This window comes from Coregonus lavaretus (assembly GCF_964263955.1).
Source record: "Coregonus lavaretus genome assembly, chromosome: 8".
Classification (NCBI taxonomy): domain Eukaryota; kingdom Metazoa; phylum Chordata; class Actinopteri; order Salmoniformes; family Salmonidae; genus Coregonus; species Coregonus lavaretus.
In genome coordinates, this window is record NC_139995.1 from 1,271,286 (window position 1) to 1,343,374 (window position 72,089).

General features: G+C 43.2%; 2 protein-coding genes, 1 long non-coding RNA gene and 1 pseudogene across 4 annotated transcripts; 2 read left to right on the forward strand and 2 right to left on the reverse strand.

Annotated features, from left to right (window-relative positions):
• Positions 1-14,180: 14,180 nt before the first annotated feature.
• map1lc3a (microtubule-associated protein 1 light chain 3 alpha) lies at positions 14,181-36,034 on the forward strand. The gene is made up of 4 exons (XM_084167534.1): positions 14,181-14,420; positions 19,813-19,868; positions 20,737-20,843; positions 34,923-36,034. Exons 1-4 carry the CDS (start codon positions 14,381-14,383, stop codon positions 35,083-35,085), a joined length of 366 nt encoding a protein of 121 aa, XP_084023660.1. The 5' UTR covers positions 14,181-14,380; the 3' UTR covers positions 35,086-36,034.
• Positions 36,035-42,077: 6,043 nt separating this feature from the next.
• LOC311133919 (eukaryotic translation initiation factor 6-like) lies at positions 42,078-56,213 on the reverse strand. Its single transcript, XM_084167535.1, has 7 exons — positions 56,127-56,213; positions 55,556-55,691; positions 53,739-53,824; positions 53,302-53,477; positions 48,150-48,326; positions 47,712-47,893; positions 42,078-42,738 (listed from the first exon to the last, which is right to left on the reverse strand). Exons 2-7 carry the CDS (start codon positions 55,660-55,662, stop codon positions 42,729-42,731), a joined length of 738 nt encoding a protein of 245 aa, XP_084023661.1. The 5' UTR covers positions 55,663-55,691; positions 56,127-56,213; the 3' UTR covers positions 42,078-42,728.
• Positions 56,214-62,219: 6,006 nt separating this feature from the next.
• LOC311133134 (mitochondrial ubiquitin ligase activator of nfkb 1-A-like) lies at positions 62,220-63,554 on the reverse strand (annotated as a pseudogene). The gene has a single exon. The product of its transcript is annotated as a mitochondrial ubiquitin ligase activator of nfkb 1-A-like (transcript).
• Positions 63,555-66,646: 3,092 nt separating this feature from the next.
• On the forward strand, positions 66,647-67,053 carry LOC311133535. Its single transcript, XR_014613605.1, has 2 exons — positions 66,647-66,745; positions 66,830-67,053. It is a non-coding gene; the product is annotated as an uncharacterized lncRNA (long non-coding RNA).
• Positions 67,054-72,089: the final 5,036 nt, after the last annotated feature.

Sequence of the window (72,089 nt, forward strand, 5' to 3'; positions counted from 1 at the left end):
GAGATTCAGTCAAAATGACTCGATTTATCTAGCCAAGTCATTTAAATTTGCCAAATTCGTTGAGTTGACAATTATTATTTTTTTGAGCTGACCTTAACTCACTCAAAATGTCAAAACGTATTAAATCAAGCTGAGTTAGCAAAAAAGTATATGTTTACTCAACTTAGAAATTCACAACCAAGAAGTCAAATCAACTGAAGCAACACAACAGTAGTGTTGACTGAAAATGTAAAGTTCAGTTCACTTCAATGTATTATTTTGGGGCGGAGCTCATTAGAATAATACCCAACATGCTTTGCAACCTTCATTTTTACATTTACATTTAGGTCATTCAGCAGACACTTTCATCCAGAGCGACTTCAGTTAGTGCATTCAACGAAGGTAGATAAACAACCACATAAGTCAAACATTTCTGTAACCGTTACTGAGAATGCCGTTGTTGTTAAAGTGGTCTGTTGCTTGGTTGAGATGTACTGCCAATTTTGAAACTGCCGAAAAAGCTCACACATGAGCATAATGTACACAACTGAAATCGGTATTATATCATTTGAAAGATTTAATCAGTTCTGAAATGTGTAATTTTCAAAGTACACTACCGGTCAAAAGTTTTAGAACACCTACTCATTCAAGGGTTTTTCTTTATTTTTACTATTTTCTACATTGTAGAATAATAGTGAAGACATCAAAACTATGAAATAACACATATGGAATCATGTAGTAACCAAAAAAGTGTTAAACAAATCAAAATATATTTTATATTTGAGATTCTTCAAATAGCCATCCTTTGCCTTGATGACAGCTTTACACACTCTTGGCATTCTCTCAACCAGCTTCACCTGGAATGCATTTTAATTAACAGGTGTGCCTTCTTAAAAGTTAATTTGTGGAATTTCTTTCATTCTTAATGCATTTGAGCCAATCAGTTTTGTTGTATACAGAAGATAGCCTTATTTGGTAAAAGACCAAGTCCATATTATGGCAAGAACAGCTCAAATAAGCAAAGAGAAATGACAGTCCATCATTACTTTAAGACATGAAGGTCAGTCAATACGGAACATTTCAAGAACTTTGAAAGTTTCTTTAAGGGCATTCACAAAAACCCTCAAGCGCTTAGATGAAACTGGATCTCATGAGAACCGCCACAGGAATGGAAGACCCAGAGTTACCTCTGCTGCAGAGGATAAGTTCATTAGAGTTACCAGCCTCAGAAATTGCAGCCCAAATAAATGCTTCACAGAGTTCAAGTACTAATAATAATAATAATAATAATAATAATAATAATAATATGCCATTTAGCAGACGCTTTTATCCAAAGCGATTTACAGTCATGCGTGTATACATTTTTGTGTATGTGACAGACACATCTCAACATCAACTGTTCAGAGGAAACTCTGTCGAATTGCTGCAAAGAAACCACTACTAAAGGACACAAATAATAAGAGACTTGCTTGGGCCAAGAAACACAAGCAATGGAAATTAGACCGGTGGACATTTGTCCTTTGGTCTGGAGTCCAAATTTGAGATTTTTGGTTCCAACCGCCATGTCTTTGTTAGACGCGGTGTGGGTGAACGGATGCTCTCCGCATGTGTATTTCCCACTGTAAAGCATGGAGGAGGAGGTGTTATGGTGTGGGGGTGCTTGCTGTTGACACTGTCTGTGATTTATTTAGAATGCAAGGCACACTTAACCAGCATGGCTACCACAGCATTCTGCAGCAATACGCCATCCCATCTGGTTTGGGCTTAGTGGGACTATCATTTGTTTTTCAACAGGACAATGACCCAACACACCTCCAGGCTATGTAAGGGCTATTTTACCAAGAAGGAGAGTGATGGAGTGCTGCATCAGATGACCTGGCCTCCACAATCCCCCAACCTCAACTAAATTGAGATGGTTTGGGATGAGTTGGACCGCAGAGTGAAGGAAAAGCAGCCAACAAGTGCTCAACATATGTGGGAACTCCTTCAAGACTATTGGAAAGCATACCAGATGAAGCTGGTTGAGAGAATGCCAAGAGTGTGCAAAGCTGTCATCAAGGCAAACGGTGGCTATTTGAAGAATCTCAAATATAAAATATATTTTGATATGTTTAACACTTTTTTGGTTATTACATAATTCCATATGTGTTATTTCATAGTTTTGATGTCTTCACTTTTATTCTAAAATGTAGAAAATAGTAAAAATAAAGAAAAACCCTTGAATGAGTAGTTGTTCTAAAACTTTTGACCGGTAGTGTAGTTGTTTCAACTGTATAGGAAGTTGACACAACTTAAAATGTTTAGGCAGGCAGGTTACAAACTTTGGTATATAAAACAACTAAAAGTTTAGTTTTTCTGACTATTAAATACTTGTCCTCTCCATTTGGTAATTTGTCAAAATAACTCCAGTAGCTTTGTTAACACAACAAAAAAATAAATTGAAACAATGATTTGACTAAAAGTATCAAGTTCACGCAACAAGTTATTAAATCCAAATTTGTCAGTTCCACTTACTTTACTAGGTTGAAGTAACTTTAGATTAAGTTAACACGAAATCCAGATTGTGCTTGAGATACAATTTTAATGCAGCCAGGTTACAAACTTTTTTAAGTCGACTGAAATATGTTTTTACAGTGTGCGGTGAAAATCAACCCTGTCGTTTATTTCTGCAGGCTATAGGTTGCTTGCATGAGATTAAATGTTTTGCTCCATCTGTTTTAACGAGAATAAACTATTGAATAAGTTATTATTCAATTTTCATCTCAATTAGACCGATCAGGTTGAATAAAGTTACAATTACAGGTTAAAGAAAAAATTATTAACCTGGTTAAAGATAAATAAAGGTTAAATTGGTCTTTGCATGCAACAAACGTATAGGCATATGCGTTGTCTTTATAAAAAAAATATGTTGTTTTTGCATTTATTGCTTTTGTAGAGTGTGAAATTAACTTGCACTCCAAAAACTCCCATTCTAACGAAAACAAGTTTAAATGCCTTTATTATACTGTATATATAATTAAAGACTCATTATTATTAATCAGCTTGCCGGCACACAACACATACCCCTGGCCCAAACTGGGGAGAGGAGAGTATGAATTAACAATGAAGATGAGCAAGTAAGACTGATTTTATAGCCTAGAATATAATGACTAGTTGTCAGTCTGACCTCCGGCTTCTGCCCGCAGCATGAAAAATCCTGACCATGCTGCAATGATCTCTGTCTGGCACATGGTCCAGTTAGCATCCCGCAGTAAATGCAGCCCTCTACCCCTATGCAATGTCCAAGCTACCCCATAGCTATCCCAGTGAAACTTTAATGGCGCCGCCGCTGAGCAGGACTGTGGGGTTTTAAGGGCTCAGACACACCAATTGCGTTTGCTGGCCAAGAGGTAGGCTAAAGGATTTGCTCATTGGTGGTGGTGTGTTAAGACAATAAGAAATACTGGGCTATCAAACATCCCCACTTTTATAGGCCTGGCATACATTTGAAGAAATTGACAAAACTCATAATGATATGAAATAAATATAAACGTATTGATTACAAGAACAGGCTAGCAGTTTGAATTGCTTTAACAGAAATTACCATAAACATTGTAGCCTAGATTTCAAAAATGGGGATTAACAGTGAACATTTACTGGTGATACAATCAGTGTAACCTGCTCATTTTGTTGCCCGTAGGCTACTGTTTATACACAATAACTTTGAGCTAATATTCTATATGAGGAACAGGAGCTCAGTAGAAAATGTGAGGTGCCAGTAGGCTACTCAGCTCTGGTGAGCTCCTGCCCAAGTCAAGCACTGTACATACAGCGCATTCGGAAAGTATAAAGACCCCCTTTTCCGCATTTTGTTACGTTACAGCCTTATTTTAAAATTGATTAAATTGTTTTCTATCCTCATCCATCTACACACAATACCCCATAATGACAAAGCAAAAACAGGTTTGTTATTTTTCTGTGGCAATATCACATTTACTTAAGTATTCAGACCCTTTACTCAGTACTTTGTTGTAGCACCTTTGGCAGCGATTACAGCCTCGCGTCTTCTTGGGTATGATGCTACAAGCTTGGAACACCTGTATTTGGGGAGTTTCTCCCATTCTTCTGTGCAGATCCTCTCAAGCTCTGTCAGGTTGGATGGGGAGCGTCGCTGCACAGATATTTTCAGGTCTCTCCAGAGATGTTCGATCGGGTTCAAGTCCAGGCTCTGGCTGGGCCACTCAAGGACATTCAGAGACTTGTTCCAAAGCCACTCCTGCATTGTCTTGGTTGTATGCTTAGGGTCGTTGTCCTGTTGGAAGGTGAACCTTTGCCCCAATCTGTGGTCCTTAGCGCTCTGGAGCAGGTTTTCATCAAGGATCTATCTGTACTTTGCTCAGTTCGTCTTTCCCTCGATCCTGACTAGTCTCCCAGTCCCTGCCGCTGAAAAACATCCCCACAGCATGATGCTGCCACCACCATGCTTCACCGTAGGTATGGTGCCAGGTTTCCTCCAGACGTGACGCTTGGCATTCAGGCCAAAGAGTTCAGTCTTGGTTTCATCAGACCAGAGAATCTTGTTTCTCATGGTCTTAGAGGGCTGTAATGTGCATTTTACTGAGGAGTGGCTTCCGTCTGGCCACTCTACCATAAAGGCTTGATTGGTGGAGTGCTGCAGAGATGGTTGTCCTTCTGGAAGGTTCTCCCATCTCCACAGAGGAACTCTGGAGCTCTGTCAGAGTGACCATCGGGCTCTTGGTCACCTCCCTGACCAAGGCCCTTCTTCCCCGATTGCTCAGTTTGGCCGGCCAGCTCTAGGAAGAGTCCTGGTAGTTCTAATCTACTTCCATTTAAGAATGATGGAGGCCACTGTGTTCTTGGGGACCTTTAATGCTGCAGAAATATTTTGGTACCCTTCCCCAGATCTTTGCCTTCCCACAATCCTGTTTTGAAGCTCCACGGGCAATTCCTTTGACCTCACAGCTTGGTTTTTGCGCTGACATGCACTGTCAACCGTGGGACCTTATATAGACAGGTGTGTGCCTTTCCAAATAATGTCCAATCAATTGAATTTACCACAGGTGGACTCCAATCAAGTTGTAGAAACATCTCAAGAAACATCTCAAGGATGATCAATTTCGAGTCTCCTAGCAAAGGGTCTGAAAACTCATGTAAATAAGGTATTAAAAAAATATATATTATTATCAATTTGCACACATTTCTAAAAACCTGTTTTGCTTTGTCATTATGGGGTATTGTGTGCAGATGGATGAGGAAAATGTTTTATTTAATCCATTTTAAAATAAGGCTGTAACGTACAGTGGGGGAAAAAAGTATTTAGTCAGCCACCAATTGTGCTAATTCTCCCACTTAAAAAGATGAGAGAGGCCTGTAATTTTCATCATAGGTACACGTCAACTATGACAGACAAATTGAGAAAAAAAAAGTATTTGGTCACCTACAAACAAGCAAGATTTCTGGCTCTCACAGACCTGTAACTTCTTCTTTAAGATGCTCCCCTGTCCTCCACTCGTTACTTGTATTAATGGCACCTGTTTGAACTTGTTATCAGTATAAAAGACACCTGTCCACAACCTCAAACAGTCACACTCCAAACTCCACTATGGCCAAGACCAAAGAGCTGTCAAAGGAACCAGAAACAAAATTGTAGACCTGCACCGGGCTGGGAAGACTGAATCTGCAATAGGTAAGCAGCTTGGTTTGAAGAAATCAACTGTGGGAGCAATTATTAGGAAATGGAAGACATAAAAGACCACTGATAATCTCCCTCGATCTGGGGCTCCACGCAAGATCTCACCCCGTGGGGTCAAAATGATCACAAGAACGGTGAGCAAAAATCCCAGAATCACACGGGGGGACCTAGTGAATGACCTGCAGAGAGCTGGGACCAAAGTAACAAAGCCTACCATCAGTAACACACCACGCCGCCAGGGACTCAAATCCTGCAGTGCCAGACGTGTCCCCCTGCTTAAGCCAGTACATGTCCAGGCCCGTCTGAAGTTTGCTAGAGTGCATTTGGATGATCCAGAAGAGGATTGGGAGAATGTCATATGGTCAGATGAAACCAAAATAGAACTTTTTGGTAAAAACTCAACTTGTCGTGTTTGGAGGACAAAGAATGCTGAGTTGCATCCAAAGAACACCATACCTACTGTGAAGCATGGGGGTGGAAACATCATGCTTTGGGGCTGGTTTTCTGCAAAGGGACCAGGACGACTGATCCGTGTAAAGGAAAGAATGAATGGGGCCATGTATTGTGAGATTTTGAGTGAAAACCTCCTTCCATCAGCAAGGGCATTGAAGATGAAACGTGGCTGGGTCTTTCAGCATGACAATTATCCCAAACACACCGCCCGGGCAACGAAGGAGTGGCTTCGTAAGAAGCATTTCAAGGTCCTGGAGTGGCCTAGCCAGTCTTCAGATCTCAACCCCATAGAAAATCTTTGGAGGGAGTTGAAAGTCCGTGTTGCCCAGCGACAGCCCCAAAACATCACTGCTCTAGAGGAGATCTGCATGGAGGAATGGTCCAAAATACCAGCAACAGTGTGTGAAAACCTTGGGAAGACTTACAGAAAACGTTTGACCTGTGTCATTGCCAACAAAGGGTATATAACAAAGTCTTGAGAAACTTTTGTTATTGACCAAAATACTTATTTTCCACCATAATTTGCAAATAAATTCATAAAAAATCCTTCAATGTGATTTTCTGGATTTTTCTCATTTTGTCTGTCATAGTTGACGTGTACCTATGATGAAAATTACAGGCCTCTCTCATCTTTTTAAGTGGGAGAACTTGCACAATTGGTGGCTGACTAAATACTTTTTTTCCCCACTGTAACAAAATGTGAAAAAAGTGAAGGGGTCTGAATACTTTCCAAATGCACTGTAAATGATCAGGCTATGATACGGGGAAATGATACATTAATGAAGGAAGGTAGTTGAAAAAACGATTCACTCAATGAAACAACAAATGCGCACAAATATTGTCGGGAGAAAGACAGAATTTATAAGCCTCCTATAGGCCTATCCTACTGGGCCAGTATGGATTTACATTTGGTTCAGTTGTCAATTAAGGTGAATTCAAAGTGATCAGTTAGTCGGTAGTAGCCTGCACTGTCGGCACGAGAGAACGACTGCCCCCTCTCATTGAAACAACGAAGTTCAACGTGGACAGTGAAACTCAGGCAATGTTTGCAGAAAACAACCACGAAACAGCCTTCCATCTTCAAGGACATGTATTTCCATTGTTAGAGCGGTCACACTCGGCCTCCCGAGTGGCGCAGTGGTCTAAGGCACTACGTCGCAGTGCTAGCTGTGCCACTAGAAATCCTGCTTCGATTCGTTTCCTCTGGCACATTGGTGCGGCTGGCTTCCGGGTTGAGCGGGCACTAGGTTGGGTTGTGTTTCGGAGGACGCACGACTCTCGACCTTCGCCTTTCGCGTGTCTGTACGGGAGTTGTAGCGGTGGGACAAGACTGTAACTACAAATTGGATACCACGAAAAGGGGGTAAAATACAACAAATTAAATAAATAATAAAAAAAAGAATGGTCACACTCAACTATCTTGTCAATGTGACGTGACTTCCGCTTTTGGACATTAAAAAGGGGCTTGTTCGACATTGCAGTCGACAGTCAATAGGCAGGTTTCAAACTTTCTTTATTGTGGAAAATTATGATGGAAACTGTGTTTTTCGAATAAATGATGATTGCCAAATCATTTTGAAGGCACGTGATGTCACCGCGTAACTATAAAGCTCTACTCCACATTTAATTCTAAATGCCTACTGCTTGCAAAATAAAAATGTTCAACTATAAAAATAATGTTTATTTGCAGGACAAGGATTGTCCTGACTTTCAAGAATGCCTGAATTGCTTCGCCTTGCTTTTCTGGTTAGCTGTCAAGTTTCACCATCCAATTAGTTCAGCTCTCCAGGAGTGCAAGTTTCACCATGGCACGGACCGCTGTGATACGTTGGCACATGAGAATTATTCTAATGTGGCAAATATTAGTAAATTATTACATTCTATACATGCTGGCTTTCGCGGGCTACCTAAGACATGAAACAGATAGGTGGGAGGACATACATTCTGTCGCCAATGTATTCATGCACAATTTGCCTAAATGGGTAATGGAAACACTTCAACCACTACATTTTTATTAAACACTAGGCATTTGCTAAAAAGTATGCATTTTTTTAGGTGTGACATCATTACGTCCAGCTGTTTTTGTCAACACAAGATTGTTAATTGGAAACTCACCCTAGCAGGCAATTGTCAAATCTGCTGTATTTTCTATGCAAACATTCCAAATGTAGACAAAAATGTATGACTGGACGAAGCCATCGATCACGTGACACCATTCATTACGTGTGAAGACTCAATAGCACATTTTGCAATGAGTCGGCGTCTCATGTGGGAGATTTATACAGACATAACATGCGCAGTTTCACCTAATCCTCCAGGAAGTGACGTTACAGGCTATCTCAGTGCTGCCCCCTCTCATTGAGTATCTCAAGTTAAAGGCCGACCGGGGAACTGCAGGCTGCCATTAGCTATTAAATTATATATATATACAGTGGGGAGAACAAGTATTTGATACACTGCCGATTTTGCAGGTTTTCCTACTTACAAAGCATGTAGAGGTCTGTCATTTTTATCATACGTACACTTCAACTGTGAGAGACGGAATCTAAAACAAAAATCCAGAAAATCACATTGTATGATTTTTAAGTAATTAATTTGCATTTTATTGCATGACATAAGTATTTGATCACCTACCAACCAGTAAGAATTCCGGCTCTCACAGACCTGTTAGTTTTTCTTTAAGAAGCCCTCCTGTTCTCCACTCATTACCTGTATTAACTGCACCTGTTTGAACTCGTTACCTGTATAAAAGACACCTGTCCACACACTCAATCAAACAGACTCCAACCTCTCCACAATGGCCAAGACCAGAGAGCTGTGTAAGGACATCAGGGATAAAATTCTAGACCTGCAAAAGGCTGGGATGGGCTACAGGACAATAGGCAAGCAGCTTGATGAGAAAGGAAACAACTGTTGGCGCAGTTATTAGAAAATGGAAGAAGTTCAAGATGACGGTCAATCACCCTCGGTCTGGGGCTCCATGCAAGATCTCACCTCGTGGGACATCAATGATCATGAAGAAGGTGAGGGATCAGCCCAGAACTACACGGCAGGACCTGGTCAATGACCTGAAGAGAGCTGGGACCACAGTCTCAAAGAAAACCATTAGTAACACACTACGCCGTCATGGATTTAAATCCTGCAGCGCACGCAAGGTCCCCCTGCTCAAGCCAGCGCATGTCCAGGCCCGTCTGAAGTTTGCCAATGACCATCTGGATGATCCAGAGGAGGAATGGGAGAAGGTCATGTGGTCTGATGAGACAAAAATAGAGCTTTTTGGTCTAAACTCCACTTGCCGTGTTTGGAGGAAGAAGAAGGATGAGCACAACCCCAAGAACACCATCCCAACCGTGAAGTATGGAGGTGGAAACATCATTTTTTGGGGATGCTTTTCTGCAAAGGGGACAGGACGACTGCACCGTATTGAGGGGAGGATGGATGGGGCCATGTATCGCGAGATCTTGGCCAACAACCTCCTTCCCTCAGTAAGAGCATTGAAGATGGGTCGTGGCTGGGTTTTCCAGCATGACAACGACCCGAAACACACAGCCAGGGCAACTAAGGAGTGGCTCCGTAAGAAGCATCTCAAGGTCCTGGAGTGGCCTAGCCAGTCTCCAGACCTGAACCCAATAGAAAATCTTTGGAGGGAGCTGAAAGTCCGTATTGCCCAGCGACAGCCCCGAAACCTGAAGGATCTGGAGAAGGTCTGTATGGAGGAGTGGGCCAAAATCCCTGCTGCAGTGTGTGCAAACCTGGTCAAGACCAACAGGAAACGTATGATCTCTGTAATTGCAAACAAAGGTTTCTGTACCAAATATTACGTTCTGCTTTTCTGATGTATCAAATAAAATGCACATTAATTACTTAAAAATCATACAATGTGATTTTCTGGATTTTTGTTTTAGATTCCGTCTCTCACAGTTGATGTGTACCTATGATAAAAATTACAGACCTCTACATGCTTTGTAAGTAGGAAAACCTGCAAAATCGGCAGTGTATCAAATACTTGTTCTCCCCACTGTATATATATATATATATATATATATTATAACTTCTTCTGTGTGCGATTTTTAAATAATAGTTTCAAGGGTAATAGAAGCAATTATTGGTACCAGGATTTGCTTCGAAATGTGTATTTATTTACACGAAGATTGACCATGAATATTGCCATTTCCCCTTTCACTATAATGGGGGATCCTGTTTTCTGCAAACAATGCCTGCAGTACCGCGGTCAGCCTTGAATTTGGTCGGTTCAATGATAGGAGGCAGTCGTTCTCCCATACCGACAGTGGAGAATGACTGCCCCCCATCATAAATAAATATAATAAACAACTACTCATTATTACGTGTAGGTCAGTCAGTCACCATTTACCCACAATGCGTCATGGATTTGGTAACTAGTGACAACCCTCGACCACTGACAATGCGACACTCCATCTTAACTCCTCCTCTACATTTACTAGATTGGTTGAACAGTGCAGAGGAGTGCCTCCCCTGAAACAAACACAAACAACAAGAGAAAGCGAGTTGTGAAAATATTCGGAAGCTTCTGGTCAGACGAAAAAAGATGGCGGAAGCGGATGATGAAATGGATTCTGAATCTAATGGCGGTAGAATCAAGGAGAATTTGAATATTGTCCAAAAGAAAGGAAAACTGAGCAAAGTAGAGTACAGTGATGAGAAAGTCACTTCGTATCTTGTAGGAGTATGGTTTGTTAATAAGGAGCAGCTGATCGAATTACCAATCTTCAGGAATCCATTTGAGAAATCCAAACTGGTGGAGAGGATGCTGGGTAGAGTGAAAGCTGTGAGGATTACAAGAGGCGGCTGGTTTTGATTTGTTGTGCTTCTGAGGATCAGAAGAAACGTTTGTTGCTTCTCACCTGATTTGATACATTTGAAGTGTTGTGTGTGTATCTTAGGAACAAGGCATACCTCAAGGGGGTTATATCTGGAATCTCGTGGCAGTAGATATTGAAGAGATATGAGAAATATTCCTGGAGTGATTGATGCACGTCGGATGAATATGGTGAATGAAGAAAAAGTGAATAGTCTATCTGTTCTTTTGTTTTTTTGATATGGAGTCTCTCCCTACTCAAGTGCAGTTAGAATATATTAACTACTCCAAAAACAACTATTTTTTTACTTTTATTTAACTAGGTAAGTCAGTTAAGAACAAATTCTTATTTACAATGACAGCCTACACCGGCCAAACCCAGACAGCGCTGGGACCATTGTGCGCTGCCCTATGGGACTCCCAATCACGGCCGGTTGTGATACAGCCTGGAATCGAACCAGGGAGTCTGTAGTGACGCCTCAAGCACTGAGATGCAGTGCCTTAGACCGCTGTGCCACTCGGGAGCCCTAAGACCAATGCAATGTGATCATTGTAAAGCTTTTGGTCATGTTTCAAGTGTTTGCAGAAGGGAGAAGCTGAGATGTCCAAGTTGTGGAAAAGATCATATTATGTGTAATAAAATTGATGAAAATGTGACATGTTGCAATTGTGGTTGGAACCATGAAGCCACATCTTTCGAATCCCCCACAAGGGTGAAATAGAATGAGGTGGCCAAAGTCAGGGCTATCCAGAGCATATCATATGCAGCAGCTGTTAAAAGGGTTGAGGGTTTGAATGGCGCACTTGAAGAGTCCATGGATAGGCCTTCACTGCAGGCTGCAGGGGTTGCCTTTCACCAGCAGTATCCTGACAATTTTAAAGGTTAAGAAGGTGTTAGTTTCCCTATCACGTATGGATTTTATTTTTACCTTGTTTTGGTTTCAACCCGTCCAGTTGGCAATACACTTTTTTGTGTTGTAGTCCGCCATAAAACCCTCAGAAGAAGAAGAAGAAGAAGAAGAAGAAGAAGAAGAAGAAGAGCTGAAAAATGAGCAGGGACGGTAATTCGGGAGATAACAAGGAAGTGACAGCTCAGGAGAGAGAGAGTACCGGGCGACACAGAGCGTAACGAGTGACGGTGGATGGTGGTTGAAAGAGCGCGCTTATTTGAAATGGAAAAGCGTCATGGTAGCTATTGATAAAGAACATCAAGACGCGCTCTGTGGGATGATTGATGCTCGTCACATGAAAACAAAGTGTTTGAGGGTCTACATAAAGAAGAAATAAGTACAATGTATCATATTGGACGTGGAGGAAATTGGAAGACTAGGGGGGAGTCGGAGGAGAAATGTTGTCCCTTGACAAGGCAATATCTAGATGTCAGGAGAAGTGCAGTACTATCATAAGGAGAGTTATATTTGGAATACGGAGGAGGAATGGAGGGATAAAGAGAGGCAGAGGAAGTCTAAGAGAGAGAGAGGGGAAGAGGGTGAGCTTGAGTCAGTTATAAATGGCGGGAAAAAGGGAGATGGTTTGTTAAAGAAGAATGGTAGAAAGTGTAAACAGAGTGAGTTGAAGACAGGAGGAGAAATGGATGTGAATGAGGGCGAAGTATCGGAGGTGGTAGGTGTGGCGAAGTCTCGGAGCCCGAGATTTTCACCGTGGGTCAGGATAAAGATTAGTCTGTGATAGTAGGAGTGAAGTCTTTGGAAAAAGTGGACCCTTGCCTTTTGGCTGATCCATTTGTGGTTTCAGGGTGGGTGAAAACAGAGTTGGGTGCTGTGGAATCGGTGAGGGTAACCAGAAGTGGTCTTGTGATAATTGTTTGTGTTTCTGCTGGTCAGAGGGAGCAGGCGCTCCGTGTTAAACGAATGGGGACAAGAGATGTGAATTGTGCCATTGAAAGGTGTGATTACTGGGGTAGCGGTAAATGTGAAAGCTGACCAACTGAAGGGGAAGATTCCCGGTGTTTGTAATGCATCGTCATTTGGTGCGACGCAGACAGGGTGGCGTGAGTGGAGAAACAGAGTCATTGTCTGTTCTTTTGAGTTTGACCGACAAAGTGATGTTAGGATATGTAAGTTATCTGGTACGAGATTTTGTGCCGAATACATTACGTTGTTACAGGTGTCAAGCTTATGGGCATGTGGGAGCAGTGTGTAGGAGGGAGGTTCCTAGGTGTGAGAAGTGTGCAGAAGGGCATGTGATAAAGGAATGTGTAGCATTGGGGAAAGTAGTGGTATGTGTTAATTGTAGGGGTGCCCATGGGGCTGGGGATCCGAAATGTCCGGTGGTTGAGGTTTCCAGGGTTACTCCTGAGTGGCGCAGTGGTCTAAGGCACTGCATCGCAGTGCTAACTGTGTCACTAGAGATCCTGGTTCGAATCCAGGCTCTGTCGCAGCCGGCCGCGACCGGGAGACTCATGGGCGGCGCACAATTGGCCCAGCGTCGTCCAGGGTAGGGGAGGGAATGGCCGGCCGGGATGTAGCTCAGTTGATAGAGCATGGCGTTTGCAACGCCAGGGTTGTGGGTTCGATTCCCACGGGGGGCCAGTATAAAAAAATATGTATTCACTAACTGTAAGTCGCTCTGGATAAGAGCGTCTGCTAAATGACTAAAATGTAAATGTAAATGTAGTGCAGAATTTGTCATATGCTGAGGCAGTGACAAAAGTAGAGGAAGATGGGTCAAGGAGGATGGAGTGGTGTGAGTAGTAGATCTGTACCAGTACAGACGGATAAACCAAGAAGTGATATATGTTTCAGTAAGATTGGATTTTTGGCATTTATAGCAATGGTTATCAACTGTACTGCAGGAATGGAACGTAAGTCGAGGTTGTGGTGGCAACTGCAGAGTGGTATTTGGTTGTGTGAGACTTGACATCAGAAGAGTTACAGGGTGTGTTAAGTGGTGGTGTCCCATCCCTTCAGACTGTTGGCCTGAAGTAGGAATAAATACATTTAAATAGTGGAGTATGGTAGTTTATTATATATATATATATATATATATATATATATATATATATATATATATATATATATATATATATATAGTGAGTGTAGTATTAGATGGTAGAGTATTTGTTGTATTTTCAATTTTTTTAAGCAAAGTATAAGGGAGTTATACTCCAGTCTAGTAGGTGGCGGTAATGCAACATTTATTGGTTACCAACCGCCGTTAAACTTCATCGAAGAAGAATTGCCTCCCCCGACAATATTTGTTTCTCCTCTGGTCAGGACCAGAAAGAAGGAAACGCTTGCAACGTTAGTCAGTTTATCCCAAACCAAAACCGTTTTTGTAGCTACAGTGAGCACTGACTTGACAAGCAAGGGACAACATTGGTTGAGGATTCCATAAACAACTTGAGACATTTGCTAGTATAATATCTCCTTTATACTGCTACAACATAATCTACAGTGATGCCATCCGATAGACCATTCAAACAAAGAAGGTCATTCGGTAAGTAACGTCAGCTGTTGCCAGTTGATAAGCACAGATCTAGCTAGCTTGGCATATTATTTACTGGACTGGCAAGATTGTATTGTTGAAAACAGCTCAACAATGTACTCAGTATTCGTCACTATGAATTTAAGTGTAATGGTAGCTACTTCAAGTAAATTAAAATACATTTGTTGACCACACAGCCAACGTCAGAGAGGCCTTCACTTTGATACTAACGTTAGCATGCTCAAGCTAGCTAGGCTAGTTGATCAGCTAACAACGTCAACAATAAAGGCATCCGCATGCGTTCCAGCCGAAACAGCAGGGTAGAATTTGTACATATATTATTACGACGTTTTGTGACCTTTTGGTTCGTTTTGTACTTCGGTGAATGTTTTTTTGGCTGTTCGGGCACACAACATTTTTTGGAGAGGCAAGCCATAGTTGGGAGCCGAAGTCTACGTCCCTTCGTCAGTGATTGGTCAACAGTAGGGATTCTTCAATAAAGTATTTGTTGTCGTTCAAGGAGAGACAACCCGTTTTCATGAAGAAAAAAAATATTACAAACATCTTAGTTAGATGTAAAATTGTGCGACTAAGATCACTTAGGCAATTAATGACAGATTTCTTGAGTTATCTTAGATTAATTCTGACTATTTTGAGGAAGTTTAAACTGGCTATGACACTAACTGCAGCATGCTGACGCCTTAACACCAGTTATAACATTTGTAATTTGTTTAAAAAATCATGATTACAAGCAACATGTAACAGCTAGAAGAAAACAACTTCTGCTGACTCATTATCCCCTGTACAAGTGTTATGTGAATTATATTGTAATTTGAGCCATATATGATGATGGGTTGTGGGAAGGGAGGAGTTAAGAGACCATTACATAATCTCAAGAAATGTAACAGAGAATATGCTGCACACTTTGGGCCAATACCCTGAAAAATGCAATAGTGTGTGATTCCGGCGTACAGTTCTGGGCGTTCCTGCCCACTCAAGCATCCCATTGATTCCTGCATGAATGCCTCCCCCCTCGAGCATCCTGTTGGATACTGCATGAACGCCCTCCCTCGTTTACACCTTCTTCGCGCTTGTGTGACACTTTTGATATTCTGGGTTTCCCCTAACTGTCTATGTGATTTAAAATGTCAGTCAAAGGGAAAATAAAAGTGTTATCTTAGTTTTTTGGGGGCAAAGGACTGGGAGAATCTCAATTGCATACTCCTCGCCTCGTTCCCAAAACCCATTGGATGAGAAAGCCAGAGTTCCCTCTGACCTCCTCCTCCAATAGGTTTTGAGGGCGAGGAGAGAGGATGTGAAGAGTATGCAATTGAGAGAACTAGCCAACACACTGGTAGACGCAGGGAGAATCTACCGGTGTCGCTCTCGCCTGCTGTGTACCGGAGTCCTGCTAGCTAGCACACAGTGTCCTTCGCTACCGCCTGCTGTGTACCGGAGTCCTGCTAGCTAGCACACAGTGTCCTTCGCTACCACCTGCTGTGTACCGGAGTCCTGCTAGCTAGCACACAGTGTCCTTCGCTACCGCCTGTTGTGTACCGGAGTCCTGCTAGCTAGCACACAGTGTCTTTTGCTACCGCCTGCCGAACACCTGCCCTCGCCGTCGTTAACAGAACTGCGGAAAAACAATGCCCGACAGGCGGGAATGAAATACACTGTCTACCGGTGTGCTCGCTAGCTACCTATCCCACCCACTGTGTACCGCCGGAGTCCTAGCCGTGTCCTTCGCTCCCTCCTGGCGAACACCTGCCCTCGCCATCGTTGGCTGGACTTAGCTAAAGATCTCTACATTACTCCTACTTCATATAAACTTCAGTTTGAGGTTCCTAGAGTCTCCATAGAGCTAAGTAAATCTGCTTTTGGTTTTAATGCACCGTATTGCTGGAACAAAATTCAAAATACATTTCATCTTGATATTCTGGTGCAGTTCAGGAAATTTAAAGTATTGCTTGGGGATTTATTGGTGTACCAGAGTCCTTGCTTAAAAATTGACCAATAGAAGTTTAAAGAGGGTTTCCTGTAGATGCAGGAGTGCCCCAAATTGCGGCCTACAATTGCACCCTTTTCAAAATATTTGCGATACGTATAATGTTTTTATGATTTAAAGGCACAACTAGGGATATTTCCTTCAGATCAATGATCATTTTTGTAATCATACTCAATGGTTCTAGTATTTCTTAGCCTAGTAAATGGCCCATGAGTTTAGAACAACTTTCCCATCCTATCATAACCCAAAATGTATAAACTTGTATAGGCCCTTCAAATCCACTCTGGACCTCAAGGCCAGTTCCACGAGAAGGGGTTAGCTGCATCCCAATATGGCGACCGGCGTATGGGCGAGTGGGTGTGTCGAAAGGAAAGTAGTGGGCGTGTGGAAAGGAGTTGGCGTGTTGAAGCGCTCTGCTATAGGTTAGACGGTTTGATTGAACTGTGTTTATTCCCCTTCCATTTCTTACCACACAACTATACTGTGAGAGTTTTGACTTCTGTTTTTAATCCAGTGTCTGAGTCGTATTTCACTATTAGTTTTACACAAATAATTGTAAATGTTCAGTTATAAAACTGACAATTTATTTTTCATTAAAAGTATTTATGATGGGTGTACTGTTACTTAATGCGTGTGCTTACTGTGACTATCACCCTGATATTGGCTACTAGGTAGCTACTTCCCACGCCTTTGCCAGGCAGTAGTGCTTGTCAAGCAGGCGCGAAGGGCACTGTGTCCCGGTATTGCCATTCATGCCCACCCCATTGAGTAGTAGACTGTATGTAGGCTATGTATCAAGGTGACATCTAGATGGTTATCAATATTAGTTATTTCTTGTGTAGGCTGCTATCCTATTTGAAATAAAATCGTGTGAGAGAAATAAATGGCCATGTTAGCTACCGCCGGTGACACGACTGTGATACCCAGTAGGAAGCACTTCAAGTCGGCAGGCAGGCCGATACAACACCGGTGCACAGGTCGCCGGCTTATCGACTCGTACAGCCCAATCAGACACACAAAACGTTCTTGAGTGGCAACAAATCTGCCCAATTAGCTGATTGGCTTTCCATACACCCACTCCTTCCGACTCCCACTCGTCCATACTCCGGTCGCCATATTGGGCTGCAGCTACCAATACTTGAGTTCCACTGATTAGAGGGGAACAATGAAAAAATGCAGACACTGATTTAGACCTTGGACACCAGGTGGATACAATTAATTATCAGGTAGAACAGAAAACCATCAGGCTCCGGACCTCATAGGGTGAATACCCCTGGTGTAGGCTATGAATTTGATAGTGGTTACATTTGCCAAGTCCAATCCCTGAGCTTTATGACCAAGTAGTGGGATTACATTTGGTCTGAAACACAAACTCTGGATTGTGCATGGGTGCCATAAAAGATAGCATGATACGTGTATTTGTTTCAGGTCATTCACCTAAATTATTACCCTGTGCAGTGCAACACATAATTGACAGAGAAATCACAACAATCGCAACATGTCCTCTCAATGTCTTACACACGCATTTGCACTGCTGATGTAGGCTATTTCGTGTTTGACTACTGTGGAAAACTATTAGCATTACTGAAACCAGTATGCCTATTTTGAGAACTCTCCGACTATGTTTAGTCATAGCCTATGATTTTCTATATTGATCATGTTTGCAGTTGCACACCCCATATCAAAGAGACTTTTGGCTAGCTCAGGGGTCTCCAACCTTTTTCTAGCATGAGAGCTACTTTAAAAATAATTACTTGTCTTTTTTAAATAGCTTTTAAATAGGCACATTCTTCTCTACCCTGCAACTCGTCCTTGGTGTACAAGATATGTCAATATTCCTGGTAAAATAATGGTTAATAAACAGTATTTGGCATGACAGACAGTTTTCTTTGTTTTATTTTTCCTGGTTTAGATTTGTTCTGTTTTTTACTCTCAATAGAACAATTAGTCATAGAGAAACAACGAAAATTGATTTTCTGAGTCTATGTCGATGCTTAAATCAGAAGACAATTATTTGTCTGGGGAAAAAACGAATATGTTTGGATATTCAAACCCCTTTAATTGCGCATCTAGCAAGAGGGGAATGTGTCGGTCTAGCGATGTTTCTGTTAGGCCTACTGCTGCAGCACATGTCATGATATTTAGCTGACTCCATGACAGTAGCTAAAGCAAATGGCTATAGCAGCACACAAGTAGCCTGCAAATGCATGCTGGGCCGGGCATGCCCTGCGCTCCTAAATTGAGCAGAAATGGAGCGGGCGAGAAGGCCAACCCTCCAGCCTTTGGAAAATTCACAATGTGCTCCAGTCAAACTGGGGATGCTCCGCTCACATACTCTGATCATGATATAGTTATGTCAGGTAAGCCTACTTTGCAGTTAACGTTTAACTGAGAAGGTTATTGGGGAAAGCATTTGTCTACCCACAAGACTGTTGTCATTAGCATCGCTAACTGGCTACATGGAGTAATAAACAAATGCGTGCAAACAGACCAGGGCAATATTGATGGAAATTAATTGGCAGATGGGTTATGTTACGTTTGGCTTTTTAAGCAAATAGTGGCTAACCACGGGTGGGATAATGTCAATGTGGCTTTGATTGGATAGTATTGCCGGGAGCTGTATGTTTTTGACAGTTTGCGATGGAATAAATGAAAAAATGCACGTACTTTCAGAATTGCTTGGCGAGCACTCATAGGTGGGCTGCGAGGTAGCTCACGATCTACCTGTTGGAGACCCCTGTAGGCTACCCATTCTGTTTTATCTTCCAACTGATCACAGAGACACCTTTTCATTGGTTGTCTCTTATCTCTATGCAGATCAGTCAATGTTTCTTCCTGTTCTAGACTATGCTGACATCATTTAGATGAATGCAGCTGCCACTTCTTTGAGGCCGTTAGATGAAGTTTTCCATAGTGCACTTAGTTTTATCACCGGTGACAGGTTTTGCACTAATCGCTGTTTGCTCTATCGGAAAGTAGGTTGGCCCTCATTGATGTTGCGTAGGTTGAAACATAGCATTTTATTCATTTATTAAGCCCTATTGCAAAAACTCTCACATTACCTGACATCTTTACTTACCCATAGAAGTACATGTTACCATACCCGATCACAGGGATGTTTAACTCTGTAAATTCCGTCTGTTGCTACCTTTAGTTGCTATCACATTTACATTTTAGTCATTTATGCACCCCATGTATGGACACATTGGTGCCTCTCGGGCGGTTCAAAATGTTGATCAAGGACCACTTTGCTGTGGAATATGAGTGTCTGTAATTCTGTGTTCTCTTGTATTTTATATTAATATATTGTAAAATTGCAAAATACAGTGCTCCCTTGAGAAAGAGACCTTGATCTCAATGGGACTCCCTGTATAAATACATACAAATTCTTATCTGCAGCTGATCGTTGCAAAGAAGTGCATCAAATCCGTGACCAGCACCCCAACAAAATCCCAGTAAGTTACCCTGACATTGCCCTCTATAGAACATAGTCGTGTCCAAAATGATTGGTGCCTTTGATAAAGATGAGCAAAAAAAGACTGTATAAAATAAATAATACAAATACTGAGGTATATTGTATGCTTTAAAAAAAAGGGGGAAATTACATTATTTTATACTAATACAATTTCTCAGAGAAAGAGATTTTGTTTGACAAGTAATACGTAAAAAAAAAAAAAAAAGTGTTGTGGTCAATTATTGGCACCCCTGTTTTCATTAACTTTCAATACCTCACTTTGCGAGGATAACGACACTGAGCCGTTTTCTAAAATGTTTTATGAGATTGGAGAACGCATTGGGAGGGATCTTAGACCATTCCTCCGTACAGAATCTTTATTTTATACTGTATGCTTTGCTCATCTTTATCAAGGGTGCCAATAATTGTGGACCTGACTACATTTATTTGCCCTAATCACCACACACAATACACTTGTCTGTGTGTAGAATTCAGTTGTCTGGCTATTGTTCCTGAAAGCTCTTTTCATATATCAGTAAATTGATTACAGTAAGAGCCTTTCTTGATGTAGTTCACATGATACTCAGACATGCCCACTGCAATTGTCTTGAGTTGTTCAAGGTTGCTCGCAGAGCATTTTGAAGAAGTGGAAGGCTATAGCCAGGAAGCACACTGAATGCTATCTTTTTCGATTAGTATATGGAATATATAAGCCAAAGTGAATGAAGGTTGTGATTAAATATTAATCCAACATATATAATATATAGGGTCTTTAATATATGTGATGTAATATAGTCAGTATTCATTGGTGTTATGATGATGGAATTACATATTATAACCGTTTATCATTGCTTGGTGCTCCCCTACAGGTAATCATTGAGCGGTATAAGGGAGAGAAGCAGCTGCCTGTGTTGGACAAGACAAAGTTTCTTGTCCCAGACCATGTCAACATGAGCGAGTTAGTGAAAATAATCAGGTAAGACCATTGAGTCATGACATAATGAGGTTTGGATTTGATGACATGATGGTAGTCAATGGGCAACAGAGTCATGGTCACGAAAACCCAGAGTGTCCCATTAGGCAATCGCTTGGTTGCCTCACACCTCGAACCTGAATGTCTATTTACGGTGAGATCATTTCAACACCTTAAACACTTTGCCTTTCTCTCCCATAATGTAAAGCAGTGTACTGACTGTTCAATTAGTGTGTCCTTTAGTCGGCGCATTCTCTCAAAGTCTGGAAGGGAACTGCGTATGTGCCTGTATCCCCAGTCTCATGTAGACGAGATTGTTTACTTGTCTGGAGTGTGTCACCCAGAGAGGGGGGCGAGCCACATTGTGCCAAGAATTGGTGCACACACTGACCCTGACTTCTGCTGGCAACACTCTTAAACACTCTAGCACCAAAATACACTCTGTTATCATTGGGAGAGACTCTCTTCCTGTCTTGTGCTTGTCTCTTCATATTACAGCCATATCATTGACGTGGGGAGAGAGGGGGTAGACCTTAACTGTTGCAGCACTGCTCTGTGTGGCACCGACTATTGCAGAAAAATACTTAACTAAACCTATGCCATGTTGTGTAGTGTAAATAGTAACAAATTAGTCATTTTACAGTTTCCATGTTGAGTTGTTTAGTAGTCTCTAGACAGACGGGTTGCCTCCCACAATGTACCATTGAGCACAGTTACCTGCACACAATAATACGATTTTTGTCAAACAATTGTTTTACCATTTCCTGCATTCTACACTTTCTTTAAAGGGGGTATCCATATTTATGAACATAGCAATTTTACTAAGGTTCTGCCACAATAAATTATATTGAACTCGAGTACTTGAATTTAAAAAAAGTATATTTTTATAACACACAAAAAAAAAATTGCGCATTTATCTAGGCCTAAATGCCAACAATGTGCAACAAGGCCACATTTTTCATAACCATTACAGATAACAAATCCTAATTGCTAAATTGCCACATGCATTGCATTCGGAAAGTATCCAGACCCCTTGACCTTTTCCACATTTTGTTACGTTACAGCCTTATTCTAAAATTGATTTTTTTTTTTTACTCCCCTCATCAATCTACACACCATACCCCATAATGACAAAGCGAAAACAGGTTTTTAGAAAATGTTTGCTAATTTATAAAAAAAATAATACTAAAATAGCTTATTTACATGAGTATTCATACCCTTTGCTAGGAGACTCGAAATTGATCATCCTTGAGATGTTTCTTCAACTTGATTGGAGTCCACCTGTGGTAAATTCAATTGATTGGACATTATTTGGAAAGGCACACATCTGTCTGTATAATGTCCCACAGTTGACAGGGCGGCAGGTAGCTTAGTGGTTAAGAGCACAGTGCCAGTAACCGAAAGGTCGCTGGTTCTAATCCCCGAGCCGACTAGGTGAAAAATCTGTCGATGTGCCCTTGAGCAAGGCACTTAACCCTAATTGCTCCTGTAAGTCGCTCTGGATAAGAGCGTCTGCTAAATGACAAAATAAAAATAAAAATAAAAAAATAAAAAATGTCAGCGCAAAAACCAAGCCGTGAGGTCAAAGGAGTTGCCCATAGAGCTTCAAAACAGGATTGTGGGAGGGCACAGATCTGGGGAAGGGTACCAAAAAAATTCTGCAGCATTGAAGGTCCCCTGAAAACAGTGGCCTCCATCATTCTTAAATGGAAGAAGTTTGGAACCACCAATACTCTTCCTAGAGCTGGCCACCTGACCTGACCAAACTGAGCAATCGGGGGAGAAGGGCCTTGGTCAGGGAGGTGGAAGGGCCTTGGCCAGAGCTCCTCTGTGGAGATGGGAGAACCTTCCAGAAGGACAACCATCTCTGCAGCACTCCACCATTCAGAACTTTATGGTAGTGGCCCGACGGAAGCCACTCTTCAGTAAAAGGCAAATGACAGCCCGCTTGGAGTTTGCCAAAAGGCACCTAAAGGACTGTCAGACCATGAGAAACAAAATTCTCTGGTCTGATGAAACCAAGATTGAACTCTTTGGCCTGAATGCCAAGTGTCATGTCTGGAGGAAACCTGGCCCCATCCTTACGTTGAAGCATGGTGGTGGTGGCAGCATCATGCTGTGGGGATGTTTTTCAGCGGCATGGACCGGAAGACTAGTCAAGATCGAGGGAAAGATGAACGGAGCAAAGTACGGAGAGATCCTTGATGAAAACCTGCTCCAGAGCGCTCAGGACCTCAGACTGGGGCGATGGTTCACCTTCCAACAGGACAACGACCCTAAGCACACAGCCAAGACAATGCAAGAGTGGCTTCGGGACAAGTGTCTGAATGTCCTTGAGTGGCCCAGCCAGAGCCCAGACTTGAACCCGATCGACCATCTCTGGAGAGACTTGAAAATGACTGTGCAGTAACGCTCCCCATCCAACCTGACAGAGCTTGAGAGGATCTGCAGAGAAGAATGGGAGAAACTCCCCAAAGACAGGTGTGCCAAGCTTGTAGCGTCATACCCAAGAAGACTCGAGGCTGTAAGCGCTGCCAAAGGTGCTTCAACAAAGTACTGAGTAAAGGGTCTGAATACTTATGTAAATGTGATATTTCAGTTTTGTATTTGTAATACATTTACAAACATTTCTAAAAACCTGTTTTTGCTATGTCATTTAAGGGGTATTGTGTGTACATTTGATGAGGGGAAAAAAACGATTTAATCAATTTCGCTGTAACGTAACAAAATGTGGAAAAAGTCAAGGGGTCTGAATACTTTCCGAATGATACACCCATCTAGTACCGGATCAGACCACCCTTTGCATCCAGAACAGCCTGAATTCTTCAGGACATGGATTCTACAAGGTGTCGGAAACGTTCCACAGGGATGTTGGTCCATGCTGACGCTATGGCATCACGCAGTTGCTGCAGATTGGACGGTGGTAGATTCATGCTGCGAATAGCCCATTCCATCTCATCCCAATTGGTATCAAGGGACCAGGAACGTGTGCCAGGAAAACATTCCCAATTCCCATTTTTAGCTGATAGGAGTGGAACTCGGTGTCGTCGTCTGCTGCAATAGCCCATCCGTGACAAGGATTAACGAGTTGTGCGTTCTGAGATGCCGTTCCGGGAAACCACTGTTGTACTGAGCCGTTATTTGTCTGTTTGTGGTCCGCTTGCATGATTCTTGCCATTCTCCTTCGAGCTCTCTCATCAACGAGCTGTTTTCGCCCACAACACTGCCGCTGACTGGATGTTTTTGGTTTGTTGCACCATTCTCAGTAAACCTTAGACAATGTTGTGTGTGTGAAAAGCCCAGGACGGCGGCCGTTTCAGAGATACTGGATCCGGCATGCCTGGCATCGACGATCATACCACATTCAAAGGTCACTCATTTTGCCCACTCGAACGTTCAATCGAACAGTAACTGGATGCCTGTCTGCCTGCTTTGTATAGCAAGCCACGGCTATATGACTCACTGTATGTAGGAGCGATCCATTTTCGTGAAAGGGGTGATTCAGTCAATAAAAAATAAGTGCCATTTAAGATTGATTTATTGAAACCGTAATAATATATCGTGGCACACAATCTTCAAAAAGCCAGTAACCTCAGCAGCGGAGCTTGCTTGTAGAAGCCTATGGCTGTGCAATGGCATGGCCTTGTTTTATTAATTTAGCAAACAAGATGTTCTTATTTCCAGAGGCCGTATCACAGTCAAGACGCACCTGTTTTATAGTAAGAAACATAATGTAATATAACAGAATAAAATATAACAATCTTTTTCCAAATGAAAAGTTTGCAGTGCATAGTGATGCGCAATCTAGTGTCTGGTATAGTTATTCTCAAATAGTGATAATTTGAAACTTGGCTCAATTTGGCGAGTTCAAAGACAATTTTTTTCAGGGTTTGTATTTGTATTTATTATGGATCCCCATTAGCTGCTGCCAAGGCAGCAACTACTCTTCCTGGGGTCCAGCAGAATTAAGGCAGTTATACAATTTTAAAAACATTACAATAAATTCATAACAGATTTCACTACACACTAAGTGTGTGTCCTCAGGCCCCTACTCCACTACCACATATCTACAACACAAAATCCATGTGTGTGTGTGTATGCATGTGTTGCTTCACAGTTCCCGCTGTTCCATAAGTAAAACTGACTATCCTACCGATCCTTGACTTCGGCGATGTCATTTACAAAATAGCCTCCAACACTCTACTTAGCAAATTGGATGTAGTCTATCACAGTGCCATCCGTTTTGTCTCCAAAGCCCCATACACTACCCACCACTGTGACCTGTACGCTCTTGTTGGCTGGTCCTCACTACATGTTCGTCGTCAAACCCACTGGCTCCAGGCCATCTATAAATCACTGCTAGGCAAATCCCCGCCTTATCTTAGCTCATTGGTCACCATAGCAGCACCCACCCGTAGTCTGCGCTCCAGCAGGTATATCTCACTGGTCATTCCCAAAGCCAACACCTCCTTTGGCCGCCATTCCTTCCAGTTCTCTGCTGCCAATGACTGGAACGAATTGCAAAAATCTCTGAAGCTGGAGACTCTTATCTCCCTCAATAACTTTAAACATCAGTTGTCAGAGCACCTTACCGATCACTGCACCTGTACACAGCCCATCTGAAATTAGCCCACCCAACTACCTCATCCCTATATTGTTATTTATTTTGCTCTTTTGCACCCCAGTATCTCTATTTGCACATAATCTCTTGCACATCTAGCATTCCAGTGTTAATACTATTGTAACTATTTTGCACTATAGCCTATTTATTGCCTTACCTCCATAACTTGCTACATTTGCACACACTGTATATATATTTTCTGTTGTATTTTTGACTTTATGTTTTTTACCCCATATGTAACTCTGTGTTGTTTTTATTGCACTGCTTTGCTTTATCTTGGCCAGGTCGCAGTTGTAAATGAGAACCTGTTCTCAACTGGCTTACCTGGTTAAATAAAGGTGAAATAAAATAAAAATAAAAATAAGGTGTATTTTTTAATCAGTTTTTTAAATCGGATTCTGCTGCTTGCATCAGTTACCTGATGTGGAATAGAGTTCCATGTAGTCATGGCTCTATGTAGTACTGTGTGCCTCCCATAGTCTGTTCTGGACTTGGACTGTGAAGAGACCTCTGGTGGCATGTCTTGTGGGGTATGCATGGGTGTCTGAGCTGTGTGTTAGTTATTTAAACAGATAGCTCGGTGCTTTCAACATACCTCTCACAAATACAAGTAGTGATGAAGTCAGTCGCTCCTCCACTTTGAGCCTGGAGAGATTGACATGCATTGGGTTACAAACCCAAATCTGTCTTTATGATATACAGACGTTCAATTTAGTTTAATCTGCCTGTTCTTTCGAATTTTCTAAATGAACAATTCCACATTGAACACTGCATGGTGATGAATTACAGCAACATCTGTTTGGTGAGTAAGCTTAGGCTTAAAAAATACTCTTGATCAAACTAATGTTTTGGCATATTTTCAGTGTGGAAAGCTGTTTTATGGGGGTTATAGCCTAGCCCGAGGCTAACCAATTCTAAATGGAACTAGCAGTTCACAAAGTAGGCTAAGCGGAAAATGGACGGGACGCAATTATTCCAAAACTGCAGCTTGTTGTTGGAACACACATTGTCCTACTTCAATCAACCAGTCCATTTTGAATTTCTGATGAAACTGTCGTCATTTGGCAAGTAATGTAACTTGTGTGTCCCATCAGTTAAGTTTTGATAGGCATGTATTTCTGTAGGCCTAATGTGAGCTTGTGTGTGCACTCAGGATGCGGGTGTAGAGGGAGCGGTCGGATTGCAATTGAGTGAGAGACATGGAGGGGAAAGGGAATTTGGGGAGAGAACTGCGTGATGCGTGGCTTAGTTTCTTTTTTGTTGAGCCCCGCAAATGCACATGTAGGTCGCTAACATATTGGCAAAATTATTTGTTAAAATTATTTTAACATATTGAACCATGCATATAGCCTATTCATGGTCTACACTGAGTGCGCTTTCCATGACCAAGAACTGCAACGATGCTGGGTTTTTCATTCTCAACAGTTTCCTTTGTGTGTATCAAGAATGGTCCTCCAGCCAACTGTGGGAGGCGTTGGAGTCAACATGGGCCATGAGTCGACTGTGGAAGGCTTTTGACACCTTGTATAGTCCTTTCACCGACGAATTGAGGCTGTTCTGAAGGCAAGGGGGTGGTGCAACTCAATATTAGGAAGGTGTTTTGTACACTCAGTGTATATTATCATGTATGCTATTAGCAATAAGCATTATCACCTGTAGCCCAGCTTATGCAGACTTTAACCAGGGAGACTTAAAACCATTCTACCGCACTTCTACCAACACGTCTCCTGCGCCACTAGGTGCGCTAAAACTCAACCACTTTTATTCTACCCACAGAAACGCATATAAGGCCCTCCCTTGTCCTCCCTTCTGCAAATCTGACCACGACTCTATTCTCCTGTTTCCTGTTTACAAACAAAAGATCAAACCGGAAGTACCAGTGACGCGCTCAGTACGGAAGTGCTCCTATGAAGCAGATGGAAGGCTACAATACTTTTTTGCTAATACAGACTGGGATATGTTCCGGGATTCATCCAATAGCATTGAGGAGTTTACCACATCAGTCACAGGCTTCATCAATAAGTGCATAGACGACGTTGTCCCTAAAGTGAGTACACAAACCAGAAACCATGGATTACAGTATCCGCGCTGGGCTAAAGGCTAGAGCTACCGCTTACAAGGAATGGGACCCGGAAGTGGACGCATGCAAGAAAACCCGCTACGACCTCCGAGACATAAAACATGCAAAAAGACAATATAAAAGGGAGGTGGAATCCTATTACACTGGCTCCAACGCTCGTCCAACGCTCGTCCAAGTCAAAAAGTGCAGTCGTTTTGAGACCTTCCTCACTGACTGCTCCACGTGTCTCACCACTGAGGTTAGAGTCTAGATAAAAACCAAGATACTTGGTTGTTGTTACCACTGGTATTTCCTGTCCTAGGATTAGTGGTGCAGGTTGTGGATGGTCTCTAGAAAAACATATCCTCCAAACCCATGGAAGTGTCCTCTTGGATGCTGGGTAATGGTATGGCTCGGGACAGCCCTACATCATCTGCATACCCAGTGTCACTGAAGACAACTTTTCGGGTGGACATGTGAAGGATAAACAGATGGTGAAGCCACGCCCCCTTGTGGCACACCAAGGTGACCTCTGACCAAGGGCTAAATGTGCCATTTGCCATCATCCTCTGCCTTCTTACGGTGGTATAGCTGTGGAGCCAGGCTAGTAACCTTGGACACTGCTTAAAGTGGTCCTATGGACAGATACTCCAATCTCCGCTGTGGAGCTTTGCAGCTCCTTCAGGGTTATCTTTGGTCTATTTGTTGCCTCTGATTAATGCCCTCCTTGCCTGGTCCGTGAGTTTTGGTGGGCGGCCCTCTCTTGGCAGGTTTGTTGTGGTGCCATATTCTTTCAATTTTTTAATAATGGATTTAATGGTGCTCCGTGGGATGTTCAAAGTTTCGGATATTTCTTTGTAACCCAACCCTAATCTGTACTTCTCCACAACTTTGTCCCTGACCTGTTTGGAGAGCTCCTTGGTCTTCATGGTGCCGCTTGCTTGGTGGTGCCCCTTGCTTGGTGGTGCCCCTTGCTTAGTGGTTTGCAGACTCTGGGGCCTTTCAGGACAGGTGTGTGTGTGTGTGTGTGTATATATATATATATATACTGAGATCATGTGACACTTAGATTGCACACAGGTGGACTTTATTTAACTAATTATGTGACTTTTGAAGGTAATTGGTTGCACCAGATCTTATTTAGGGGCTTCATAGCAAAGGGGGTGAATACATATGCACGCACCACTTTTCCGTTATTCATTTTTTTTTTAAACAAGTTATTTTTTTCATTTCACTTCACCAATTTGGACAATTTTGTGTATGTCCATTACATGAAATACAAAAAATCCATTTAAATTACAAGTTGTAATGAAACAAAATAGGAAAAACGCCAAGGGGGATGAATACTTTTGCAAGGCACTGTAATTTACATTAACAATTTTACAGCTTTTGGCAGCGATTACAGCATTGTGTCTTTCTGGTTAAGTCTCTAAGTGCTTTCCACACCTGGATTGTGCAACATTTGCCTATTTTATTTTTTTCAGAATTCTTCAAGCTCTGTCAACTTGGTGGTTGATCATTGCTAGACAACTATTCTCAGGTCTTGCCATAGATTTTCAAATAGATTTCAAATAAATAGAAGTCAAAACTCCCAGTGTCTGGTGGAAAGCAGACTGAACCAGGTTTTCCTCTAGGATTTTGCCTCTGCTTAGCTCCATTCTGTTTTATTTTTATCCTGAAAAACTCCCCCAGTCCTTAACAATTACTGCACACTCATGACATGATCGTAATTTTCGGTGCAACCTGTCCACCCGAAATGAAAAGCAGCCACTGCTGTCGGAAGTCTTCGTTCTTCGGAAAATAGTGTGACGTTAAATTAACACAATGGCATCCAGTCACAACAGTGTGCTTTTACCGGCATGCTGGTAAGGAGCTTGCCAGCTAAAAGTCACAACACAGATGAAAAGGGGTAGTTATCAGTATCGTTTTGCCACGTTCTGCTTGAGCTATTTTACGGTTTGTAAGCAAAGGCGTTTGATGCGCACATTTGATGACAGTTTTAAGGCATTACATTACATGAACTGAAATCAGAAGATTTCAGAAATTTTCCATACGCACAAAAAATGTTTCTCACAAATGTTGTGCACAAATGTGTTTACATCCCTGTTTGTGAGCATTTCTCTGTTGCCAAGATAATCCATCCACCTGACAGGTGTGGCATATCAATAAGCTGATTAAACAGCATGATCATTACACAGGTGCACCTTGTGCTGGGGACAATAAAAGGCCACTCTAAAATGTGCAGTTTTGTCACACAACACAATGCCACAGATGTCTCAAGTTTTGAGGGAGCGTGCATTTGGCATGCTGACTGCAAGAATGTCCAGCAGAGTTGTTGTCAGAGAGTGTATTGGTAATTTCTCTACCGTAAGCTGCCTCCGTCATTTTAGAGAATTTGGCAGTACTTCCAACTGGCCTCACAACTGCAGACCACGATTAACCATGCCAGCCCAGGACCTCCACATCCGGCTTCTTCACCTGCGGGATCGTCTGAGACCAGCCACCCGGAGAGCTGATGAAACTGTGGGTTTGCACAACCGAAGAATTTCTGCACAAACTGTCAGAAACCGTCTCATGGAAGCTCATCTGCGTGCTCGTTGTCCTCACCAAGGTATTGACCTGACTGCAGTTTGCCGTCGTAACTGACTTCAGTGGGCAAATGCTCACCTTCGATGGCCACTGGCACGCTGGAGAAGTGTTTCAACTGTACCGGGTAGATTGCAGTATGGCATCGTTTGGGCGAGTGGTTTGCTGATGTCAACGTTGTGAACAGAGTGCCCCATGGTGGCGGTGGGTTTATGGTATGGGCAGGCATAAGCTGTGGTCAACGAACACAATTGCATTTTATCAATGGCAATTTGAATGCACAGAGATACCGTGACGCGATCCTGAGGCCCATTGTCGTACCATTCATCCGCCGCCATCACCTCATGTTTCAGCATGATTATGCACGGCCCCATGTCGCAAGGATCTGTGCATAATTCCTGGAAGCTGAAAATGTCCCAGTTTTCCATGGCTTGCATACTCACCAGACATGTCACCCATTGATCATTTTTTGGGATGCTCTGGATCAAATTGTATGACTGTGTTCCAGTTCCCGCCATTATCCAGGAACTTCGCACAGCAATTGAAGAGGAGTGGGACAACATTCCACAGGCCACAATCAACAGCCTGATCAACTCAATAGATTAGGGCCTAAATTATTTATTTCAATTGACTGGGTGCCAATAATTCTAACCTGTATCTTTTTAAGAAAATAAATATTTATTGTTCTCTGAGCAATTGTATTAGTATAAAAATGGAATTTTCCAAATGTTTTGAACATACACTATAGTTCAGTATTTGTATTTATGTTGGTCTTTTTTGCTGATCTTTATCAAGGCTGCCATAATTTCGGACCTCACTGTAGTGCCTTCAGAAAGTATTTACACCCCTTGACTATTTCCACATTTTGTTGTGTTACAGACCGAATTTAAAATGTATTAAATTGAGATTTTGTCACAGGCATACCCTCAATACCCCATAATGTCAATGTGGAGTTGTTTTTTGACATTTTTAAAAATGAAAAGCTGAGGGCCTCTGAGTGGCGCAGCGGTCTAAGGCACTGTATTGCAGTAGTAGAGGAGTTACTACAGACCCGTGTTCATTCCCGGGCTGTGCCACAACCGGCTGTGGCCGGGAGTCCCACAGGACGGCGCACAATTGGCCCAGCATTGTCCAGGTTAGGGGAGGGTTTGGCCGGGGGGGCTTTACTTAGCTCATCGCGCCATAGCGACTCCTTGTGGCGGGCCAGGTGCCTGCAGGCTGACCCCGGTCGCCAGGTGAACGGTGTTTCCTCCGACACATTGGTGCGGCTGGCTTCCGGGTTAAGCTGGCGGGTGTTAAGGAGCGCGGCTAGGCGTTTTATGTTTTGGAGGACGCATGTCTCTCCCGAGCCCGTTGGGCAGTTGCATTGATGAGACAAGATCGAAATTGGGGAGAAAAAGTTTTTTTTTCCAATACTGAAATATCTTTAGTCACTAAGTATTCAACCCCTATATGGCAAGCCTAAATACACTGAACAAAAATATAAACGCAACATGAAACAATTTGAAAATATTTTTGTGAGTTAATAAGGAAATCAGTCAATTGAAATAAATTAATTAGGCCCTAATCGATGGATTTCACATAACTGGGAATACCTTTTTAAAAAAGGTAGTGGTGTGGATCAGAAAACCAGTCAGTATCTGGGGTGACCACTATTTGCCTCATGCAGCATAGAGTTGATCAGGCGGTTGATTGTGGCCTGTGGAATGTTGTCCCACTCTTCAATGGCTGTGCAAAGTTTCTGGATATTGGCGGGAACTCGAACACAGCTGGTCTGAGACGATCCCGTAAGTGAAGAAGCTTGATGTAGAGATCCTGGGCTGGCATAGTTACACGTGGTCTGCGGTTGTGAAGCCAGTTGGACGCACTGCCAAATTCTCTAAAATGACGTTGGTAGAGAAATGAACATTCAATTCTCTCACAACAGCTCTGGTGGACATTCCTGCAGTCATAATGCCAATTGCACGCTCCCTCAACTTGAGACATCTGTGGCGTTGTTGTGTGACACAATTGCTCATTTTAGTGGCACAAGGTGCACCTGTGTAATGATCATGCTGTTTTAATCAGCTTCTTGATATGCCACACCTGTCAGGTGGATGGATTATTTTGGCAAAGGAGAAATGCTCACTAAAGGGATGTAAACAAATTTGTGCACAAAATTTGAGAGAAATAAGGTTTTTGTACGTATGGAAAATTTCTGGGATCTTTTTTTATTTCAACTCATGAAACATGGGACCAACATGTTACATGTTGTGTTCATATTTTTGTTCAATATAGTAAAATCAGGTTTGTTTCAATATAATTCTAACTTTTGTTTAGCAGTGTTATGGACTCGAGTCACGACATGGAACTTGAGTGTGACTCGAGTCACATTTGATGACTTGAGCCTCGATTAGAAAATGAAATGACTTGACTTGGAGCCTCAAGACTCGGGACTCGACTGACATGAGACTGATGACTTGAAATTATCTGGCCAGGTTTTGTAATGTTTTGTCGCTTTGTGGTACAGCGTCTCAATGGATTACTCTCCACGCAGCCAGACAGTTGCCGTAGCATCGCCCTTCCAAAATAAACGTCCAACAGATTGGCTAGTGAAACACACACTCGGCCCTCTGATTGGAACAGCAAACTGTCATCCAACACAGATCGGGTGAGCTAGCGAACAGATTGCTGATTTGCTGTACAGCTATAGGATCGGGTACAGTACAAACGTCATTGTAGGGAGAGGGGATTGCCATAATAAATAAATATGCAGCTCCAAAAATGGATTGGTGATCAAGAATATTAACTATTTTCTTTGCCAACTCACCAGCAATGGGGCACCAAGCAACAATTACTAGCATATGCCTACTGTTCTTTTGGTATGTCAAAATTGCTTGAAATAATAATTAATAATTAATTTGCTTATGAAGCTTGCGTTTGAAATTTGAAATTAATTATTACTTTGGCGAAGACGCACCATAGGCACGTTTCTTCACTTGCGCTCTCCAAACTCCCGCCAGTGGAGAGTGCTTTGTTCTCTTGTTGAAATGTTTGCTGTTGTTTTTCACACGTGTAAATGCATATGTGGTAAATCTATATTCCCTCTAATCCTACAATAATTGCTAGCATTTCATCCGTAAACCGTTTATTGCAACTTAGACATTTCTGAGTAAGTTTATTTAATTAAATGTATGGTTTCCTTTGTTCATATTTCCCGGGTTATGTCGGAGTGCTGTGTGTCTGTGTCCTATGTCTCTGTCATTCTGGTTGTGCGTAATAGGAGTGTGCAAGCCTCCGTGTGCATAGAAATAGGCTTTGTGGCCTGCGCGCCACGCTTTGGCGTCAGTACATCGAATAAGAGAAAATTGTTCCATGTGAAGAAATGTCATTAATAATCATTAAGTCTGATTAAGACGAATGTAACAATGGATGTGGAAATTGCCTTTTTATATTGAAGAACCAGTTTATTGGTTGTAATTGCCAATTGGGTAATTGTATGGTCCTGGGAGGGGAGAAGTGCTTATATGTACCTGTTTGAGCTCCTGTTAGACAGATTTGGTTTTTCAAGGGGAGGCTGTGCAGTCTTGCTCTCTACCTGTGTCCATTCAGATAGGACAGGTTACAGGGATAGTTCACCTAGATTACAAAATGACACATTGGTTTCCAGTCTATGGATAATGTATGATAGCAATTCATCCTTTGGTTTAGTTTCCATGGCACTGTTTCTAACGTTTTAGCATTTGTGGCACAAATCCCATTCAAGTAATGGGAGCGATATTAGAAATGTTTGCGCATCATGTACAAATCATCAAAGGATCTCAAATTGACTGTGAATCTCAGTCACTTATAGATTATTTGAACATGATGCTCGAAAAATGCTAATATCGGTCCCATGACTTGAATGGGATCTGTGCCACAAATGCTAAAACGTTAGCATGTGAAAACAGTCCCAGGGAAACCAAACCAAAGCATGGATTGCTGTCATACCCTGTCCATAGACTGCTTACAGGTTAAGGAAACAATATTTTATTTTGAAATTTGGTGGAACTATCACTTTAAGCCTGATACAGAGGCTTCTTTTAGGCAATTGCCTGTGTATATTTTGTATGTTATGGCACTTTCACCATTGGATCACCAAGACCTGTAAATAAATCTACACTGAGCACGTCAACTTGCCTTGCTTTGTGCTGATTTCATGCCCGTTTTCATGCCCGTTGTCCTTATTTTACAATTACATAATCAAAATGTGTTGTAGACAAAATAATAAAGGGCTGTCTGGTAGCCTCAGTAAATAGACAAATATTTGTAGTTGAACTCAAGACTCAAGACCGTTCTATTTGGGACTCGACTTGAGACTCTGACCTTTTGACTTGACTTTCTTGTGACTCGAACAATAGTGACTTGGTCCCACCTCCTTTGTTCAGTCTGTTACACAAACTAACAATCACGGTACCTATAATTTTAATTCAGTGCATCTATTGCTAATTGTTGAATCCTCAATAAAGCGATGCCCTGATGCTTGTTATTGACCCGCTGCTTTAAGGTAGACATTTAATCTGATGCCAATTATAGTAATGCTATTTGTGGGGTTGTAAACTTGCTTGCATGAAATGCTTGCCTCTACTCAGAATAAACAACCCTGCAACACCTCCAGGTGGTTCAAGCTAAAAGATGGGTCATATTCATTAGGCACCAAATGGACTGAAACAGGGAAGGACTACCTGTACTTGTTGAATAACAACTGCTTGTTTTCATTTTACTACAGTGTGCCCTAATGATTGTGACCATGGTTTAGTGACCAGCCCTGACCCCCAGTATCCCCATTCCCTTCCAGGCGCCGGCTGCAGCTCAACCCCACGCAGGCCTTCTTCCTCCTGGTCAACCAGCACAGCATGGTGAGCGTCTCCACGCCCATCTCCGAGATCTACGAGCAGGAGCACGACGAGGACGGCTTTCTCTACATGGTTTACGCCTCTCAGGAGACCTTTGGCTGCTAGGGAGAGAGGGAAGTCTGGTCAAAGAGAGAAGGGTGAGATAGAGGGAGGCACGGGGGTACAGAGGCGAGGTTGGGTAGAGTTAGGTCTCACCCAGCTGTGTTTTTTTTCTGTCTTGCCCCCCCCCCTGGATAATTTGAGTTCCCTTAAGGGTAATTAAACAGACAACACCACGTCTTTTCATGACACTAGTAGTTAAACAGGAACGCTATGTGCAACATCCCCTTCCTCTTTCCCCCCCCTTATTAAAACTACCATCCCCGGTGGAAGTACATTTATATTAGTCTTTTTTTCTTTAGCCATAGGCTAGTGATCTTTGCCCCTTTGGTTTTGATTTTATAGTTTATTATTTTATCTCTAACTGGGACCTGGTTTTTCAGATAGAGTAGAACTTTGTTAGTGTTTTGTTTTTAGGTTTTCATTGTCTGTGTTTTATAACATACCTTTCTACTTAAGTGGTCATAGGTGTTATTGCCTAAACCAATGGTTTGTGTCTTGAGTTTTCCCCCAATATTGACACAGCTTACCCACCGGTACATGTGTCTATTTGCCAACAGTGGAAGTGAATTAACTACACAACAAGACATGCAATTGCTCTACCATAGGCTAAGCCTAAATCTGCTAGAGCATAGGGTAATTTAGGTTGTTCTCCGCTCTCTCTCCATTTTCAAGTACTGTTTTAATAATCAATCAGATGAATCAAATGAGTTTGTGTGTCACCTTTGAATGGTAAGTAGTCTTTGATAGCTGACTGGCTCCATGAGCAAGATGACCATCCGTACAGTCATATAACAGGTAATGTTGGGAATGTGTGTTGTGATATAGGCTAGTGCTTAGAATTGAGTAGTGGAAACTGATGTATAACGTAGAAATAAATACGCTTCTTTGCACATATACGTTTATACTATTATAATAAGTATTGAATAGAAATAAATGACTGTATAACACCTTTTATTCTTTTTGTATCTGATATTCTGTCCTTTAGAACACTGTTCTGTACGTATGCCTTTGGTAAAATGACATTTGAAACTATGGGTTTGTGATGCACTACCTTGCATGTTTTTCAGTTTAATTTTTTTTTATATATAGATTTACGCAATAGATATAATTATTTTAAGTTTATTAAAACATTTCTTTTTAGAATTGTTTCCAAACCAAAAACTGAAATAAGTGTATATGTATGTTTGAAACACAATTGTGTGTGTATAAACCATAAAAAATAATCAATAGTTGTGTGTTCATTTAAATTCCTCAATTGTAACTAATTCAAGGAGTATAGCATCACTTCAAATTAGTTTTAAGCATTCGCTAATAAAGCAATTAGGAAATTACATTAATGGTTCTAGTAGTAGTTAACAGGTGTCAATGTTCAGTACAAATTAGGGACAAACAATACCAGCCTTCATATTACTGATAATCTGGGCAGATGTAGAAATTAGCATAAAAGCAGCACCATAACCAGGGGCGGATTGTATGGTGAGCAGTCAGTCAAAATAATTGAAACTGGAGGTGCGCCAGTGTGTTTATGCTTGTTGAAAGTAAATTCCGATGGATATCAGACTTTTTGTTTGTTATGCTATATGGACATTCACTATCATTGCCAAGAATGCATTTTGTCCCAAATGTCAATATTGGTGCATCTCTTTGTGTCCTTAGGTTTTTTGAAAGACTCTTTAAATCCCATGTATTATTATGTGTATACTCGCTAATTGCTTGGTGTTAAGGATTGTGCTACATGTATAGGTAACAAGGTACATACAATGAGTGCACAAAACATTAGGAACACCTGCTCTTTCCATGACAGACTGAAAAGGTGAAAGCTATGATCCCTTATTGATGTCACTTGTTAAATCCACTTCAATCAGTGTAGATGAAGGGGAGGAGACCGGTAAAACAATATATTTTTAAGCCTGGAGACAATTGAGACATGGATTGTGTATGTGTGCCATTCAGAGGGTGAATGGGCAAGACAAATGATTGAAGTGCCTTTGAACGGGGTATGGTAGTAGGTGCCAGACGCACCGGTTTGTGTGTCAAGAACTGTAACGCTTCTGGGTTTTTCACACTCAACAGTTTCCCCTGTGTATCAAGAATGGTCCACCACCCAAAGGACATCGAGCCAACTTGACACAACTGTGGGAAGCATTGGAGTCAACATGGGCTGCTAGCTATACCTATGGAACACTTTTGTAGAGTGCATGCCCCGGCCAATTTAAGCTGTATTGGGAGTAAAAGTGGGTGCAACTCAATATTAGGAAGGTGTTTATAATGTTTTTACACTCTGTGTATAATATACTGTATAGTGCTCAGGTAATTCTTCCCATTCCTACTATTTCATAGCGTTATCATCATACTGCTACAGCTAACCATGTTCCCAGCCTTATCTTGTGACCATAAAGTTGAAATCCACTGTTAGCTTTTACTGTTAGCCCAATTGGGAAGCCCACTGTGCTAAGCTTGTCCAGTGCTAATACTTCAGATACCATAAATATGGATAACCCAGCTGTTTTCAAATTGTGTAGAGGGCTTGGGCTGCGTGGTTTCCGTTAGCCGGCAATTGCCGGCTTTTGGCCAAAAAACAACAAATGGAAAAGCCGATTAACAATACAACTGTTGCCGACCAGAATGACCTGGAGAAAAATAAAATCCCATTGCAAACTAATGCTTTTTATTCATTGATGGAAATACCAGTCAATAGAAATCCATTTGACCGTCATGGTTATCGGTCTATAGGTTCATTTGTATAATTTATTGGAAATAAATTGACCTGTATTTTCCTTATCATGTATCTTATTTATCAAACAAAACTATCACAGCGCACAGCATACAGAGGCTATTTTGAGCAGGATTTCTCATGCAGCTCCTCACCTGGTTGCTTCTGGAGTAAAACGTGCTTTTATACACCCATTCATTGCTCAACAATTCTAAATGCAATCACATATTAAAAAACTGTTTTGGTGCAAGATTAAACATAGCTATTTTTATTTCTCAACTGGTAATTGAAGTGGGTATCCCATTCACCATTCAAGTGCAGGCAACAGGCTATCAGCGCGTCACCCACCACTTTACAATGTGAGCTGGAGGCAGAATGCATTTTGAAAACATACTTAATTGTTTGAAACCTTAATGTTTTATTTCATATTATGATGTCTTACCTTGCTTCAAAGTAGCCTATAGGCAAAATCCGAACATGGAAAGGTGGAGGCAATTATTTTATAAAAGACTTCATAGGCGGCGCGTGAGTTTCAAGTTTGGGGAAGCTTACAATTTATCCTAAGATTTATACGGTTCTGCGTGCCAGTTATGATTTTCATATGCGTGTTTTCGTGGAACAGTTTCATTTCAATAATAACGTTTCAGGCAAATGATGATTTTAAAACAATTAAAGCTTAATGGCTGTGATAGGAGAAAACTAACAATGGATTATCATTGTAATTACTCCACAATACTAACCTACAGTGGGGGAAAAAAGTATTTAGTCAGCCACCAATTGTGCAAGTTCTCCCACTTAAAAAGATGAGAGAGGCCTGTAATTTTCATCATAGGTACACATCAACTATGACAGACAAAATGAGGGGAAAAAAATCCAGAAAATCACATTGTAGGATTTTTTATGAATTTATTTGCAAATTATGGTGGAAAATAAGTATTTGGTCAATAACAAAAGTTTCTCAAGACTTTGTTATATACCCTTTGTTGGCAATGACAGGTCTTCACAAGGTTTTCACACACTGTTGCTGGTATTTTGGCCCATTCCTCCATGCAGATCTCCTCTAGAACAGTGATGTTTTGGGGCTGTCGCTGGGCAACACAGACTTTCAACTCCCTCCAAAGATTTTCTATGGGGTTGAGATCTGGAGACTGGCTAGGCCACTCCAGGACCTTGAAATGCTTCTTACGAAGCCACTCCTTCGTTGCCCGGGCAGTGTGTTTGGGATCATTGTCATGCTGAAAGACCCAGCCACGTTTCATCTTCAATGCCCTTGCTGATGGAAGGAGGTTTTCACTCAAAATCTCACGATACATGGCCCCATTCATTCTTTCCTTTACACGGATCAGTCGTCCTGGTCCCTTTGCAGAAAAACAGCCCCAAAGCATGATGTTTCCACCCCCATGCTTCACAGTAGGTATGGTGTTCTTTGGATGCAACTCAGCATTCTTTGTCCTCCAAACACGACGAGTTGAGTTTTTACCAAAAAGTTCTATTTTGGTTTCATCTGACCATATGACATTCTCCCAATCCTCTTCTGGATCATCCAAATGCACTCTAGCAAACTTCAGACGGGCCTGGACATGTACTGTCTTAAGCAGGGGGACACGTCTGGCACTGCAGGATTTGAGTCCCTGGCGGCGTAGTGTGTTACTGATGGTAGGCTTTGTTACTTTGGTCCCAGCTCTCTGCAGGTCATTCACTAGGTCCCTGGGATTTTTGCTCACCGTTCTTGTGATCATTTTGACCCCACGGGGTGAGATCTTGCGTGGAGCCCCAGATCGAGGGAGATTATCAGTGGTCTTGTATGTCTTTCATTTCCTAATAATTGCTCCCACAGTTGATTTCTTCAAACCAAGCTGCTTACCTATTGCAGATTCAGTCTTCCCAGCCTGGTGCAGGTCTACAATTTTGTTTCTGGTGTCCTTTGACAGCTCTTTGGTCTTGGCCATAGTGGAGTTTGGAGTGTGACTGAGGTTGTGGACAGGTGTCTTTTATAATGATAAGTTCAAACAGGTGCCATTAATACAGGTAACGAGTGGAGGACAGAGGAGCCTCTTAAAGAAGAAGTTACAGGTCTGTGAGAGCCAGAAATCTTGCTTGTTTGTTGGTGACCAAATACTTATTTTCCACCATAATTTGCAAATAAATTCATAAAAAATCCTACAATGTGATTTTCTGGATTTTTTTTCTCTCAAATTTGTCTGTCATAGTTGACGTGTACCTATGATGAAAATTACAGGCCTCTCTCATCTTAAGTGGGAGAACTTGCACAATTGGTGGCTGACTAAATACTTTTTTTCCCCACTGTAGGTGGACAGGGGAGAGTAAAAAAAACAACCTTTATCAAACTGTATCACTGATTCAGCGCAACTTCCAATTGAGCTGACATACGCAGCGTTTACCGTGAATGCGGTCTCCGCAATTTTTGAAACATTGCCTTTAAAATTTCAAATCATGCCAGCATGATGATCTTCAGTGCTACCGATTGAATCCAGCCCTAAAATAATGTCTCTTCACTCAAAAGTTTGACCACAACCGCAAGGTCTCATTCAAACTCAAGGTAAGAAAATCAAAGTTAATTTGAGGATTAGCAACAGATTGTGACACAAATACATGGTTTTACTGGGTAATCCGTTTATTGTACATTGCAAAAATCAGCAGGGATTATCCCCACATCTCAACCACTGTAATGTAATTGGCAGACAGACTTAATGTACATTTTCCACTTCACATATGGAACATTAACATTACTAGTTTCCCACAGCATGGAAACCATCTTTTAACGCCAGCTTCAAATGGTTAAAATCGAGGAACTAAAACCTGCCATTCAAATTTAACATTTTATGATGCTGTTTTACAGAAAAATCACCATTTAAATTTAAAAAACCATACATGGTCATTGTACAAAGTTAAAGAAATTCTCCGGTACTTTTGTATACTTTTTAGCCAGTAGTTATGAAAGTAGCACTTACTTGCCAAAAGTGGCCCCTGAAAATTGCATACTACGTCACATATGTGCAGATATACAGTGCATTCAGACCATGACTTTTGTGACATTGTTAACTTTACAGCCTTATTCTAAAATGGATGAATTTTTTTTATTATTTTTTTATATATATATATATATATATATATATAAAGCGTATTTACATAAGTATTCAGACCCTTTGCTATGAGACTCGAAATTGAGCTCAGTTGCATCCTGTTTCCATTGATCATCCTTGAGATGTTTCTACAACTTGATTGGAGTCCACCTGTGGTGAACATGATTTGGAAAGGCACACACCTGTCTATATAAAGGTCCCACAGTTGACAGTGTATGTCAGAGCAAAAACCAAGCCATGAGGTTGAAGGAATTGTCCATAGAGCTCTGAGACAGGACTGTGTTGAGACAGATCTGGAGAAGGGTACCAAAAAATGTCTGCAGCATTGAAGGTCCGTAAGAACATAGTGGCCTCCATTAATCTTAAATGAAAGAAGTTTGGAACCTGCAAGAATCTTCCTAGAGCTGGCCGCCCCGCCATACTGAGCAATCGGGTTTGGGAGGTAATGGTCACTCTGACAGAGCTCCAGAGTTCCTCTGTGGAGATTGGAGAAACTTCCAGAAGGACAACCATCTCTGCAGCACTCCACCAACCAGGCCTTTATGGTAGAGTGGCCAGACGGAAGCCACTCCTCAGTAAAAGGCACATGACAGCCCGCTTGGAGTTTGCCAAAAGGCACCTAAGGACTCTCAGACCATGAGAAACAAGATTCTCTGGTCTGATGAAACCAAGATTGAACTCTTTGGCCTGAATGCCAAGCGTCACGTCTGGAGGAAACCTGGCACCATCCCAACAGTGAAGCATGATGGTGGGAGCATCATGCTGTGGGGATGTTTTTCAGCGGCAGGGTCTGGGAGACTAGTCAGGATCGAGGGAAAGATGAACGGAGCAAAGTACAGAGAGAGATCCTTGATGAAAACCTGCTCTAGAGCACTCAGGACCTCGGACTGGGGCGAAGGATCACCTTCCTACAGGACAACGACCCTAAGCACACAGCCAAGACAATGCAGGAGTGGCTTCAGGAAAAGTCTCAATGTCCTTGAGTGGCCCAGCCAGAGCCTGGACTTGAACATCTCTGGAGAGACCTGAAAATAGCTGTGTAGCAACTCTCCCCATCCAACCTGACAGAGCTTGAGAGGATCTGCAGAGGAGAATGGGAGAAACTTCCAAAATACAGGTGTGCAAAGCTTGTAGCGTCATACCCAAGAAGACTCGAGGCTGTAATCGCTGCCAAAGGTGCCTCAACAAAGTACTGAGTAAAGGGTCCTAATACTTACGTAAATGTGATATAGATTGATGATGGAGAAAAAAAAAAAAACTTAATCCAGGCTGTAACGTAACAAAATGTTAAATACTGAATACTTTTAGATTGCACTGTATTTCCATGACAAGTTACATATCACGTCATTGCACTCTCTTCGCTGTTTCTGCCCTTCCACCTCATTGGATAACGCTGGGCAGGCCTCTTGCTTGCCGTCACTCAAATGAGAGGGGCTGATGCTCATTGGCTAGAACTCGAATTGCTAGGGTACTGGCCCAGGTGGGGGTAAATGTAAGGAAAATGGCGCAGCACACCTTCAAGAAAACAGTCGCTTTCAAACTAGGGATTTCGTGGCTAATTGAGGTAAGACAGTAATTCTTCTCATATATTATGCATGTACAAACTACACATTGACACATCCAGCCCAAAGCGGGAGGTTTAAAAAATAATTTCTTAGGTCGCCAAAGTACCGGAGCATGTCTTTAAGGAATTATGAAGTCTAGCATTGATATCCCATAAATCTCCAATGCAAAACGTGGAACGTGTTAACCATATCAGATGACAGCAAGTGTTCTGCACCTGTTTTTCAGAGATGGCTTAAACCTTTCATTCAAGGCGGAATGGCATCTTATGTGAGGCTGGAAAAGAGAAATAATGTCATATTAGAAATGGTGCTGTAGCAGTATAACGTCAAAGATTCCAGTAAGTATCTATCAGCATCTTAACGTTATTTTAGAACTTCCCATTGAAAAACAATATCCCAAGTATAAATACAGTAATGTATACACACTTAAGAGTAACTGACACTTTTACCTACTGTGCAGAAATGAAACAAACCGATAATAATATCTGTCATAATCTGTCCAAAATATCAAATTTGTCATTTATGCTTCAAAACAAACTTGAGGTTTTAAAAATAGGTTATATTTGACAAATAATTCCATTATGTGTATAGCAAGGCATTGTTGGCAGAATTATACGGATGCAGTCAATGCATGATTAATAAAATTCACCAATAAATCGCTAGGTAGTCTAATAAATATTGCTATCAGGTTGTACATCACAGCTAGTACATTTTTTGCTGCCTCCAGCCATTCAGACGATGCACCGTTTCAGTTTCACTCACTCAATATTTGACAAAAACCGACGAAAAAAAGCAGTAATTGGGAATCTCAACAGTCTAGCTATGCAGTACGTGACTAAGACTATAGCTCAGGAGTTCCCAACCTAGGGGGCGCCAACGTTTCGTGGGGTGGGACCTTCCTTGATTTGAGTGGCAAACATTCGTTTTTTTACAGTTTGATTGTTTATACCCATCTAAAACAAAGCATAAATATGTGATGCTTTATGCTAGAAACAAGCGATAAAATGCCAGAGGAAGACGCGACTGATGCACATGGAAATATCTTTGATTTGTCTCCATGCCATTCAGAAGCTGAGCTACGACCTTCTCTAGAAGGAGCCAAAGAAATTGGACTGGGAAGTAATCTTATACAATGTGTGACTGTCGCTATCAAATCACTTTCTGTAAAAGAGAATATGCATAATTATATTGAGGGTTCATATAAAGTATCATAAAACATATGGTAGCAGAATAACATTTGGGGAAATCGGGTCGAGACTTCCTTATCCATTATTATCATCATTAACTAGTCTACCCAAAAGATGTCATGAGTCTTGTTAAACTACGTAAAATTGCAGGAAATGAGCTTCAAAACATTTTCTTAGGTCCCTCAAATTAAACAAATTCAAGCTGGTGTTTTATTTAATATCAGTAGGGTGTTAGGTGACACGACAAACAGCTCTGTAGCTCAGCTGGTAGAGCACGGCGCTTGTAACGCCAAGGTAGTGGGTTCGATCCCCGGGACCACCCATACACAAAAAAAAAAAAATGTATGCATGCATGACTGTAAGTCGCTTTGGATAAAAGCGTCTGCTAAATGGCATGGCATATTATAAACAATGGAAGCTATGCTGGAAGCTATGCGGGAAGCTATGCGGGAATCCCCCCCCCCCCCCCCAAAAAAAACGCTGTTTTCACTAAATGTCAATGTGGTTGTCAATATACATAAAGATTTTTTTTTTAAGTGGCAGTTTCCCATTTCTAAAAATCCCAATACTGGTATGATATTTATGCAATATGAGCCCAAATGTTAAACAAGTGCTGCGCAAAGAACATTAAAATCTGTGGAACAGCCCTTTTTGTGAAACCGGCGGTCTTCATATTTGCTCTTTGCGATGGGTATTCCTCAACCTTTCAGTAAGATGGATGTGACACTGTATTGCCAAGAAGTATGGGAGGGTATGGGAAAGTCCTGAGGGTGTTTCACGGTCATCGGACATCTTTTGACTGAAATTATTCAGATGTTTTCAGAGACACTAAATAAAACAAAACATAGCAGGTTACAAAGTAAAGCTTCGTAGCTACGTTTTGATGTATGGGTTGTCAGGGATTGGTCCACATTCACGTTTCACAGTCAGTATCTGGTGTGACCACCATTTGTCTCATGCAGCGCGACATCTCCTTCGCATAGAGTTGATCAGGCTGTTGATAGTGGCTTGTGGAACGCTCTCCCACTCCTCTTCAATGGTTGTGCGAAGTTGCTGGATATTGTCGGGAACTGGAACGCGGTGTCGTACACGTCGATCCAGAGCATCCCAAACGTGGTCAATGGTTGACATGTCTGGTGAGTATGCAGGCCATGGAAGAACTGGGACAGTTTTCAGCTTCCAGGAATTGTGTACAGATCCTTGCGACATGGGGCCATGCATTATCATGCTGAAACATGAGGTGATGGTGGCGGATGAATGGCAGGACAATGGGCCTCAGGATCATCACGGTATCTTTGTGCATACAAATTGCCATAGATAAAATGCAATAGTGTTCATTGTCCGTAGCTTATGCCTCTAAAACGAGGTTGGAGGCGGCTTATGGTAGAGAAATGAACATTCACTTCTCTGGCAAAAGCTCTGGTGGTCATTCCTGCAGTCAGCATGCCAATTGCACGCTCCCTCAAAACTTGAGACATCTGTGGCATTGTGTTGCGTGACAAAACTGCACATTTTAGAGTGGCCTTTTATTGTCCCGAGCACAAGGTGCACCTGTGTAATGATCATGCTGTTTAATCAGCTTCTTGATATACCATTCCTGTCAGGTGGATGGATTATCTTGGCAAATGAGAAATGCTCATTAACAGGGATGTAAACAAATTTGAGAGAAATAAGCTTTTTGTGCAATATGGAACATTTCTGGGATCTTATATTTCAGCTCATGGAAGATGGGACCAACATTTTACATGTTGCGTTTATATTTCTGTTCAGTGTAGAATTTTCACAAATTCCAGACTCTACATCATTTCCAAACATTCTATGAATTTATGTAAACATGAAAAGTAGCACATTATGTGCTTACTGGTCATAAAATGTGTCATTCTTCCCGAGGGTGTATATCAGGGATACTCAACTACTATTTGAGAAGGTCCGGTCACACAACTTTCCTAGGTGGCAAAGTTCCCGGATGGATATTGTAATTTATCGGCGTAGTAACAAACCCCCACCTCGCAACCCTCACCCCTCTTGTTGGCGAGAGAACATTTTGCCATTTTAAAGCTAATTTCCTGCGATTCTACATATTTTGCCATGTCTTGTGTGTTCATATGATACCCGAGTGACTCAACAAACTCAAAATGGGGGCTCACTTGGGGTCGAGGCCCCTGGACACGTAATCTGGCTATGATAACTACAAGATTTAGATAGGTAAGTTAGGCTAACCAGCTATCTAGTTAACATTGATTAGTATCAAATCAAATTTTATTGGTCACATGCGCCGAATACAACAGGTGCAGACATTACAGTGAAATGCTTACTTACAGCCCTTAACCAACAGTGCATTTATTTTTAACAAAAAAAGTTAAAATAAAACAACAAAAAAAGTGTTGAGAAAAAAAAGAGCAGAAGTAAAATAAAATAACAGTAGGGAGGCTATATATACAGGGGGGTACCGGTGCAGAGTCAATGTGCGGGGGCACCGGCTAGTTGAAGTAATATGTACATGTGGGTAGAGTTAAAGTGACTATGCATAAATAATTAACAGAGTAGCAGCAGCGTAAAAAGGATGGGGTGGGGGGGGCAGTGCAAATAGTCCGGGTAGCCATGATTAGCTGTTCAGGAGTCTTATGGCTTGGGGGTAGAAGCTGTTGAGAAGTATTTTGGACCTAGACTTGGCACTCCGGTACCGCTTGCCGTGCGGTAGCAGAGAGAACAGTCTATGACTAGGGTGGCTGGAGTCTTTGACAATTTTGAGGGCCTTCCTCTGACACCGCCTGGTAGTAGTTGATCAACTGGACATTTCTGATAGCTCTCTAAGGTCTGTCAGTGAATGACAGAGGAAAACTGCCCACGCACTACCAAATTTCAAAATCGCACCTTGTTTATTGTACTATTACAGTCAACGGCATTGACCCCGTTCTGGGTCCCGATCCGGACCGCGGTCCGCCTGTTGAGTATGGCTAGTGTATATGAACAATTTGTATGTGATTTAATGGTGCTAAAACGGTGACAGTTCCTCTTTAAGTGTAAAAAAGCAAAATAGTTTTTCTTACACTTATCTGCGCATTCAAAAAAACCAACAGCCTACAAAAGGTGATTTGTTACGTCATCGGCCGCAACCACCCCTGTAGGGCAGGGGTTCCCAAAAATGTTTGGCCCACAACCCCATTTTGATATCAGAAAATGTTCATGTGATCAAAGGTCATGAAGTTGACTGCAAGTTTCTGCAGCTCCTCAAAAACTTCAAAGTGCAGCCATCGCCTGCATTGTGGGAGGCTCCATTGTCAACCAATCATTAGGGCGTTTTTGTTTGACCCACACGAACGTGACCAAAGATGTGACTGAAACAGGAACCGACTTTGCCACAATTAATGTATACAATGAATATATACATTGTACAATGTAGGATACACACATATGATTTCAGTTTGTTAGTCTGTGGTATGGAGGTTAGAGATATATATTTTATATATAATTACACAAAAACTCTTAAACAATGGCACTACTTTGACACTGCCATGTTGATCTGAGCCTTGCCATTTGAAAAGCACAACAGTGGCCGACTTTCAGCTGTCGCAGATGCACCTCCCCCGACTTCACTCATCGACTTTCGTCTAGTCGGCTGCATTCGCCAAACAACTCGAGCACCCTCATTGTCAGGTAAATCACATGATAAGAGGTGAAAAGGAGGCTGTATGGCAACTTTAATAGCCTACTCAGAACATAGACTGAGTCAAGTGTTGAACGTGAGCAAATCGCTCATGATTTTATGAAAGTCGGATGGTGAAAAAAGTAGGATCTCTAAACGGATGAAAGCAGGGGCCTCAAACATACAGCCCACGGGCCAAATGCCGCTTCAACAACTAAAAGCCACGCGCTGTGACATAAGACGACTATGCATTACAAACGGATGGAGTGGCTATGCCTGTTTCTTGGGCTCAATCTTAACCCTACCTTTCCTTTCATACAGATTTTTTTTAGTGGAAAAGGGAAATGAAGCAACCTCTGAATGACGATGCCTAAAACTTGTGAGTTTCTCATGGTGTCAGAAATGATCACTCACCTGTCAATTAGAGAGTCTCTCATTGTGGTAGCGATGGCGCTGGGCTGAGCCTCGCTCAGTCTGAACACACTCTCGATGACAGACAGCTCTGTGCTGGTGGTGTCCAGCCCAGTGAAGGCACACCAGTCGTTTACCACCATCCCTGCGGCGATGACCTCGCTACCACGGTTCACTGTTCCAGCCTGTGGAGGGGCCAGAGAGGAGGAGAATTGGGAACGACTCAAGAACTCAGCACCAACTTCATGCAACGTGCCCCCCTGGGCACTTAAGTAGATAAAAAAACAAAAACAATATGGAGAAATGTCCACTTAGCCTATCATAGGACAAGGTAGATCTATTACCACATTGCTTATATGTATCAGATTGATTCAGATCTACATGAGCCTTGCAGTCGGGGCTAAGGACGATGTACAAATGAGCATAAGCAGCATCACTCACCACCAGAGGCACTTGGAGTAGGGAGGAGAGCTCATCCTGGTCTTCTATGGATGTCTTGGGGTGTACCAGTCCCCCCTGATTGCTGAAGGCACAGTAGCTCCCCACTAGAACTTGCTCTGCTACTGTCTGCCGGAACACCTCCACCTTCAGACTGTCTGCCAGGATCTCCTCAGTCTCCTAAACAAACATGGGAAGTGTGTCAACGTCCCCTACATCAGACAATGTACTAGGGATGACCATAAAAATCTATTGTGTTCAAGTACACATTAAAATAATTCAGAGGACTCCAATGTTAGTGTTTTAAAATGTGAAATGGGGCTGGCTGAAGGGAATAAGTTTGCAGTATGTTCCAATGACTGGTTGTTCCAATACACCTCAAAAACGTAACATTTACATTTTAGTCATTTAGCAGACGCTCTTACCCAGAGCGACTTACAGTTAGTGAGTGCATACATTCTTTTTTCATACTGGCCCCCCGTGGGAATCGAACCCACAACCCTGGCGTTGCAAACGCCATGCTCTACCAACTGAGCTCCATCCCTGCCGGCCATTCCCTCCCCTACCCTGGACGACGCTGGGCCAATTGTGTGCCACCCCTTGGGTAACATATTTGCACGGCACTTGACATATTCCACAAACATCTTAGCGTTTGAAATTGTGACATAAATGTAACCTGCTAAAATAGTTGCATTTGAAAATAAACTTTTGATGTATGAATGAGGTATATAGTAATGATGTTACGTTGGATACCGGATCTCCGAGGCATGCGCCGAAATCGCTAAACAGTGTGCCGATGCCTGTATCACTTTATCAGAATCACGTGATCAATGACGTCCGAGGCTTTGTTTCGCTGAACAACCACGTGATTGGTTTGTTATAAGAGAAAAAGGCTACCCTGCGCACGCGCTACGGTGTGTGGGACGTCATCTATAATAATATGCCTGCTCTCAATTTCTTTGACCAGCAGGTGCCACTAGTGTTGATCAAAGCCTTGCGTAATGAAGGGCCATGAGTGTGCAAAGAGAGTGCAAAAACAAAACATTTATAAAATACAAGATAATCCGTGTAGCCATGTTGTTAGCTATTAATATAAAACAAAAATATAAAATCGCAACATGCAACAACTTCAAAGAGTTACAGTTCATGTAAGGAAATCAGTCAATTGAAATAAATTCATTACGCCCCTAATCTATGGACTTCACATGACTGGGAATACAGATATGCATCTGTTGGTCACATACCTTTAAAAAAAAAAACTAGGGGGGCCTCCCAAGTGGGTGGGGGGGGGGGCACTGTTCACAACATTGACGTCAGCAAACCGCTCGTCCACACGACACCACAGTTTGGGAACCACTGACTTAAATGCCATCTGCCCAGCACAGTTGAAACCGGGATTCATCCATGAAGTGCACACTTCTCCAGCGTGCCAGTGACCATCGAAGGTGAGCATTTGCCTGGTGGTGTCTTTTAATTTTTTTAAGGTCTATGTCCCTAGAGTTGGAAAATGTGTGATAGCAGTGCAGCTTTCTCTGTTATCACTCTTCCTTTCATCCCTCCATCCCATTCCTTTTTCCCCAATGTCAATATACAACAAATTATTGCTCACTTATACCCTTTAAACATATATCATTGGAAAGCTTTGATACACAGCTATCCATCAGACACATTTTCGTAATGTTCAGGTCAACAGGACTTTGACTTCCAGGATACATATCAGAATTACCTGTATACACTTATTTAAAAAGGAAACCGTAGTACATTTTAAAACTAGTTGAACAAATGGGTCTGAAAGGTCATGAAATTACCTTTCAAATTGTATATAATATAACCAATCGCCCATATTGTACAATTGACATTAGAATTTTCAGAAAACAGCAATTCGGACAGCTTTTTGGGCAAATTCTTACCATAAATATAGGCGATTTTTAAACCACAGTTATAGCTAGCTGGTGTTTTCAAAGTTGGTTATATTATATACAGTGGGGAGAACAAGTATTTGATACACTGCCGATTTTGCAGGTTTTCCTACTTACAAAGCATGTAGAGGTCTGTAATTTTTATCATAGGTACACTTCAACTGTGAGAGACGGAATCTAAAACAAAAATCCAGAAAATCACATTGTATGATTTTTAAGTAATTAATTTGCATTTTATTGCATGACATAAGTATTTGATCACCTACCAACCAGTAAGAATTCCAGCTCTCACAGACCTGTTAGTTTTTCTTTAAGAAGCCCTCCTGTTCTCCACTCATTACCTGTATTAACTGCACCTGTTTGAACTCGTTACCTGTATAAAAGACTCCTGTCCACACACTCAATCAAACAGACTCCAACCTCTCCACAATGGCCAAGACCAGAGAGGCTGGGATGGGCTACAGGACAATAGGCAAGCAGCTTGATGAGAAAGGAAACAACTGTTGGCGCAATTATTAGAAAATGGAAGAAGTTCAAGATGACGGTCAATCACCCTCGGTCTGGGGCTCCATGCAAGATCTCACCTCGTGGGGCATCAATGATCATGAGGAAGGTGAGGGATCAGCCCAGAACTACACGGCAGGACCTGGTCAACGACCTGAAGAGAGCTGGGACCACAGTCTCAAAGAAAACCATTAGTAACACACTACGCCGTCATGGATTAAAATCCTGCAGCACACGCAAGGTCCCCCTGCTCAAGCCAGCGCATGTCCAGGCCCGTCTGAAGTTTGCCAATGACCATCTGGATGATCCAGAGGAGGAATGGGAGAAGGTCATGTGGTCTGATGAGACAAAAAATAGAGCTTTTTGGTCTAAACTCCAATCGCCGTGTTTGGAGGAAGAAGAAGGATGAGTACAACCCCAAGAACACCATTCCAACCGTGCAGCATGGAGGTGGAAACATCATTCTTTGGGGATGCTTTTCTGCAAAGGGGACAGGACGACTGCACCGTATTGAGGGGAGGATGGATGGGGCCATGTATCGCGAGATCTTGGCCAACAACCTCCTTCCCTCAGTAAGAGCATTGAAGATGGGTCGTGGCTGGGTCTTCCAGCATGACAACGACCCGAAACACACAGCCAGGGCAACTAAGGAGTGGCTCCGTAAGAAGCATCTCAAGGTCCTGGAGTGGCCTAGCCAGTCTCCAGACCTGAACCCAATAGAAAATCTTTGGAGGGAGCTGAAAGTCTGTATTGCCCAGCGACAGCCCCGAAACCTGAAGGATCTGGAGAAGGTCTGTATGGAGGAGTGGGCCAAAATCCCTGCTGCGGTGTGTGCAAACCTGGTCAAGACCTACAGGAAACGTATGATCTCTGTAATTGCAAACAAAGGTTTCTGTACCAAATATTAAAGTTCTGCTTTTGTGATGTATCAAATACTTATGTCATGCAATAAAATGCAAATGAATTACTTAAAAATCATACAATGTGATTTTCTGGATTTTTGTTTTAGATTCCGTCTCTCACAGTTGAAGTGTACCTATGATAAAAAGTACAGACCTGTACATGCTTTGTAAGTAGGAAAACCTGCAAAATCGGCAGTGTATCAAATACTTGTTCTCCCCACTGTATATAATTTAAAAGGTAATTTCATGACCTTACAGAGCCACTTGTCAAACAAAGTTTAAAACGTATCTGAGTTTCCTTTTTAAACGCAATTTATACGGTAATTATTACTAGCGCGCCCCACAGTTTGGGAACCACTGACTTAAATGCTTACAAAAATACCCCCATTGAAAAACATTTAAAATCAAAAGACACGAGTTGGCATATCAGATTTCAAATAGCCTAATTACACCAGCAAAATTGGTAAGAAGTTAAATAATATGAGAAATAACAGAGATTAGAACACTAATTAGTCTATATTTTAGCCCCTTGTAGGGGATGGGAATTGTTCCGAGTGGCGCAGTGGTCTAAGGCACTGCATCGCAGTGTTAACTGTGCCACCAGAGATCCTGGTTCGAATCCAGGCTCTGTCGCAGCCGGCCGCGACCGGGAGACCCATGGGGCGGCGCACAATTGGCCCAGCGTCGTCCAGGGTAGGGGAGGGAATGGCCGGCAGGGATGTAGCTCAGTTGATAGAGCATGGCGTTTGCAACGCCAGGGTTGTGGGTTTGATTCCCACGGGGGGCCAGTATAAAAAAAAAAAAAAAAAAAAAAGATCTATTCGCTAACTGTAAGTCGCTCTGGATAAGAGCGTCTGCTAAATGACTAAAATGTAAATGTAAAATGTTCTAATGACTTACATCAGCTATTGTGAAAGACAAAAAAAAATGGAACAGATAAATCTCCTTAAGACAAGATGACATACGCTAAATCTGCCCCTAACACCCAACCCAAATTAACTTTCAATGTATTGTCCCCCCAGACCCACTAGAATCCGTTAGACATTTGGGTTCACAATGTGATTGGGCAAAATAATGTTCCTAATACAGTCAGACCAATCAGGTCACACTACCAAATGCCCTGCTGAACGCTGCCTTTTTCAATGTAACAGCCTAATGAACCTAGTGCTAAATTGCCAATGACCAACTGAGGTGAATAATGTAGCCTATGGATCTAGGCTCATGCAAATGGGGGATTGAATAACTAGTAGCAGGCTATATTAATCACATGCTGTCAGAAGGAAGCACTCTGCGACAGGAGTGACAGCAAATTCATTTGTTGACAATTATGTGTACAAAACAGTGCTACAAGTTGCCGTGCTGCTCTTTTGACAATTGAGTTCATTAACTTTGTTCAGCGGAGAACCAACATGCCTGTCCAGTATGCGCCACTCAAATCGTGAGGGCAATTTCTTTACAAACGCGCATCCAATCGCCTTGGTCCCAGGCCCTTTACTAAACGAATCACAAGTTTCAATCTGCCACGGTTCACAGTGTGGTGGCAGAAAATGGTGGATCTCCCAGGTGAAGCTGCCGAGGTTACAATGCTTATGATGTAGAATTGCAGGCGCATATGCTCCCATTTCAAAGCAATTTGGAGGCACAGTTGAAAGTTAACGCACTGAATTCGAAAATAAAAGCAGTACTTTCTTCAATGTGTGAGAAATAAGTGTGGCGTGTGAAGAGGGTCAAATGCGTGTCTCACGCCCAATGCGTGAGAGTTGGCAGCACTGCAATCATGCATGACAAACGTAAGCGGTATGAGGCAAGTGACAGTTGTTTTTTTCTCACCCTGTCCAGATCAGGATGCACCAGCGCCACATAGTCATTACAGGCTACGACATTCCCCAGTGCTGAGAGCCTCTCCTCTACCCTCTGGATCTTCACCGTGTCTGGAAGACAATTCCTAATGTGCTGCAGCTCCTGGTCCGTGGTGTTGTTGGGCACCAGGAGTCCATGACGATTCCCTGAAGAGCAAACATAGTGTGTAAGTAGTTGAGCAGGGTTCGCTGGGCTAAGTGCAAAAATTGTTTTAAATTTAGCACATTCATCATGACAGTCAATTACCTAAATTATTTTCAGAAAATATAAAGAACATAATTGGTCTTACATAAAGCGTAATTGATTATTCCACTCTCCTGTTGAACTGATGACATTGCTTTGTGTTTCTTTGTGCACTTGCACAAAGCCTAGCTGTTTGACCTTCAACGTTAATCTGTTATACTCACCCACACACATTCTTCCAATTATCCGACATCCTGCTATTGAGGCATGTACAACTGGGATGGTTTCTGACAACTCGCCTTCAAAGACACTGTAATCATAAATTACATGTTACCATGACAGAAATAGAGCCCCACAGCGAAGGTGTCATAATACTCATAAAACCTGGCGGTCAAACAGGGAAATGGTTCCAATCGTTTTTACACCATTCGTTTTCCCCATAGGGGATTTTAGAAACGTAAAATAAGGGCTTACCCTGGCGTGACGTTTTGATAACCATGTTAATCTCTCTCGGACAAGGTGACATTTATCAACATATTCGGCTCTATTTACTCTCAGATTCTAAAATCCTAATTAGCATCAAAGTAGACATCATGCAAAACTACAAATCCCTGCAAGCTCCTGCACGCCATCTCTACTGATAGAGTGGAGGCTTCTGAGTGGAGGACGGCTCATAATAATAGCCGGAACAGAGCAAATGGAATGGCATCAAACACATGGAAACTATGTGTTTGATACCCCGCACATTGACTCTGCAACGGTACCCCCCTGTATATATAGCCTCCCTACTGTCACTTTATTTTACTTCTGCTCTTTTTTTCTCAACACTTTTTTTGTTGTTGTTTTATTCTTACTTTTTTGCTTAAAATAAATGCACTGTTGGTTAAGGGCTGTAAGTAAGCATTTCACTGTAATGTCTGCACCTGTTGTATTCGGCGCATGTGACCAATAAAATTTGATTTGATTTGATTTGATACCATTCCACTCATTCCACTCCAGCCATTACCACGAGCCCATCCTCCCCAATTAAGGTGCCACCAACCTCCTGTGAGCCGATACCTTTGCTAACAGGTATTGTGTCAATTTAAAACTTGCAGTAGACAATTCACAGAATTGTCAATTTAAAGAAATGTAGCCAATTTATTCTTTACTACATTTAGCTAACATTAGATAGTTAATCCAGAAATTCCTACCTTTGCCTCGATTCGGCAGCCTCGTCCAGATAATCATGGCATTTGTAGTTCTTTATGATAGCCACATTAGCATCTAATAAGCATTTCATTTTTGGGAGGTAAATTCAGGTGAATATATTGATAAGTCACCTTGTCCTAGAGAGATTTCTACTGTTATCAAAACGTCATGACAGGGTAAGCCTACACAAAACACAGCCCTTATTTTAAGAGTAAAATCCCCTATGGGAAAAATGAATGGTGGAAAAACAATTGGAACCATTTCCCTGTTTGACCGCTAGGGTATTATGACTTATACTATGGTACTCTATGCTCATTTATAACAACATTCCCTGGAGAAAGCTGACAATACTCTCTGTAAGCTTTCAATACAATACAAATGTACTTGTCCATTTGTTATGGAATTTACTCTTATGCTCTGTTCTCTTGATCAAGCCAGGTGACGTAAATGTGACGTAAATGTGAGTGTCCAACCCAAAGTGCTGTTTCATGAGCGTGACTCAGGAAAAAAAAAGTGTGCTTTGAATGACAATCACCTGTCTTTATCAATGAGAGAAGATCGGAAATGGAAAATATGGTGGCGTATAAATTGTGATTACTTCATGGCGTAAAATTAATTTCATTTAATGGAGCATTTCCTAAATTCCTACGTTCCACATACAACTAGCAATGGGAGTTTAGAAGTCACCGGTGTCTTCCAAGGCGAAAATTAGGGAAGTATCACCAAATCAAGGTTTTAAATGGGCTATCGGATCAACCTCAAGCACAAGCTAGTTAGCGTAGCTATGCCGCTGGAGGTTCGATCTGATCAGCTAGCTAACTACGTCTGGAAGAGAAGCCACATCTCTTACCTGTAGAAGTTCTCTGACCCGCCAATTGCAACTAGACAATATGTGTTTGTTAATTTGGCGAAGCAGCCTATTTCGTTGTTCTTCTCGAAAGATGCCCTGACAGCCATGTTGAAGTTTTACAGTTGACAGAACTTTTCTGAAACAAAATAAAATACCCGTCAAGATGATTACACACTTGCTACTGTTAGCTAACTATCAATGAGTTACTACTAGCCAAGCCAATCTACTCATTAAATAGCTCTAATCTCAGTTAGCCCAATTTGGCAATTTAGCTTATTATAAGATGTAGAGTATCCAACGATGATTATACAACTACAATGGCACATAGCTACAAATATGACAACTACCACCACATTAATTGCAATAAATTACGACGCAATGCATTTGGCTAACGTTAGCAATCTAGCTAGTGGAGTGGAAGTTGCCTCAAATTTACAAGTTGAGTAACGTTAACTGAACACATTTTCCAAGACCACGGGCTGGTTCCCATACATACTACAGTTATAGAGCTACATTTTAATGTTTACCAGATCTGTTTGACAAATCGGATTAGCTATAACAATAACTTTACCTTCTCACGGTTTGTGGCCTCACAGCAAGCGTGGATACCTTATTTTCCCCCACACGTGTTCACTTCCTCGTCAACGTCATGGCGTAGACCCCGACACCCAACGCATGCCTTGTGTTTGGCACTTTCAATGCCGCGTTCAAACTACTGGGAACTCGGAACTCTCCCGACTTCAGTAAGTTCAGGACAACTGGGAAAAATCGTTTTGAACTATTATCCATTTCGGAATTCCAAGTCGGAAACGGGGGTTCTTCCTAGAGCTCTGGCTTTCTGACCTGAAGTATGATTCGATTTATTTGACCATTTTAAAAGACAATACAACCACACAGTACAATGCCATTAAAATCATTGTGGATGACACAAAAAAGTTTTTAAAAACATTTCCATTGTGATCCATTGTGACACAATATTATAACATGAGAACAAAATTAATCTCATCAATAGGGAGGAAACCGTGAAAGGAATAAAATAGATTACTGACGTCTTGCTCCCGGACAAGCTAAACACCTTCTTCGCCCGCTTCGAGTATAACACAGTACCACTGACGTGGCCCGCTCCCAAAGACATTTACATTTTACATTTTAGTCATTTAGCAGACGCTCTTATCCAGAGTGACTTACAGTTAGTGAATACATATTTTTTTTATACTGGCCCCCCGTGGGAATCGAACCCACAACCCTGGCGTTGCAAACGCCATGCTCTATCAACTGAGCTACATCCCTGCCGGCCATTCCCTCCCCTACCCTGGACGACGCTGGGCCAATTGTGCGCCGCCCATGGGCTTTCGTTCTCCGTGGCCGACGTGAGTAAGACATTTAAGCGTGTTAACCCTCGCAAGGCTGCAGGCCCAGACGGCATCCCTAGCCGCGTCCTCAGAGCATGCACAGACCAGCTGGCTGGAGAGTTTGCGGACATATTCAATCTCTCCCTATCCCAGTCTGCTGTCCCCACTTGCTTCAAGATGTCCACCATTGTTCCTGTACCCAAGAAAGCAAAGGTAACTGAACTAAATGACTATTGCCCCGTAGCACTCACTTCTGTTATCATGAACTACTTTGAGAGGCTAGATAAGGATCATCTCATCTCCACATTACCTGACACCTAAGACCCACTCTAATTTGCATACCGCCCCAATAGACCACAGACGTTGCAATCGCACTGCACACTGCCCTACCCCATCTGGACAAGAGGAATACCTATGTAAGAATGCTGTTCATTGACTATAGCTCAGCCTTCAACACCATAGTAACCTCAAGCTCATCATTAAGCTCAGGGCCCTGTGTCTGAACCCCGCCCTGTGCAACTGGGTCCTGGACTTCCTGACGGGCTGCCACCAGGTGGTGAAGGTAGGAAACAACACCTCTACTACGCTGATCCTCAACACAGGGGCCCCACAAGGGTGCGTGCTCAGCCCCCTCCTGTACTCCCTGTTCACCCATGACTGCGTGGCCATGCACACCTCCAACTCAATCATCAAGTTTGCAGACGACACAACAGTAGTGGGCCTGATTACCAACAATGACGAGACAGCCTACAGGGAGGAGGTGAGGGCCCTGGCGGAGTTGTGCCAGGAAAATAACCTCTCACTCAACGTAAAAAAAACGAAGGAGCTGATCGTGGACTTCCGGAGACAGCAGAGGGAGCACTCTTACTCATGAAGGCCGTCAAATTCCACGTGACCGTTTAGTCATGGTAATTAGGCTTCTCCAAGCTCTGATGCTGCTGATGGTCATTAGAAGCCTACCAAACTTGCTAACTGCTGTCACGGATCCCCCCGGTACTGCTGCTCATTCCGTTTACCAGCTCTGGAGGTCTATGTCACCAGCCTTCTAGGCGTCACTGACCTGGTTCATTACCACCAACCCCGGAATGTCTTGTCTCATTACGCACACCTGGATCCCATTCCCCCTGATCAGCATGTGTACAGTCATGGTCAAAAGTTTTGAGAATGACACAAATACTAATTTTCACAGTCTGCTGCCTCAGTTTTGATGATGGCAATTTGCATATACTCCAGAATGTCATGAAGAGTGATCAGATGAATTGCAATTCATTGCAAAGTCCCTCTTTGCCATGAAAATGAACGTAATCCCAAAAAACATTTCCACTGCATTTCAGCCCTGCCACAAAAGGACCAGCTGCCATCATGTCAGTGATTCTCTCGTTAACACAGGTGAGAGTGTTGACGAGGACAAGGCTGGAGATCACTCTGTCGTGCTGATTGAGTTAGAATAACAGACTGGAAGCTTTAAAAGGAGTGTGGTGCTTGAAATCATTGTTCTTCCTCTGTTAACCATGGTTACCTGCAAGGAAACACGTGCCATCATCATTGCTTTGCACAAAAAGGGTTTCACAGGCAAGGATATTGCTGCTAGTAAGATTCTACCTAAATCATCCATTTATCGGATCATCAAGAACTTAAAGGAGAGAGGTTCAATTGTTGTGAAAAAGGCGTCAGGGCGCCCAAGAAAGTCCAGCAAGCGCCAGGACCGTCTCCTAAAGTTGATTCAGCTGCGGGATCGGGGCACCACCAGTGCAGAGCTTGCTCAGGAATGGCAGCAGGCAGGTGTGAGTGCATCTGCATGCACAGTGAGGCGAATACTTTTGGAGGATGGCCTGGTCAAGAAGGGCAGCGAGGAAGCCACTTCTCTCCAGGAAAAACATCAGGGATAGACTGATATTCAGCAAAAGGTACAGGGATTGGACTGCTGAGGACTGGGGTAAAGTCATTTTCTCTGATAAATCCCCTTTCCGGTTGTTTGGGGCATCCGGAAAACACCTTGTCCGTGTAACTGGTGTGAAATGGCTAGCAAGTTAGCGGTGCACACTAGTAGCGTTTCAATCGGTGACGTCACTCGCTCTGAGACCTTGAAGTAGTTGTTTCCCTTGCTCTGCAAGGGCCGTGGCTTTTGTGGAGCGACGGGTAACGGTGCTTCGAGGGTGACTGTTGTTGATGTGTGCAGAGGGTCCCTGGTTCAAGCCCAGGTAGGCGAGGAGAGGGACGGAAGCAACACTGTTACATCCGGAGAAGACAAGGTGAGCGCTACCATCAGTCCTGTGTCATGCCAACAGTAAAGCATCCTGAGACCATTCATTGTGGGGTTGCTTCTCAGCCAAGGGAGTGGGTTTACTCACAATTTTTGCCTAAGAACACAGCCATGAATAAAGAATGGTACCAACACATCCTCCGAGAGCAACTTCTCCCAACCATCCAAGAACAGTTTGGTGACGACCAATGCCTTTTCCAGCGTGATGGAGAACCTTGCCATAAGGCAAAAGTGATAACTAAGTGGCTCTGGGAACAAAATATCAACATTTTGGGTCCATGGCCAGGAAACTCCCCAGACCTTAATCCCATTGAGAACGTGTGGTCGATCCTCAAGAGGCAGGTGGACAAACAAAAACCCACAAATTCTGACAAACTCCAAGCATTGATTATGCAAGAATGGGCTGTCATCAGTCAGGATGTGGCCCAGAAGTTAATTTACAGCGTGCCAGGGCGGATTGCAGAGGTCTTGAAAAAGAAGGGTCAACACTGCAAATGTTGACTCTTTGCATAAACTTAATGTAATTGTCAATAAAAGCCTTTGACACTTATGGAATACTTGTAATTATACTTCAGTATACCATAGTAACATCTGACAAAAATATCTCATAACACTGAAACAGTGAACTTTGTGAAGACCAATACTTGTGTCATTCTCAAAACTTTTGACCACGACTGTATATAAACTCAGCAAAAAAAGAAACGTTCTCTCACTGTCAACTGTGTTTATTTTCAGCAAACTTAACATGTGTAAATATTTGTATAAACATAACAAGATTCAACAACTGAGACGTAAACTGAACAAGTTCCACAGACATGTGACTAAGAGAAACTGAATAATGTTTCCCTGAACAAAGGGGGGGTCAAAATCAAAAGTAACAGAGTCAGTATCTGGTGTGGCCACCAGCTGCATTAAGTACTGCAGTGCATCTCCTCCTCATGGACAGCACCAGATTTGCCAGTTCTTGCTGTGAGATGTTACCCCACTCTTCCACCAAGGCACCTGCAAGTTACATCCCTTAGTTATATACACTGCTCAAAAAAATAATGGGAACACTTAAACAACACATCCTAGATCTGAATGAATGAAATAATCTTATTAAATACTTTTTTCTTTATATAGTTGAATGTGCTGACAACAAAATCACACAAAAATTATCAATGGAAATCAAATTTATCAACCCATGGAGGTCTGGATATGGAGTCATCCTCAAAATTAAAGTGGAAAACCACACTACAGGCTGATCCAACTTTGATGTAATGTCGTTAAAACAAGTCAAAATTAGGCTCAGTAGTGTGTGTGGCCTCCACGTGCCTGTATGACCTCCGTACAACGCCTGGGCATGCTCCTGATGAAGTGGCGGATGGTCTCCTGAGAGATCTCCTCCCAGACCTGGACTAAAGCATCCGCCAACTCCTGGACAGTCTGTGGTGCAACGTGGCGTTGGTGGATGGAGCGAGACATGATGTCCCAGATGTGCTCAATTGGATTCAGGTCTGGGGAACGGGCGGGCCAGTCCATAGCATCAACGCCTTCCTCTTGCAGGAACTGCTGACACACTCCAGCCACATGAGGTCTAGCATTGTCTTGCATTAGGAGGAACCCAGGGCCAACCGCACCAGCATATGGTCTCACAAGGGGTCTGAGGATCTCATCTCGGTACCTAATGGCAGTCAGGCTACCTCCAGCGAGCACATGGAGGGCTGTGCGGCCCCCCAAAGAAATGCCAACCCACACCATGACTGACCCACCGCCAAACCGGTCATGCTGGAGGATGTTGCAGGCAGCAGAACGTTCTCCACGGCGTCTCCAGACTCTGTCACGTCTGTCACATGTGCTCAGTGTGAACCTGCTTTCATCTGTGAAGAGCACAGGGCGCCAGTGACGAATTTGCCAATCTTGGTGTTCTCTGGCAAATGCCAAACGTCCTGCACGGTGTTGGGCTGTAAGCACAACCCCCACCTGTGGACGTCGGGCCCTCATACCACCCTCATGGAGTCTGTTTCTGACCGTTTGAGCAGACACATGCACATTTGTGGCCTGCTGGAGGTCATTTTGCAGGGCTCTGGCAGTGCTCCCCCTGCTCCTCCTTGCACAAAGGCGGAGGTAGCGGTCCTGCTGCTGGGTTGTTGCCCTCCTACGGCCTCCTCCACGTCTCCTGATGTACTGGCCTGTCTCCTGGTAGCGCCTCCATGCTCTGGACACTACTCTAACAGACACAGCACATCTTCTTGCCACAGCTCGCATTGATGTGCCATCCTGGATGAGCTGCACTACCTGAGCCACTTGTGTGGGTTGTAGACTCCATCTCATGCTACCACTAGAGTGAAAGCACCGCCAGCATTCAAAAGTGACCAAAACATCAGCCAGGAAGCATAGGAACTGAGAAGTGGTCTGTGGTCACCACCTGCAGAACCACTTCTTTATTGGGGGTGTCTTGCTAATTGCCTATAATTTCCACCTGTTGTCTATTCCATTTGCACAACAGCATGTGAAATGTATTGTCAATCAGTGTTGCTTCCTAAGTGGACAGTTTGATTTCACAGAAGTGTGATTGACTTGGAGTTACATTGTGTTGTTTAAGTGTTCCCTTTATTTTCTTGAGCAGTGTATATCCGTGTTTGTTTTGAGCTTCGTCCGAGTCGTTTTTCATGACGTACCTTGTGTTGGGTGGAGCAACTAAAAGGACATTGTGTCAGACCGTGGTCCTCAGTTCACCTCACGCTTATGGAAAGCGTTCATTGAAGGCAATCATTGAAGGCAATCATAGTTGCACACCTTATGTAGCCTAGCCCATAGGCCTATATGTTTTGATAAGGTTTGTATCACAACTAAAGTGGCCAAATAACTTCTTAAAATTCAGAAAATTAATTGGCTTTACAAGTGGTGTAACATTTACATTACATTTTAGTCATTTAGCAGACGCTCTTATCCAGAGCGACTTACAGTTAGTGAATACATATTATTTTTTTATACTGGCCCCCCGTGGGAAGCGAACCCACAACCCTGGCGTTGCAAACACCATGCTCTATCAACTGAGCTACATCCCTGCCGGCCATTCCCTCCCCTACCCTGGACGACGCTGGGCCAATTGTGCGCCGCCCATGAGTCTCCCGGTCGCGGCCGGCGGCGACAGAGCCTGGATAGAGTACAGGTAACAACACCCCAGGATATACATACATATACCATCCATGAGAACACAGATATCTGTTCTACTCCCAGGCTTGGCGTCAGGCCTGGTAGACGGGGACCACCCTCTTGATGGCCTGCCGGCATATGGGGCAGGTGGGCTGCGGCAAGGCCTGGTAGCAGCTGTAGCAGCAGCACACGTGCCCACAGTCCAGCAGCACACAGCTACGCGGCTGGGTCAGGCAGATCACACAGGCGTTCTCCAGGGGTGTCACCTGCTCCCCAGCCCCCTCTTGTGTAGCCCCAGACGTAGACCCTGCCCCAATCCCCCCAGCACCCAACCTCTCAAACTCCCTCCTCAGCCGTTCCTGGTCCCAGCGGACTCTCAGGCTGCGGTAGTAGCGGCGGCCCACCCAGAAGAGGACGGCGGCCCCTGCCAGGGCGAACACAGAGGCCAGGACCTGCCAGACCACCGCCTGGCCCTCCTGCTCCAGCCGCAGGGACTCAAAGTCTGCCGAGCTGAGGAAGTACTCTGAGCCGTCAGTGGGCGGGCGGAGCTTCAGCACCCGGTCCGTGTCCAAGATGAGCTCGCCTACACCAGTCAGAGTTGCGCCAACCTTGAGCATCTCCTCAGTCTCAGCTGGCCTTTGGGCTTCTCTCCACTGAGGTACTGTCCGATGATGTCAGTAAAACCGTAGCTGGCCTGGTGGAACTTCTCATGGATGATCTCCATCTCCAGCCCCGAGGCCTCCAGGGGACACAGCACCCTCACGTTGGCCTGGTCTGACCCCACCAGGCTGAAGGGCACCGCGTTCACCCTCTGGTGCAGCACACGCTCACTGTCCGTCCAGGTGTTAGACAGGCTGTTCCACACCAGCTTGTGTTCCCTCAGCATGAGTTTCTGCACCACCCCCACACTGCCCCCCTGGAACAGACTCCTCAGAGGCTCCCCCAGAGGCTGCACTGCCCCTTCAATGACAACATACTGCAGACACTTTCCCGGCGTCGCATTCAAAAGGTCTGCCAGTTTCCGATCCAAAGTCAACTGTGGTGCATCATTGAGCTTGTCCACCGTCTTCCTCTTTTTCCTGTAGATGTAGTAGAAGAGGCCTGACATAGCCAAGCTGGTGCCTAGACACAGCCCCTCCACCGTCCTCACTGGAAACTCCTCCATCCCCCCCAACACACACTCCACACTGTCTCACCTCCCTGGTAACAGGCCTTTGAAAAAACTCAAGTTGTCATCCCCGGAAGAATGGGCTATTTTCGTTTTGTGTAACTCCCCTCCATGTCCCTGACCACTACTTTGTATCCTTTTCTCTCTCGCTCTCCTCCAACACTACTCACTCTGCCCCTACACAGATGGTAATGCGCCGCCGCAACCTTCGCTCTCTCTCTCCCACTACTCTCTCCTCTTCCATCCTATCATCTCTTCCCTCTGCTCAATCCTTCTCCCTCCAATCTCCTGATTCTGCCTCCTCTCCTCCCTTTCTGCATCCTTTGACTCTCTGTGTCCCCTATCCTCCCGGCCGGCTCGGTCCTCCCCTCCAGCTCCGTGGCTTGATGACTCATTGCGAGCTCACAGAACAGAGCTCCGGGCAGCGGAGCGGAAATGGAAGAAAACTAAACTCCCTGCCGACCTGGCATCTTTTCACTCCCTCCTCTCTACATTTTCTTCATCTGTTTCTGCTGCTAAGGCCACTTTCTACCACTCTAAATTCCAAGCATCTGCCTCTAACCCTAGGAAGCTCTTTGCCACATTCTCCTCCCTGCTGAATCCCCCCCCCCCCCCCCCCCCCCTCTCTCTCTGTGGATGACTTCGTCAACCACTTTGAAAAGAAGGTTGACGACATCCGATCCTCGTTTGTTAAGTCTAATGACACTGCTGGTCCTGCTCACACTGCCCTACCCTATGCTTTGACTTCTTTCTCCCCTCTCTCTCCAGATAAAATCTTGCGACTTGTGACTGCAGGCCGCCCAACAACCTGCCCGCTTGACCCAATCCCCTCCTCTCTTCTCCAGACCATCTCCGGTGACCTTCTCCCCTACCTCACCTCGCTGATCAACTCATCCTTGACCGCTGGCTATGTCCCTTCCGTCTTCAAGAGAGCGAGAGTTGCACCCCTTCTCAAAAAACCAACACTCGATCCCACTGATGTCCACAACTACAGACCAGTATCCCTTCTTTCTTTTCTTTCCAAAACTATTGAGCGTGCCGTCTTTAGCCAACTCTCTTGCTATCTCTCTCAGAATGACCTTCTTGATCCAAACCAGTCAGGTTTCAGGACTGGTCATTCAACTGAGACTGCTCTTCTCTGTGTCACGGAGGCTCTCCGCACTGCTAAAGCTAACTCTCTCTCCTCTGCTCTTGTCCTTCTAGACCTGTCTGCTGCCTTTGATACTGTGAACCATCAGATCCTCCTCTCCACCCTCTCCGAGCTGGGCATCTCCGGCGCGGCTCACTCCTGGATTGCGTCCTACCTGACCGGTCGCTCCTACCAAGTGGCGTGGCGAGAAGCTGTCTCCGCACCACGTGCTCTCACCACTGGTGTCCCCCAGGGCTCAGTTCTAGGCCCTCTCCTATTCTCCCTATACACAAAGTCACTTGGCTCTGTCATATCCTCACATGGCCTCTCCTATCATTGCTACGCTGACGATACACAACTAATCTTCTCCTTTCCCCCTTCTGATAACCAGGTGGCGAATCGCATCTCTGCATGTCTGGCAGACATATCAGTATGGATGACGGATCACCACCTCAAGCTGAACCTTGGCAAGACAGAGCTGCTCTTCCTCCCGGGGAAGGACTGCCCGTTCCATGATCTCGCCATCACGGTTGACAACTCCGTTGTGTCCTCCTCCCAGAGTGCGAAGAGCCTTGGCGTGACCCTGGACAACACCCTGTCGTTCTCCGCTAACATCAAGGCGGTGACCCGATCCTGCAGGTTCATGCTCTACAACATTCGGAGAGTACGACCCTGCCTTACACAGGAAGCGGCACAGGTCCTAATCCAGGCACTTGTCATCTCCCGTCTGGATTACTGCAACTCGCTGTTGGCTGGGCTCCCTGCCTGTGCCATTAAACCCCTACAACTCATCCAGAATGCCGCAGCCCGTCTGGTGTTCAACCTTCCCAAGTTCTCTCACGTCACCCCGCTCCTCCGCACACTCCACTGGCTTCCAGTTGAAGCTCGCATCTGTTACAAGACCATGGTGCTTGCCTATGGAGCTGTGAGGAGAATGGCACCTCTGTACCTTCAGGCTCTGATCAGTCCCTACACCCAAACGAGGGCATTGCGTTCATCCACCTCTGGCCTGCTGGCTCCCCTTCCTCTGCGGAAGCATAGTTCCCGCTCAGCCCAGTCAAAACTGTTCGCTGCTCTGGCACCCCAATGGTGGAACAAGCTCCCTCACGACGCCAGGACAGCGGAGTCACTCACCACCTTCCGGAGACACTTGAAACCCCACCTCTTTAAGGAATACCTGGATAGGATAAAGTAATCCTTCTACCCCCCCCCCCCCCCCCCACCCCCCCACCCCTTTGTAAAAAAAAATTTGTAAAGTGGTTATCCCACTGGCTATAGGGTGAATGCACCAATTTGTAAGTCGCTCTGGATAAGAGCGTTTGCTAAATGTCGTAAATGTAAATGTAAATGGTGTAGAGCCTAACTGGCATACATAAGCAGCAAGTGAGTTTCAAGTTTGGGGAAGATCATTTTCACCATAAAAATGTACCTTAACCGCAATTGCCTCAATTTTGTTAAATTTTCAGCTAATGGAACATTTGTGTTTATAACCAACTGCCATGTGCACATTGCTGCGCTTATAAAGTGAAGAAATAGCCTAATAGTTCATCAACATTTTAAGCTAAACGTTCTGATCTGTTGTGTCAACCACATTTACATTTACATTTTAGTCATTTAGCAGACGCTCTTATCCAGAGCGACTTACAGGAGCAATTAGGGTTAAGTGCCTTGCTCAAGGATACACAGATTTTCCACCTAGTCGGCTCGGGGATTAGAACCAGCGACCTTTCGGTTACTGGCACAACGCTCTTAACCACTAAGCTACCTGCCGCCACATTGCGTAAGAAAGTTTTTTTTTTAATGCTAATGGTTGTAGTAATTCCAGAACTGTCCCAGAAGATGTTTGGAATATTTATTTCTCACATAGAATAGAATGGGTCAACTTTTGGACTATGGGGGATAGTAGATTGACATACGCTAGTGCTTTTGCTGTTCGTTAGGCCTACTCTGTTAGGCCTACTGCTGCTAGGTAGCTCTCTCTCTGCTCTCTCCCTCCCCTCTGTCTGTCCTTGATTGCAGGAGTGAAGTCTGGTGTGCGGGAGTCAGGGTTCCAGCTGCAGCTCATTCACCATAATCACCTCAGCCTTTAAGACCCGGTCAAACTTGCCACTCATCGTCAGATCATAGTCAAGACTACCATGTTAGTTTCGCTGTTGACTCAACCTGCTTGTTTTCGCCCTTTGTGTTTTTGGCCTGTTCTAGTTACTTTTCTCCTGTGCCACAGATTATTGGAACCTGACTCCTGCCTCCGCTTCACTCCTGCCACCACCATCCTGCTTACCACTACCGGACCTTCCTTTTGGACTCACCACGGACACTAGGACGTTACGGTACCACTCCTGCTCTGAACCTGGATCTGTTACCCTCCCTGTTAACCTGGACTTGCTCTTCCCCTATTATTGGAAACCTGGACAAATTGAACTTTTGTAAATAAACCTGTTAAACCTTCTCTGGCTCGGTGTAGTTGTCTGCATTTGGGTTCATATCTAGTTAAATCGTGACATACTCATCTTGTTGGCTGACAAAGTAATTTCTTCCAATATCTTCAATATGCAATTGGATAGGGACACGCGCAGTTGCGTCCTCGATGTGTCAGCCGGTGAGAAAGACCCGATCGCATGATGGTGAGCCATCTGAGTGAGAGGTGCTTCGGAGCACGCCGCGCTCAGGGAGAAGGGAATTATAATTATTATATTTAGCCCAAGGGCACAACGGCCACTGGCCGCAAAAGGCATGGATTTTTTTAGGGGGCATTACCGCCACACAAAGGGATGCGGTCGGTAAATTCGAGGCATTATCAAGTGCTTGTCAAATTGTGAATGAGAGCAGTGGCGGCTCCTGAAAAAATTCTCAGGAGGGGCAATTTTTCTGATGATTTAGGTGACCTACACACATTTTAAAAAAGATATGTCCAGCAACAACATGAAGACAGGGGCAGCATATAAGTCAATACCAGAAGCATTTATTGACTGATCTGGGGAGATGGATTCCAGTTTCTGTGACAGATTATAAATAATCTCTGATGCCTTTGTTATATTAGCTTTTGGTTGAATGTACTGTCGTAGTAAATATATAATGTTATAGCTTGGTCTGACTAAAATCTTGTGCATGACCCATTTTGTGTTGGGCGTTTGTTTTCAATCAATGCTGTTCCTATCCTATAACAATGGACAAAAGAGTCCTATCTTGTCAGCCTTGTCAGCAGGTGGCCAAGGACAACACCCACGCCATAGGTCTCTCAGTTCTTCCAACTCACGAGTTCTTGCTCTGAGGACACACACACACACACACACACACACACACATCATCACTGATAACACACACACACACACACATCATCACTGTTAAACACACACACACACACAAAAATCCCCTCTCTTTAGGCTGAACATTTGAAGACAGAGAACCCGACTCAGAGCCAATGCAACAGTGGAGGGGACCTCGCCCAACTCATCAGGACCAATCAGAAGATCAGAACTACTAGATTCAACCTACATCATTTATTGTATAAAATGTCTGCACACAATGTTTTCGGGGCTCTCTTCAGATAGCTCCCTAAGAGTTTGACGAACGAGTCCGTGCACGCGATTCCAGATATCTTTACCTCTGAATAAACTGCCTTTATTATACCATATCCACCCTGTCCAAAGTCTCTACTTGGTCTCAGTTCTCCAGTAAACTTGTGATTATCAACAGTACACAACGGTAACAAACAATTGGGGGAACTCACGGGGCAGATAGTAAGGTCGCAGTGACACAGAAAGCAGTTCAATGTCGGGGGTACAGAGTCGCTCTCTTACCAGGATCGATTTTCCCTGTGACTGTCAGATCGCGGTCCGCTCTGACCAGGGTGAAGCCGGCCGGCTCCACTTCTCTGTCCGGGACTCTGTCATCCAGCCAAGTCTCCCAGCTGTATTGGATTCCGCTGCCAGCAGCGTTTTCATTATTTAGTCCGTTCGTAGCGGGTATGTACACGATCAACAAGATCAGTCCAAAACCCACCACTGGAAATCCATGGTTGGCAGAATGTTTGTAAACTAAGTGTACAAATTAAAAACATAAAATAACGCCACTAAGTGTACAAATTAAAAACATAAGATAACGCCACACTGCAGGTCGCAACAGAGACGCTGCTAGCCGCTATTTTCTTAGTTACGTTCATGGTTACGTCACGTATGACGAAAGCGCGTAAGTGCAAGCCCTCAGAAACACATAGAGATTGTATTGAAAGCTTTGAAATTTGAAAAAAATAGATTTTACATCAGAGTCTATGACAGACTTCTGGGCGATTTTCAACTTGACTGAAATCGCCCCAAAAACGGGCGGGGCCATTTGAAGCACGACTTTAGCCTGATTTGACATTTAGTGGCAGTCAGATCAGATTAGAACACTGATATGATAACTACTGTTGCCGTGATATAATTGATTAGAAAAAAAATCCCTTCCTTTTCCCGTTTGGCAGTGCGTCGCCCATATCGCCCTATTGAACACACCGCCCCTGAATGAGAGACTGACGAAGTGTGTGCAGCCTGCGCAAAAAACAAAGCAGAGCTCATGCCTTTCTTTTTCAAATCATCATTAGTCGCATCATGCAGCCTTACAATATATAAAAAATCAAAACATATAGCCCAACGTTTGTAGAACAACTAAAGTTACATTAATAACTCTAAATTAAGCATATAGGATTACCTATTTGTTAACCGCTCAACACAGAATAGCCGCACACACCCTCAAATCGTTTGGAGAAAATCCTAAAAATTATATTTTATTTAGCTTTCTTCAATTGTATTCTTCATACTATAAAATAATGCCACGGAATTCTAAGCAAATCTTGTCTGCTAAATGAACTAGTGTAGACCACAGCCATTTGGCATAGCCAGACCAGGACCTAACATAAGGACAACTCAGAGTATGCTATTCTGTTCTTATGAAATAGACTACATTTTCTTCATATCATGCTTCTTTAGACCTGTCTAAAATAAATAATGGATTTATTGTGAAGGTGTAGGCTATATTACATGGATTTATTAGACTTTTTAAAATGTATATGTTCCAAAGGTCTGCATCAGTGGCTGTAGGCTATGTGTGGAAGCCAGGAGATGTGTGGAAGCCACATCGGGGACGCAACTGCGCGCATCCCTATCCAATTCCGAGGTGCATATGAAGATATTGGAAGAACTGTCCACATTTACTTTTCTTCAGCCAACAAGATGAGTAGGCCTAACGAACAGCAAATGCACTAGCCTATGTCAATCTACTATCCCCCATAGTACAAACGTCGACCTATTATATTCTGTGCGATAAATAAATATACCAAACATAGTCTGGGACAGTTGTGGGATGCGATAGATCTCAAATTAATACAACCACTAACATTAAAAAAAACATTTTTACGCAATGTGGCTGACGCAACAGATCAGAACGTTTAGCTTAAAATGTTGATAAACTATTAGGCTACTTCTTCACATTATACGCGCAGCAATGCGCACAAGGCAGTTGGTTATAAGCGCAAATGTTCCATTAGCGGAAAACATCATTATCAAAAGTGACCGCAAATGCAATTATGCATGTAATAACTTTATTATAAAGGTGCATTTTTATGGTGAAAATTATCTTCCCCAAACTTGAAACTCACTTGCTGCTTATGTATGCCAGTTAGGCTCTACACCCCTTGTAAAGCGGATTAATGTGCTTAATTTTAAGAAGTTATTTGGCCACTTTAGTTGTGATACAAACCTTATCAAAACATATAGGCCTATGGGCTAGGCTAAATGAGGTGTGCGACTATGATTAAAAAAAGTCACAAAAAAAGGCATTGTTTCTTATGCTGGGCATCATTCACAAGTGATAGGCTAATATTGTCACCAATCAGACTATTCTTGATTTAATCTTGCCTTTACATATACTAAATAATATGTGTGTGAAATTTGTTTTGATTTAGAATGGATCATTATCATGCACCTGTATTAAAACAGGGGCAGCGGGAAAAAATGCATGTCATCTATGCACTTAAATAGCGAATGGAGGACGCTTTTCCAGTGGTTCATTTTCATGCCAGCCAGGTAGGTATACTCCTGTTGTAAATATAAGCAATGTGCTTAATATTAGGAAAGTTGAGAAATAAATATAGTAGGCCTAGCCTATAGAAAGCTGATGGGATCCTCCTCTTTTTAGTAGAGGCCGTCACTCTGTTTTCTTGCACAATTGCATAGCCTATAGAAATGTTGCGCAACATGAGCTCATGGGCTCTCATGAAGTGTTTGATTGGATTGGATTACATTTGCATTGATGTCAGAATAATTAGAGGGACAATAGAGTGCTGAGTACCAGGCAGTTAGCAAGTTTGGTAGGCTACTAAAGACCATCAGCAGCATCAAAACTTGGAGAAGCCTAATTACCATGACTAAATGGTCACGTGGAATTTTACTGCCTTCATGACTCGTGACTGCCGGTGTGGCGGTAATACGGTCACTACAACAGCCCTAATTAGGACCAATGTGCGTCCTGGAGTGAACCTTCCCAATGACCTTCAGAGCCATGAGTTCACCTGTTATGTGTTGGTCCAGTTCACATCCCAAGTATGTAACAAAGCATTTTTCCTTCACCGCTACACCATTACACTTGACTGAGAAGTTGGAAGAGTTTCTCACTTTGTGTTTGGACCCAAACATGATACATTCTGTCTTGCCTAAATGCAGAGCACCAAAAAATGTAAGCAACACAAGACAACTGGGAACTCTGAAAAAGATGATATCAGTTATCTTCAGGTCTGAGGTCTCACTTTTTCTCCCCAATTGGTAGTTACAGTCTTGTCCCATTGCTGCAACTCCTGTACGGACTCGGGAGAGGCGAAAGTCAAGAGCCATGGGTCCTCCAAAACACGACCCCGCCAAGCGGCACTGCTTCTTGACACACTGCTCGCTTAACCTGGAAGCCAGCCGCACCAATGTGTCGGAGGAAACACTGTACAGCTGGCGACTGAAGTCAGCGTGCATGCACCTGACCTCCATGGGACAAGGACATCCCAGCCAGCCAAACCCTCCCCTAACCCAATTGTGCGCCACCTCATGGGTCTCCTGGTCGCGGCTGGATGCAACACAGCCCAGGATAGAACTCGGATCTGTAGTGACACCTCTAGTACTGTGCCACTTCAAAACTATTTTTCCCCGTCTGAGCTTGTTTTTTCAGAGTTCCCAGTTGTCGTGAACGCACTGAAGTCGGAGATTTACGTGTTCCCAGTTGTTTTGAACGCGGCATTAGTTTAAGGAGAGCCTTTACGCAGTTGCCAATTTAGCAAATTTGTCTCTATATTTAGCGAGTTTTCAGAGCCCTCAAGCAACTTTTATTGGTAAAAGATTCTAGCAACAAATTCAGCTACTTTTCAGGCTGCCTTTGGGGAGTTTTGACACTGAGGGTTTATATGGTTTTGATAGCATATAGTGACTTGTCCCTCTCAATTCTGCCGCAAATGAGAGTGGGAAAAG

Excerpts from the sequence above, each read along its gene's own strand:
- map1lc3a (XM_084167534.1), top strand. The coding sequence starts at position 14,381 with ATGCCATCCGATAGACCATTCAAACAAAGAAGGTCATTCG. Across the intron at positions 19,869-20,736 it reads AGCACCCCAACAAAATCCCA|GTAATCATTGAGCGGTATAA; the intron begins GTAAGTTACCCT and ends GCTCCCCTACAG. Across the intron at positions 20,844-34,922 it reads GAGTTAGTGAAAATAATCAG|GCGCCGGCTGCAGCTCAACC; the intron begins GTAAGACCATTG and ends ATTCCCTTCCAG.
- LOC311133919 (XM_084167535.1), bottom strand. The coding sequence starts at position 55,662 with ATGGCTGTCAGGGCATCTTTCGAGAAGAACAACGAAATAGGCTGCTTC. Across the intron at positions 48,327-53,301 it reads TGCATCCTGATCTGGACAGG|GAGACTGAGGAGATCCTGGC; the intron begins GTGAGAAAAAAA and ends ATGTTTGTTTAG. Across the intron at positions 47,894-48,149 it reads TACTCCAAGTGCCTCTGGTG|GCTGGAACAGTGAACCGTGG; the intron begins GTGAGTGATGCT and ends GCCCCTCCACAG.